A 53,555-nucleotide genomic window follows, 5' to 3' on the forward strand; every position below is an offset into this window, starting at 1 on the left:
TTAGAACTTTCCTCCTTGCCACTTGTATTTGTTGCCCTATCACTCTGAACCTCTGGTAAGTGGCTGGCTCTGCCTGGTCTGCACCCTCCTGTGAGGTAGCTGAAGAAAACAAGGAAGTCTGCATTTAGCCCTCCCTGAAGACTTAAACCCCAGTTTCTGTCTTCCTCTCTTCCTATGTCATGTGTTGAGCATTCTTAACCATCTTGGTGGCCTTCACTGGACTCATTTCAGATTATCAGTGTCCTTCCTGTGTTTGGGAGTCTGAAACCAGGCACAGTTCCAGGCCTGACACAGAGACCTGCCTGTTCTGGACACCTTTCTCAAGATAGTCTGGGCTCTATTCTATCAAATCAGCACCCAAAGACATAGGGCCCACGGTGAGGGATGGTAAAATAATGTGTAATTCATATGCTGGGACTTGAATTCATGTTTCCTGGAGCTGTGGGACTTTAAAGTCCTCCTGCTGTCAGAAATGGAAGCAGAAGAATGCCAACTTGGGACTTCCCAGCCTAGCATCTTGCCTCCCACACTTAGGTGGCAGCCAGGGCACAGCAAAGGATGTGAGATCAGGGCATGCACAAAGTGAGTATTCTTTCGTAGCTTGGAGACTTCTTGAACCAAAGGGAGTATCTTTGTCCTGAGTAAACCTCAAGAGATTTTCCTTCCACAGACTTGTTCTAGGGGGTTTCTTAACCCCTATTAACACTGAGCAGCCATAGCAGTGTGTGGAAGCAGCTTAATGCCAAGCTGAGGGAGGAAGTACCTCCCTTTTACTGATTTTACCTCCTGCTAATTTCACTCAATGCCTCTACTCTTGTTCTCCTTGTCCCTCACAGCTCAGTCATATGCACCTCAGCTGTTCCAGGCTGAAGAGTCCCAGTCTATGTAGTTATTCTTCATGCAGCAGCCAGTCTGGACCTCTGCTCACCATTGCTGCCCTTCTGTGAGTTTTGGGTTTAGTTTTATTGGTTGTTTTTTTTTTTTTCAAGTCTACTGTATTCTGCTTGAGATGGATTATACCTGAATGGCATTAGTCCACGCAGAGCCCACTGCTGCCTATTGAAAATTAGTATTGTCATTTCCTTTATGGATCATGTTACATTCATTTTATGGAATTTCATCTGCTATTTTACTGCCTGGTGAAGGTGAGACCTTCAGTCAGCTTTCTGGGACCACCTTCTTTCCCCATATTTCCTAGGACCACAACCAAATGTCTTATGAGGTCCATCTCCTTTGCATTTGCTAAGACCATCTGGAATCACAAATCCAGATATTTACATGCCTTATAATGTAATAACCTGCCATGGTAGCCTACAAAAAGCAATAAACTCCAATACCTACATCTGAGATGGCTCCTTCCAAAACACTGCTCAAACGCAAGAATCCTCTGAGATTTGAGCTGAGAAAAGCATTTCACTGAGGCTTGAGTGGAAGAACTACGAGTCTGATCAGGCCTCTGTCGACCAACTGGATAAATCCAGATTCGGAGTGCTTAGGATGACATCATAACTACTGCAAACACAAACCCCAAATTGTTGGCACAATATACACTGACTCTGACAGGTCTAACAGGATCCAAGAAAGTTTATACGAAAATAAAATCCACTTAGGGGTCCTGGCTTTGGATTCGGTGGTGTCTGCAAGCACTGCTCTACTAGATTGCATGGCTGCACACTTCTCAGTTGCTGCTGTGCAGTGTGAGCAGACAGCTGATCTGCAGCAAATCTGCACCATCCATCAATCCTGCGCTGTAGAGATGCGGTGCCACCAGCGATGTGCCTGTGGCACAAAATGCAACAGCCTGACAGGCAAGACAAAGGTGGAACAAGAAAAAATTCCCATTTTATTACACTTTATGTTTTCATTTGGCGTGAATCACTGCTGGTAACAGTTTGTGACATGTACCCGCCTTTTATAGCCATCTTTTGTGCTGTCCTTTTCATGGAGACTGAATAAATGCCATCACAGTCCTCCCAGGCAGCACGGCATAAAACCCGGACCACCAAGGCATGAGATGCTCCAGAGGCCAGCGCAGGACGTGGCTGCTTGTGACTGCACCGAGTGGTGCCACTGCCCAGGGTGGGAGCCTGCTGCCGGCAAAAAATTGGGGAATGTTTTAGCTGGTCCAGAGATGTCTTCGAGGTGCAAGAAATCCCCCAAGCTGATTTGGGGGTTATTATAAATAAAAAATAATACCGTTTCTCCTGAAGAGACAAGCTCGAGCTGGCAGTGGTGGATGGAGGAAGAGGAGGCCGGGCAGCCAGGCCGCAGCCAGGCCCGGGCGGGCGGCCCCCGACCCCTGGAGGCCGGGCCGCGGCCGCTGCGTCAGCCGCCGCCGCCCCCGAGTGACAGCGGCATGTGTGGCGCGGCTATAAATGCCGGCGGGGCAGGGGGTGGGGGGGCAGCGGCGGGGCCGGGGCAGCCGCGGTCCGGCCGCTGCCATGGGCTCGGCCCGCCGCGCCCTCGGCGGCCTCCACGGACGGGGAGCGGACGCCATAGAGGGGGCGGAGGAGGCCGAGAGCGCGGCCTGGGCCTCCCGCCCCGACCGGCGCAGCTACCTGCTGGGCATCCGGCCCCAGAACAGGTGAGGGGGCCGGGCCGGGGGGAAGGGACCGGGGCGCGGCGGGTGTCCCCCGGCCCGGCCGCCGCCGTGAGTGCGCGGTGCCGCCAAGGCCCGGGGACGGGGCCTGCAGGAGACATGTCAAAGGCAGGTGGAAGACACGGAGAGCCCGGCGTGAGGCGGGAGGAGAGCAGGATGGCAGCGGCCCAGCCTGTAACGCAATACCCGGCCCCGAGTAGGCTGAGGTGACGGCCGAGCTGGAGGCGGCACGGCTGTCCCGGCCTTTCCCGGCCCAGAGATCTCCTCCAGGGTGGAAAAACCAGGTGAGGGCTCACGCTCTCCGAAAGAGCTCGTTTGCTGCGGGCCACCCTCTCGCTTCCCAGGAGAGGCCGTGGTTCTGTGCGGGTGCAGCCGCGGCAGGGGTTGCCAGTGTCGCACAGGGCAGGTGCGCTGAGGCCATCGCCCTGCTGTGAAATCCCGATGGACGCGAGCTTCTGCGTTTCCCAAGTTAAGCTTGGGTACAAGGTTCAGCGCTGACCTTCCTGCCTTTACTGTACTGAAACCGCTTGTGTTATTGACACCAGACGCCGAAGAAGGGGCCCGCAGAGTGTGTGCCTTATCTAATTGTCAAAAAGGTATTTCTACAATGTAGATACAGGCCAAGCAGTGGTGAGAACAGCATTCCTAGGTCAGAAATGGCCGTAGACACGGGGTCTGTGGTGGGAATAAGGCTTTGTTTGCACGGGAGAAGGTATGATAAACATGTTGTCAACTGAGACTGAGGTTAGCAAATACAAAAATACAAGGCAACGAGCCAGCAAAGGCAAAGGTGTCAGTGATTGTGTTAGTCATTCAAAATAAAGCCTATAAATTACTTTGAATTCACTAGGAATGCTCTTCAATCTGTAAGCTCTTGAAACAAGTGTGCCTCTTCCCTTCTGACAGTTTATGAATGCTTGACACATTTCCAGTGTGTCAAGCATTGATGCCTCAAAGAATCGGAGATTCATAAAAATAAATACAGGACCAAAAGATATTAAAAAGTGCTATTTGGAAGTCAGATGTTAAAACTGGGGTAATGCCAAAGTTAAATTGCTTTAATTCAGTTCCCTTGTGATTGTATCACAGCATGCGATCTAATTGCAGTCTATCTGCATACCGTGGCATCTTCAGTACCAACAAATGCCCATACAGCATCCACAACCAGGCTGTGACCTTGGACCATACCAAAAGAAATCTGTATTCAAGTTTGATGGCTCCACTTTGCAGATTACAAGTAGAGAGAGTCTTTAGTAAATAAGATGTTGAGGTGTTTTGGTTGCCTATAGCTTGACTTCCCCCCGCCCCTTCCTCCCCTGAGTGTGTTCTAATTGCAGCTTTAATCAGTTTAACTATAACTGAGAGTTCATCAGTCCTTCAAGCAATACCTCTGGTGTTCCTCACTGACTTATGGAATGGTTTGGGTTGGAAGAGACCTTAAAGCTCACCTAGTTCCAAGCCCGGCCACGGGCAGGGGCACTTTCCACTAGAGCAGGTTGCTCCAAGCCCCTGTGTCCAACCTGGCCTTGAACACTGCCAGGGATGATGGGGCAGCCACAGCTTCTCTGGGCACCCTGTGCTAGCACCTCAGCACCCTCACAGGGAAGAACTTCTGCCCAAGATCTCATCTCAATCTCCCCTCTGGCAGGTTAAAGCCATTCCCCCTTGTCCTGTCCCTACGGGCCCTTGTCAAAAGTCCCTCTCCAGATTTCTTGTAGGCCACCTAATATCTAAGTATTGGAAGACTGTTATAAGGTCTCCCCTGAGCTTTCTCTTCCCTAAATCCCCAAAGGGGATTTCCTTAAGGCCACTGAGGAAGGCACAGAGGGATGTAGCGCTTCTGGCTGGGTCGATACTGTGGTTTAGGCACAGTAAATCCAGCCTGTATCTGCAAAGCTCTGAGTCCTGAACACCTTGAACTTGTCAGGCTAGTGCTGTGGGTGAGTGCTCCATGGGAGCCTGATGCCTTTGCAGGCAAAGGAACACTGTGCTACCACACTTAAATCAACAGTGCATTCCATTTCCACACATTGTCCAGTCCTTTTTTCAACCCATTTATGTACTTGTTTGTCAAAGACTATGGCAAGTTAATTTCATTTTGCCTGTTAACTTCAGTGGCTGCCACTTCTGTTGTAAGAAGCACAGAGTAAATATTCGCTAAATAACAAAACTGACATGTCCATGTGTTCACGACACCTTCCAGTCTCGTTCCCTGCACAGGCTTGAGAACACCTAAAAGACTTGAGCCAGAATGCATGGAAACTGTGTTGTTGTCTATAATGCAGGGCAATGACTTGAATGAAGTGAGGCTTTTTGTCCTGTAATTAAATAATGTATCATAACAATTCTGGAAAGCAAGTGAGTGGAATGATGTAGCAAGAAGACTTTCAGAAAGCAATTATGAGTTTAATTAAATCCAGAAGCATCTGGAGAACTTGCCTGGGAGAACTTGAAAAGCAAGATGAGTGACATGCCTAAGAGCAGATAACATTCAGCAGTTCTCTAACGCAGAGCAGTATTTGAATTTGGTGGGTTTGAAGCTAACAAAAGTATGGGACAAGCAATGCAGACACAGAATTGTGGTGGGTGGCTACTGTGGTGGTTAGAAAGCAAAAGTAGATATTCTGATCCAAACCCAGTGTGGGGTTGTTTTTCAGGCTTCTCTGTTGCTGTCTTTACATGTATTTGTAGAGTGTGCTTAACCAAAATATTTACCTGCTCTCTTCACTGATTCTTAAAGCAGTGGCAAGTGTAGTGTCATGATGAAGGTCCTTACAGACATGGAAATATCTTTATGAAAAGAACTAAGGTTAGCAATTGCTGCTTCTGAGGTGGCTCATGAATATGTTTCACCTATACGCTTGCATTCATGAACCACATACAGAGTAGACTGGATGATTTTACTTGGTCTCCCTAATCCTATAGGAGGAAAGGGATGTGTAAATTAATGGATACTAATCTGGAAACCAGAACATGGTCTTTATGTTTTTTAACCTCTAGAATTTGCCAGAGGTGGTGCTCCAGGGGCCAAAAGAATAGAGGTGTTGAAAATGGCTATAGAGAGATAATCCCTTTATTAAATGGAACATTCAGTATATTTACTTTTTGTACCCTTGGGAACTGGTCTTTAGGAAGAATCTTCTCTGTGAGCAGATAGTTCAGTGGCAAGAGATCACTGCCTTTCCTTTGCTGGTCTGTCAACATACCAGATAACATACCAGATAACAGACAATGTGAGGAGCAGCTTATGGTCATGGTGACTTGTCTTCTGCCCTGGTGGTTGATGAGGCTTTTTTATTTTGGGGTAGGTGGTGGTGTTTCTTCTTTTTAAACTCTTGTGTCTCAATGCACTTGACTGTAATTCCTTCACAAAGTGAAAGGAGAAGCTGTCAGTCCTCTCCAGGGTCTGCCTTAGCCGCATTCATGGGCCACAACTTCAAGCCATGTCTTCAGGTATATGAACTAGCTGAGTCCAAAATATGTCTTGTGCAGAGAAGGTGTAATTTTATGTAAAAACTTCATCTGAGTCCTAGGCAAACTCCTCTGTTGGAAGCGATCTGCACCTCTCTTCTAATGCAGATGTCTGCTCCTTGGTCTTGTTACAGCATTGCCTCCTTGCTTAAATATCTTTCTACTGTCATAGCTCCATTATATGCAGATATTTATAGAGTGTAGTGACATTGCCTCTGGTCTTTTCTTGGCTGCTGTCTCTGGTTGTAGAAGCAGTTGAGCTCCGGAGCGTGCAGTGCCACCTGGCTTTTCTGGCTAGAAACCATTCTCAATCTTGTACCTCTTGCTTTGCACATAGTATCAAATGAAGGTGAAAGATATGTTACTATAATAAAGTGAGATGAAAACTCAAAGAGTGCTTACTACCTGAAGAGCATGGGAGGAGTATAGCTTTCTTAGCTCAGAGGAGTTCCCTCTTCAGCAGTTGGGCATCTGTAACTTACTATGGGACCTTGCTATTCATAGAATCACAGGATGATTTGGGTTGGAAAGGACCTTAAGATCATCCAGTTCCAACCCCCTGCTGTTGCAGAGTATCTTAAGTTTTACTGAATCTTTCTATATTTTGTGTTTGTGAAACAGTTATCTATAGGAACATCTTGATTTAAGAAGTTAGCCTTTATGTTAGCATGGGTTGCTGTGTCACTTGAAATCCGACACTGTGTTGCTTGAAGTCCTTGTTCTCTGTAACATGCTAGCCTTAGTCCTTACTGTCTAGACCATAACCAGAGCATTGTATGTAGGGTCTATTGTATATAGGATGAGTTATTGGACAACCTGGCAAGGTAGAAATCTAACCAGCCAACTTGGCAACAAAACTTACTTTTAAGGTGTCCTGAAGTAAACTGCCTTCATTGTAATACTAAAAACCACACCCACAGATCGAGAAGACCCTTACCCAAGTGAAGACCTTCCCCTGCGCAAGCGTAGTAACAGAAGAGAATGTTATAATTGTATGCAAATCATGAACCAATCACTGTAACTGGGAGTATTCTACCTTGTCCTTTTTGTGTATAAATGTAACAACGAAATTGGCATGGGGTGTGCTTGATTTGTGGAAATTCCACCCAGCCCCAGCGCTGCAATAAAGAAGTGCCTGCTTCTTAATGCTACATTAGGATTAAGGAGTTTTATTCTCCCGACTTTTGGTGACACTGCCATGGGCAGGGATGCCTCACACTAGGCCATGTCACCCAAGACTCTGTCCAACCTAGCCTTGAGCACTGCCAGGGATGGGGCATTTACCACTTCTTTGGGCAGCCTGTGCCAGTGCCTCACCACCCTCACAGTAAAGAACGTCAGGACAGGTGGATTTCATCAGGTCCCATAGACTTGTGCACATTCAGGTTCCTAAGATCTCAAATGTGGTCCTCTCCTGCAATGGGCCTAAGGTCTTCATTCTCACAGTCCCTGCATTTGCATGCCAAGACTTGCATGGTGTGGTCAGAATAGTTGCCAGTGAAGAATGAGGCAAAGAAGTCGTTGAGAACCTCAGCCTTCTCCAAATCCAGGGTAGCCAGTTCTCCTGTTTTTCCTTCCGGAGAGGGCTCACATTATCCCTAGTCTATCTTTTGTTGGCAACATACCTATAGAAGCCTTTCCTGTTATCTCTGACACCCCTGGCCAGACTCAGTTCTAACTGGGCCTTAGCTTTCCTGACCTGATCCCTAGCTTCCTGGACAATGTCCCTGTATTCTTCCCAGGCCTCCTGTCCCCGCTTCCACCTGAGCACGAGGTCAAGCATGGCACCTCTCCTTGTCGACTCCTCTATTACTTGCAAGAGAAAGTTGTCTTCCACACAATCGAGGAACCTCCTGGATTTCTTGTGCCGGGCTGTACCGTCCCTCCAACAGATATTGGGGTGGTCGAAGTCCCCCATGAGGACAAGGGCCTGCGAGCGTGAGGCTGTTCCTATCTGCCTATAGAGAGCTTCATCCAGAGAGTCCTCCTGATCAAGTGGCCTGTAGCAGATCCCCTCAGTAATGTTGCCTTTGACCCTAACCCCCAAACTCTCGGTTGGCTATTTTGGCAATAAGTTTTGTAAATCCCGAATAAGAAACCTTTTGATGCTATGACATCTGAGGGAATTCAGTCCATTTATCTTGTCGGATGGAAGTGCCCCAAACTCTGAAAGGAGGGAACATCCAGTACCCACTGCAAAGGCAAAAGTCAAGGCATCAGTAGATTCATCTGTGGTCTGTATGATCTCTAGGACTGGGGCATCTTTTTCCTCTCGGTGCAATTATCTGCACAGTAATGCTTGGTTTGAGTGGGGCTCCTTGGCAGTTGTGCACAGTGAATAATAATCCCAAACTGCACTTTTTGGCCCCCATTATAAAGCCTCCTGTCCTTATCTTCTAGAAGGTCAAGCAGAACTGACTGTAGGCTGATGTGCTGATAACCTAGGCTGGAAGATCTAGATGTGGAGCTGGACAAACAAGGCCATTGTTAAAATACAGAATATATCACATGTGTAACCTTTGCTCTTCTCTGGAAACTTCGTAAATGGAGACATTTCCCAGGCCTGGGATCCCATCTGACTGCATGGATGGGAGATCATGATCTCCTCTGAACTGGGCACCTCTTGTGACACAGCAGAGGCTGTTTCCAGGAGATGGAATGAAGACCTGCTCTATCCTCACTCTGTTTCAGCAAGAGGAGAAAGATCTCAGGTAAATGAGGCTATTATCTCATACCAACTCAGTCTCACACTTTACAGCATCACCTGGTTCAAGAGGGGGAAGACAGAACTGTTATGAACAACTGTATTTTCACCTTGCTGCGTTTCTAACCCACAACTACAAAAATCTATGCACAATGAGTTACCTAGAAGATGTTAACTTTCCTGGGATCTCATTGCCCAGTATTTGCTTTGCTTTCTTTTATCCTTTTTCATTCCTTGGTGTCTTTCAAGTAGTTACCAGTTTAATTTGGACCATAAAGGCAGCAATAATTCAGAATTAAAATACACAGATCTGAGCCATCTTCAGAGTGTTACAGACACTGATACAGAAACATGTAACTTAATTTCTTGTTTTCCACCTTCTCTGTTAATGACATCTAGCTCTAAATTGTTACATGCAAGTCTGTGTTTATCTCTGCTCAAAGTAAATTACCTGGAGAAAAAATGCCACATTTCTCGAGCTCTGACATTGATTTGTTCCGTGACCTTGACAAGCAAAGACTCAATACATCCCTTTTCCAGTCTGTAAAATAACAATGTGTCTTGTACAGCTCCATAGCACTCACAGCTGCTTTATCACAGGATTGCTGATAATTACTGTCATGGTATATGAAACACAAACACACTTGTTCTGTGTGTGCATGAAGTGCTTGATAAGAAGCAGGACACATAGCAGGAAAGAAGCATAACCATATGTACATGAAAGCTTCATTGTTGGCTTTTAAATGTTGAAAATGGTTTGCTATTGACATCTGAGAAGACGTTTGGGGTGCTTTGTATTTGTATCAAGTAGTATTAACCTTGGAGGCAGGAGAAGTTCATATGAAATCTTATACTTGGAAATCTGCATGTGCAAAACATGCCCAATAATGTCACGGGTGAGAGTGCCAGCAAGAGGAAGAATCTGTAGGGGATCGCCAGGGCATCCCTCTGTGCCGCTCCCAAGATGTGAAGAGCACCCCGTTCTCATTGGGCTAATCTGAAGGCTTTTGTGCAATGCTGATTCCATCAAAACACCACTCAGATGTCTCGGCTTTGCTGTTGTGACATGTTTTGCTGTTTACTTGCTGCACTGGACAGCTTGTGTGGCTCAATTTTTGTGCTGTGGAAGAACACTTAAGTGTATTAATGACTGTTGCAGCTCAAGCTGCAGGTACAGGTCCCTGTACTTCTACATGTGAGGATGAAACAACTGTGAAGCCTATTTCAGAGTCTCCTGAAAGTCTCGTCAACTTCCATATGAGGACATGAGCTGGAAGGAGAAAGATTTCTTTATCTCGGAGAGAAGAAATGCAGAAAGAGGAGAATTTCAAGCAGCGATTGCATGAAAGGGTTAGAAAAGGCATCAGATTTAAAATCTGTGTTTTTCAAACAGTTAACTTTTCAGTGCCAGTGGGGAGATGTACCAGCCTAGGCCATCAACCTGAGCAGTACTTTTAGTGGGTGGTGTTGATGGTTTGTCTTCCTGCTCGTGCAGCAAGACTGAAATTTGGCATTGGGGAAGACTGTCTTCACTTCTGAGAAAAATTATGAGTAGTTGAAGGGCTAAAACTTTTAAGAGGATGATGAAATTCCGAAGAGTTTGAAAGTATCTGATAAAACAGAATTTAAAGAACTGAGGCTGGTAGGAGGTACATAATAGAGGGGTATAATTCTATGGTACAGTGCTACAGTGGTTAATAACCAAACCTGTACTTTCAGGGGTAGCTGTGCTTCAGGTCATAGATGCAAGGTGCCAGAAGAGGCCTTCCTCCCACTGATGCTGGACATGCCTGGAGCAGATCTGTCTGAGCTCCTCTTCTCCAATAGAGAGAAACCAGTACCTTTAGGCTTTGATTCACCCACTTTAGATGTGTTCCTCAGGATAAGCGTTTGCCTTCATCCAGTAACTAGAATGTCCCCAAGCTTGTTCGGGGGAGACACATGCACTGCTGATGCTGCATTTCATAAGCAGAGTCCTGTATTATGTGCACTAAGAAGTCCCTGCGAAGCTGAGGACAGAGACAGCCCAGTCCCAGAGTATCAGACTAGGTGTGCTGGGGTGCCTGTCGTGCCTTGCTCAGGAGTCCCACGTTTCCAAGCGTGTGGGTTTGGTCTGGAGTCTGGTGTAGTTATGCTGTTGCAGCTCTGTGCGAGGACACTGTGAATGTCATTAAAATGAAGGGAAACACCAGCTGCCTGCAGACAGGGCTGTTCTGGCATTCAGAGTTTGATCTTGCTCTCTCTGTGCTTAAATCTCTAGACTGAAAAGCAAATTCTGCTTGGTTCCTTAGCGTATTGAGGTTAAACTTTAGTTAATGCATGGATTTTTGTGTTGATGGCCTTTTTCTTTTGATAATATCAAGGATCCTCAAGAGACCCTCAGACCACGTTTCAGGATGTGCAGTGAATAAAGCCCAGGTTGTGTGCTCAACACTGGGGATTAAAAAGAAGTACCGATGATGCTCCCTTTTGAGCACATTTATGAGCACAAGGGGTTCATGGCACAGGCACCCTTCATTCTGACTCTTGCTATTTGAGTGATTTTCTTTATGTCCAAGCCGAAACAGCTTCCCATTTGTCTTATGCAAGAAAGCAAGATTAAAAAACCACTTCTGCCTACACTAGCATTCTCCAGCAGCACTTTAGGATCTTCCCTGATGGCTTCTCAGGCGATGTCCTTGTCCTTAGTATTTCTGGAGGCTAGAAGGACATTTTCTCTTGCAGTGATATGCAAAATGTTGATGGGTTCATTTCCTGCTGAAAAGCTGGTGGTTCAGACAATGGAAGCAGATGAGTTATCATTCCAGCTAGACAGAGCTGCCTGGGGCAGCCCAGAGCACATGGACCCAGCGCATGGGTGCTGATGGCCCCGGGGTCACCTGTGATGGCTCTGCCTGGGAGGGTTCTTGGGAGGAGGCAGCTCGATCCCCCTGGGAGGTCAGGGCAGGCCAAGAGCAGCTGAAGGTACAATTTGAGCTCTCTAATCTGTTACGGTGGCTGGGAGTGATGAGGACAAGGTGACGTGCTGGTCAGTAAGGTAATGCAAAGGCACTCCTTGCACTGCTGGAAAGGACATGGGGCTCAAAGGGATGCCCCAGGTGGTGGGGCTTAGCTGGAAAGACAAAGTTCCTCTTGTCTGATTTCTCCCATGGGCAGCCCAGCACATACAAGATGGATCAGGTGGCTGATTCTCAGCCTGTTATGGTTAGTGTTTGATTTTTCCAGCTGGATAACACCTGATCTGTTCATCCTCTGGCCATGTGAACAGCAGTTGGCATGGGAGAGGGATCAGGATCATGCAGCTAGGGGTGGAGAGGGTGAAGCCACTGCCAAAAGAGCAAGTGCCACCCATGTTTGTTTCGTTAAACCTACTCCGGAGCGCTGTCTAAAACTTCTTTTGTCTTTGCTCTCCTGATCTGAAGGAGAGGAGCCAGTGAGCTCTTCAGAATGCTGTTTTTTTTCCCAATTATTTGTGTAAAGTGTCAGACCTTCAAGATGAACTGCTTTTTTACTTTTTAATCCCATTCAGGTTCTGCCTCCACAGGTGGAAGTGCCATATGGTTGGCAGGAACACTTCTAAGAGACCTTCTGTGGTAATTTTTAGGGTAAGACTTGACTTCCATGCTATTGGGACTGGCACAGAACCCAGATGTGATCATTTGGGTAGGAGACCTGAAGAGGTGCACCTTTGTTGGTTCTTCATGCTGTCTTCTGTAACTTCATCATAAAGCACTGAAGTTTGGTTGTTCAGTGGTGGTCATTAGTGCACAAGGCTGAGAAGGTTTGATCCATCTGCATGTACCAATATGGGAGTCTGACTTCTTACATCCCAAAGGGGATGTCTATGCTGTAGTTGCTTCTGAGGCTATATGGTGAGGTTGTTGCATAGGCATAACTAACATATATCTCAGTGTGATTAAATCACTGAGCTTACGTGCTGCTGAATACCTGGTACCTAGTTAGTTTTAGGCTTTTGATTGTCCTGTGGGTGACCTGAGGGTCTGAGGAACTGCATCTGACTGCTGTGGGTCAATGCCAAGAGGTTATTTCCTACAGCCTGCAGAGGGCTGCTGCCACAAAATGGCAATTTGGCCTTTTGGCTAGGACATGAATCCTTGAAGACACTTCTTTGGGAGAGCTGGTCGCCACTGGTAAGTAGCTCATCTGGGTGTCCCTTGTGTAGGACTTGGGTGTTTGATTCCCCTCACCCACTCCCACGAGTTGGTTAATGTTATAACTTGTTAGTATGTTCCTGCAAAGAAAGCAAAACCTGTAGATTCTTGAGGAGTCTACTTCTTTTATTTTAATTTTTTGCCAGACCTTAGTGATTTGGTTGGCAAGCTGGGAGGCGCTGTATAATGACCAGAGAGTTTTCAGCTTCTCCAAAGAGCTGTCCTTGGAAGCACAGAGGGTGACCAACTCAGGCCACCTGCTTGCCAGCAGAGAAGTGGGCTTGCAATGGTCTGTACTCCTGCCTGCCATTTAATCCAACATCTCCTGGGGTGGAGTTGCTGCTTTGAGCACAATGCTGCGGATGGTGCATGGAAGGCTCAGGTGCTGCTTCTTGGAAACCTACTTGTATAAATGTCTTACACTTATTCTCTGCAGTTAACGACCATTTCATTTTTACAGCCTTTGATTTCAATTGATAATGTGGCTTGCTCGTCCTGGCAGTCAGCCTGAGTGAGGCAGCTGTACCTTCTTTTAATAGGAACTCTGACCTGTGCAAAATGACTCATCATTAATCATCTCTGTAACGGTTTGTTTATTTCAGCTCCTTTCCGTGCTTCTCTGTCTAATGTTTTTTATGCTGTTTTTTGCTTAGCTTATCAAGCAGCAGATTCTCTCCCTCCAGTTTAGGAAGGTAAAACTATGTTGCATTAAACTGCTCTGACCAACACTGAATCTCGTTTTGCATGATTAATCTATAATGCTTTGGCACCAACTAATTAGTAGAGAGCCCTGAAGTGATCTAACAGCCTTATTCTGCATGATTGGATCCCTAATACTTGCTTGAACTGCAGACAGCAAAGTGAACGTTCATTGTAATTCCTGTGTTACGGTGCAAGAAATATTCCTCTTTCTTAGCCAAAGGATGGGTGTTCAGCTACTTCTTGATATTAAAGTGAGACTTCCATACAGAGACATTAAAAATTAGATGAGCCTCCCTGAGACTTTGAAAGAAGCATTTTTCTTCTCCCCGTGCCATCCCATGCCTTGTTGTGAAGATCCTCATTCATTTGGACTGTGCCCTGAAATGCACTTGTACTTTGCCTTTGGCAAAACAACACTTTTGGAAATGCTATTACTGGCTTGCTGCAGAAGCAGGTAGAGGAAAGACTGTGGAGGAAAGCGCCTCTCCAAAACACCCCTGTAGCTATTTGACTGCTAACCAAAAAGTCAGGAAAAGAAAATAATGATGAAGAGGAATACACTTCTTAAATCTCCTTTTCCAGCAGACTGTTTTTGTATGGAAATCCCTCTTTAATGTAAAAAGGCTACTGAATTGCCAGTGTCCTCTACTGAATTGCTGGTGTCCTCTTCCAAGGCTCCAGGGCTTTTCTGCAACAAAGATGCAGCTTCAGGAAGGCCTGGAGGAAGAGTGGCTGCTGCTTTGTATCAGATTTCTTGAATGCTCTGAATTACTGGTTTAGAAAGCAATTTGAATTGGACAAGTCTCATTGCAGCTGGAGGGAGTCAGCTGAGAGCCCCACAGTGCTGCTGTCTCCAACCCTGCCTTCAACTAATACAAGGGTTTCTTTGAAAGATTAAATAGACCTTCCAGGGCTTCCTGCCAAATGTACATTGGGCAAATCTCCTCTAATTCATCTGCTCTGCCTGTGGAGCCCCCAGCTTCTGGTGATGCGGCTTTCCTAAAATATTCAGTAGCCTTTGCTGTATTTCACCTGATTGTGGGATTTGCACTGAATGGACCAGACTTATTCCTGGCACTGCCTGCTGATACCAGTGGCATGATACTGGGATTAAACTTGGTCATGAGTGTCACTATGTGTGTGTGCACATCGCTTTTTCTGAGATGCTGATCCGGTTGCTCTCCTGCGGGTGTATGAAATGTTCACTGATGTTTGGAAAGTTCCTTTATGTGGATCTAAAAGGCGTTTACTGGTCTAGGGCTGGGGATCTGTAGTGAAGGGGCCAGACCAGTAAATCTCACCAGTAACTGCCTTGGTACTGGATTGTCTGCCTTGCTCTTTGGAAATGGGAGGTTTTTTTCTCCTGGGGTTGGAGCGTGGAAAGGTTTCTTTGGTTTGAACAGCTGTTGGCTTCCACAGCCCTTTCCTGGCCCTGTAGCTGTGTGAAGAGTTGCTTGCCTCAGTCTCCTGGGGACCACTGATTTCCATAGAAAAGAGGCTGAGCTGTGGAATCTGGTTTTTACCCCATCCCACACGTGTTTGCATATAGACAGAGCTTATAACCCTCGTTCAGTAGATGAGTCAAGTTTGCAACAGCCCTAGCTGTCCTTGTCCTGTACCCTTGCCCAGCACAAAGTGCCTGGGAGTTGGGCGAGATTCCTGCTGCATCCCAGCTGTTTGTTACTTGAGAGATTCATCTCCCTTTGTCTCTTACAAACCTATTGTATCAGGAAGCCAGAGTAAAAATGATAGCACTGCAGCCTCCAGGTAAGTTTTTGGATGGATGAAACAGGTAGTTGCTGTGGCTGGAGCTATCCTGGCACCTTCAGTCCCTGCTGCAGAGCCTGTCAGTGCATCTGACCTTGCTGGGTTCATGCTAAATGTGGTGGAGATTTTTGTTCTTCCTGAACAAGTCTGCTTCCTCAGCAGGTAGAGCATGAGTAGCAGCAGCACCAGCATCCTGCCTGCAAGCTGGGGGCTGCTTGTGAGGCTGGGGTCTTCCTCATGGAGCTATCACCATGTGCTATGAACTCTTCTGCTCATGGCGGAGCTGTGTCAGGAATGATTTGCGGGTTTGTTCTATATCTCTTGCATGTCTCTAGAAGCTGATCACTTGTTTCAGGAATGTCTTTCACTGCTGAAAATGCTATAATTAGAGCTGCCAGCTACCGGTTCTCTTGCAATATTTGCCGTTTCTCCTAAGATTCTTGCACTTGAGACCCTGGGGTCCTCTCTCCTAGTAAACATGTAGTGTTTTAATTCCAGAGGGGAAAATGAAAGAAGCTCTTCCCTTCCAGGAGCCCCAGAGCACTGTCCAAATGAAGACCCAACTTGGAATTATCCCATTTTCCTTTAAGAAAGCCCACATCTTCTGGGGCCTCTCTTGGTGATGCTCCAACAGGGTTGGCAGTGCTGTACAGTGATTTATTGCAATCATTGAATAGTGCTTAAATGACTGGAGAATATAAGGTCCTTTTCTGAGCTTCGTAGATTGCACTGTTTGGATAGTTATGGCTATAGTGACCCAGCCTGAACTTCAAAGTCAGTGCCTGAACTCATGGAGTATGTAGTGTGAGAGCCTGCCTGCAGCTGAGTGAGGTTAAAGAGGGAATGGATGTCAGCTCCACGTACAGTTCTTGGACTCAAAAAGCTGCAAGCCAGGATCAAGGTCTCCTTCAGTGAGCTGCCCCTGCAGCAGGCAGCTTTTCTTAATTCAAAGCTTTCAAAGAGGGCTGTTGTGTTTGGGAGACATGTTCAGTTGACACTTGGCCTGAAATTACATATAAAGTCTTCACATATAAAGTAAAGTCCAGTGAACAGAGCAACGCTTGAAACACTGGTGGTGCAGTACTGGGAATGTGAAGCTGACTTCATTAAGGTCTTGCTTTGGGCCTGCTGGCTGATTCAGGAAATGTTCAGGTGTAATAGAGACAAATGGTTCTTGACATTCATTACCCTGATAGCTGTAAGAGTGAAGACAAAGGGACACTTTAAATTAACAGTCATCTTAGGAGAGAAACAAAGGTCAAATACCCTGACACTGGACTGGACTTGTGAACAACCTGGTCTAGGGATGATGGGAAGGAAGGAAGGCATTCATAACAAGAGCTTAGGCTTCTAAGATGAGTTAGAAACTGGACCCTTTGATTTTTCTAGTACTTTGATGTCTAAGAAATGCTTCTTGAATCTTCCAGGAGCACCTTCTGCGCAATCATTTCTCAGCTGACGGAGGAAACCCAGCCACTATTTGAAACCACTATCAAATCCCGTTCTGTGTCCGAGGACTCTGATGCTAAATTCACGTGCATAGTGACAGGTAACAGTGTCTCCTGTGAATAACCTGGTCCTGCCTCATTTGCTGGACTTGCACTAGTTAAACTCTAAAGCAAGTGATAACAAGGCAACACGTTAAAAAGTTCGCTGTTGCCAGACTGCAAGTAAAGATTCAGCAATTGCATGATGATTTCATCTTTAATTTAAGGGGGAGGGAGAAAAACCGTCTGAGCTTGTAAAGAGGCAAAGGCATATCCTAACATCTCAAACAAGGCAAATTAAAGACCAGAAAATGGAATATGCTGGTTACTGCTTGGGCCAGCTACATTTTATTGTCCTAATCTCTGCTGCTTCTCTAATCCTGGACTCCATAACTCAGGAATATGCAATTTTGAAGACTAAGGCTATCATACTGGAGCCAACTCTGGCTCTCTTTACTAGCTGTACGTGGTTAGAGTGCAGGTGCGTTTGCATCAGTGGTAAACTTGTGCATCTCTCAATAGCTGAAATAAAAGCTGGTTTCTGCCCAATAAGCTAAAATCTCACCTTGGGCAGGAAGGGGTTAGGCCAGCACAGGAGGAGGGGGAGACTGAAAAAGAGGGCTGGTACTAAGGCATGGTGATGTGACATGGCAGGCATTGGTGTAAAGGCAAGCAGCTCCTTTGCAGATGAGCTTTTGTTTTTTAAATATAGAGACTCTAAACCCTCTGTTTTTGGTAGTCTGTACAAATTGTGTAGGATTGTGTAGGATGACTCTGTGGTCCTTCCTGATGTTGCTCATGTTAATTGTTTCGACAGGTTACTCAGTGAGAGACATTAAACAAGTGTGTAAGTTTTGGAAGGAGGAGGGTGTCTCCAGTTAGCCTCTTAGCCACGAGGACCAAGACTTTCCCAAGATTTAGGAAATCTAGTTTGCCATTAGCAACATGCTGTAAATAAGATGTGTACCAGGAAGAGCAGACTGAGTCCCCCTGAGAGCTGCTGGCTTTGAATTCTTGGCTTTTCTGTTACAGATTCACGTGTTTTGCAGGTCTGACTTTCTGTGCTTGCAGGGGTGCAACTGTTATATTGTTAACTTCAGCAGACCACTTCCTGCTTCTAGAGCAAAAGTGGGCTGCCAGGGAGATGCCTCCAAACCATGCTCTTTGGTGATTCATTAGAAGGGCTTTCCCAATTCAAGTTTTCTAAAAGCAAAAGCTTAACATTGTGCTGTAGCATGGAACTCACCATTCTGTAATCCATGAGTGTCAGAGGTCAAAAAATGAGTGATGTTTAAATATGTTAGGAAATCCTGAATAGTAGCAGATAAAATTCTTCCATCTCCCTTTCCCTGAAAGCGTAGAAGTGCTGCAGACCCAGAGCATGACTGCTTACTGCAAGGACATGCAGTAGTATTGCTCTCCCTTTTAGAATTTCTTGGCTCTTTTAAAGTGTCTAGTCTTGACTTCTCTCACTGGCTTAAGTCTTCAACAACCACACCTTGAGGTTGACAGTTCCTTTAAATAAACTTCATCTCTTCCAAAGTCCAGATGACACCATCAGCTCCATGTAGACTCTGTCAAGGTGAAGCGCATTCGTGCAGCTGAGCATTAGTTCATGGTGAGACTAGCTGGATGGAAATGCCCTGCATGTGCAATGCCCAGCATGTACAGATTCCTGGGGAAGAGATATTACAGTCAGCCCTATGAAGGAGGCCTTGTAAATGCAATATGCATGTTCTTTCCAGCATCTTACCTGGAAAAGCTAGAGAAATTTCACTGTATATTGTGCCGGAGACATGCTGCCAAAGAATAACCTCCTCTGCTTGTACCAAAATCAAAGTATCGACATCTAGAGACAGATCTGGTCCCTGTCCAGTCTGTAGCCCTTCCTGCAGTCCATCATTGCTCTTGGTGGGTAGGATTCTGTCTTCTAGTTTTGGGTGACCTGCTGGTGCTATGTAGCACAACCTGGTATATTACATGAAGTTGAAAACTTAACCTGATACTAGTGTCATTTTCTACTCAAGTGAAGAAAAGTATTGAATAAGTGTCCTCAGCATATAGCCCCTCACAGTATTTTGTAACCTGGTAAACTAGATTGGGGGATGTCTTTATGCACTTAAATTAATAAACCTACAAACCTAGGAATCTTCATGGAAACGTCCTTAAAAGCAGCCTGAACCACCTATGCCATATGGTCATCTCTTCCATGTGGCCCTGTGGGCTATTTTAGGAGCTCAAGATCTCTTTGGGAGTGAGAGGCAGGAGGTGCAAAGCGAACTCTGACTGCAAAGTCTGATGAGTAGTTCAGCTATCTCTCCCTGCCATGATGTTTACATTCAACTGGGAAACATTATGGGGAAAAAAGAAGTGGTGGTTGCATCCCTGGCCAGTGACCAGAATGGAACCAGCTCAGTTCCACTGCTGTGGCTGGACTCCAGGGACACTTCGGTTCGTAGACGAGCAAGAGGCAAAGGGCAGACTCTCACCTGCTCCTGTTTTGACTCTCAAGCCACAAATATGGATGCATGACCCACAATAACATTTTAATTTTTTTTCCTGCATCTTGATCAATAAGGAAAGTTACAGGGTGGTCCCACATCTGTCAATACCAGGGACTGTCCTAGGAAGGCAGCAAGGTGCAAGTATTTGAGGAGCCAGCCTCCAAAATGTGCTGGCTGGTGCAGGCAAGAAGAAGAACAAGTCAGGCAGAGGCAGACCTGATGCTCTTGAGTGGTTGCACAAACCCTCCTTTCCTCCAGTTGCCTACTTCTGCCTGCTACTGCTATCCCTGGTATGTCTGATTTGATTGTTTTGGGTCAAATCCGGCACCAGTTATGACATGTTTTCTTTTTTAGACAAAATTAGTTCATCCTTTGTTCTCTGTGAGATGTGAAAAAGGGAATGAGAACATTTCCCTTTACTGTGCAGTTTCTTACAGAGCAGAGTGTACCCTGCTTCTCTGCACCAAATATTTTCCTTGATGGGTCTGTCTGGACTTCAGGATCTCAAGAGTCATCGCAGATCTTTCCCAGTAGGATATATCTATCCCAATGGATATTGGGCTCTTCTCTTCAGAGAATGGCCCTTATTGGAGGTGCTACTACAGGAGTTTTACAACTTTTTAGTAATTTCTGCATACTGTTGGCCAGGAAGGAGGGATACTTGCTGATGAAATCTGGGGACTTGGATGAAGAGGCCTGGGCCCATGACTGCTTGTTAGGGAATGAGGCCAGTTGAGAGAGATGATGACTGGATCTAGTCAAGACCATCGTATATCAGAACCGGTATTGCCCGCTGTTGTACAGCTGCCTCTCCAGCACCGTTTCATAGAATCATAGAATGGTTTGGGTTGGAAGGGACCATAAAGATCATCTAGTTCCAACCCTCTTCCTCAGGCAAGTTCAACCCTTCTGACCTGGCTACCTAAATCGTCAGCTCAGGAGCACGGTCCCGTCGCTGCCTTCATGGGTCAGTGCTGTGCTGAAGAAGTGTCCAGCCTGGAACCTCTGCCGTGCTATGCAGGTGCTCGATCAGCATGAGCATCTGCACTGGGTTGAGTAGCACATCCCTGAGGGGATGGTAACAAAGCAACGTGCCCAGAAGCAATCTGATTTTATTGTAAGGCTAGAGGGGAAAGGCCTCTGCCCATGGCTTGGGAAGAGAGCTGGGGTAACATGAGTAGAAGGCCATGGGCTTAGTGGATGAGGATTTTAATAAGCATAAGAGAGCTCAATTTGTTGCATCTATAGTGGCCCTCATAGTGAAATGTCTGAAGGACGAGAGCGAAGAGAAATGCAGGGGCTGCAAAAGGGGTGGATGGGTGGGTTTGGGGGTGGGGTCGTGAGTACAAGAGCAGAGAGAAGGCTGGTGGGAGATGAGGGTGCCTGGGTTTGGGACAGCAGAGCAAGAGAGGGATGGAAAATGAGCACCATTTGCAGGCTGGTGGCATGGGGAGCTACCACTCCTAGCACGTATCTGTCCCTCCTGTCAGCATTACTGGAAACCTCCTTATCTTCAGGTGATGGGGAGGTTCAAATCCATAAAGCCAGAAAGGATGACATCTTACCATGACTTTTCCTCCCAAAATTGCCTGAAGCACCCCCCCTCCACATAGCTTGTGTAGAGGAGAAACAGAAACCCATGGGAATTATGTGTGAGTGTTCTAAACTCTTTCCGCCTTCCCAAGTTTCAGAAAACTAACTCCTCCCCACCCCTGGCCCCCAAAACTAAAACAAAATAAACCCCAAAGTTGCTTTAAACAGTTTTTGTGGGAGATTTTGGATAGCTATTGCAAGAATTCTTTTGGATAAGATCACCAAAGCTTTGAAGACTTCTCAGACTCTAACAGCTTTGGGAAAAAGAATGTTTGATCTAAACCTGGCAATCTCGATGGGGAAAAAAAATCTCCCTGGGTCCTGCAGTGGTTGAAGTAATGCTGCTGGAAGACACACTTCTGACAAACACTTCTGCCGGGCTCAATGATGTGCAGTGAACACCAGCCCTGTCTGCAGGCATCGCTCTGTCTGCAGCTGCAGGGCACCCGCTGGTGGACACAGGGACCAGCTGCTCTCAAATCCCCCTCAGCACCAGTTACAGGGGGTCTGCAGCAGGGACAGGTTCCTGAGGGGCAAATGCCTGATTTATGAATGGCTGCTCTGTTTTGCAGCATGCTTATGCTAAGGGTGGGCATCCAGCACCCTGCAGTGTGGCAATGCCCACCAGTGGAGCCCTCAGCTCAGCCACCCTGTCCCACTTGTGCCATCTCTGTTGTGGCAGTTGGTTGTGGATGTTGTGGTTGCAGGGGATGCGCTGGGGCTGATGCCTGCCCACCCCTAACCCCCACACCAGGGGAATTTATTTGCTCAGCAGCCTGAAGATGGATGCCTGCAGTGTCAGCAGCAGCTTCCCTGTCAGTGGAGCGCAGGGCATGCAAGGGAGCCTTGTCCCTGCACAGGCATCTCTCCATCCCCTGCTTGGCTCCAGCTGCAGCCCCTGAGGAGGGATGGCTGGTGTTTGAACAGGCAGCTGTGGCCACTGTTTCTGTGTGGGAGGTGGAAGCCTTTCAGCATCCCTCTGCCTGCAGGTTTCCAGCCAGCGCTTGCCTGTAGCTCCGTTTCACCGCAGACTGGAGCATGCAGCAGCGGCTAGTCCCTCCTTGCTTGCGCTGGGCTGGTATGGTGGTAGCTCCTAGTAGAGAGCAGGTAGCCTCAAGGACACAAGTGCTACAGGTCAAATGGAGTTTAGGCTTAGCAGGAGGAAAAGCCTTTCATCAAGGCACTATGCAGCTATAGAAACTGCAGCTCTTTCCAGCAGATGCCAACTGGGAATGGGAATCAGCTGCAGAGGCCATGGGGGAACATCACAGAGCTTCTTGGAAATGATATGTTTCAGTTCCCAGAATGAAGTGCTGTGATTGCTCTTTACAGGGTATTAGAAAAATCTACCTGCCAGCTGCCTGTGTTACAAACCGGGGGCCTCCTGCAGCTCTTGCCTGCAGAACAGCCATTGGGAAGGGTAGAATTGCTCTGGGCAAAGTATGAGCTATGTATGAAAATTGTTTTGCTCCTTATCCTTGGAGCAGGCAGAAACCGCCACAGGCTCATTCACCCAGGGTCCTGCCACGAAGTACAGTCAGTAGCTAATACTTATGGAAAATATAAGCAGCAGTGTCAATCCCTGGTGATCCCATCACTGGGATACTCTCATGACCTCTACCAGTTAGCAGTTCAGAGCTCATTTGCTTCAGCCACAAGTACCATGTGGGTCTGCAGACCATGGTGGGACAGGGACTGAAGGGGAGGATGGAGAGCCTTGCAGGAAGGGCTTCAGGAGAAAGTCATGACTTGGCTTCCTGCAGAAGAGGAGGAATGAGGCACTAACCAACAGAAAGCCAAAGCTGCTGATGGCAGCAGTGGAAAGGGAATGAGGCAGCAAAGGATGCGAGAGAGGTATGGACAGTGAGGATGGAGAGGGTGGATGCCAGGAGCAGTGCAGAGTAAGAGATCTCAGTGAGGACAGGAAGATAACAGAGTAAAATCTAGCCTGCGGGTTGTCTGGGCTATGAGGATGGCTGCTGTTCATGGAGGAGAGCAGGAAAGACTGCTCTCTAAGACTGCTTCCCCAACCCTCTCTGGTTCCAGTGGGCTTAGTCCCTTGAGGGGCCAGAGGACACTGAAGAGCCCCAGCAAGTAAGAAATGGGTACAGGGAATGTATCAGAAGAGGAGATTGAGGCAGGGGAAGCCAAGCAATACATGAGGAGGAGATTGGGCATATGCTGCTTTTCTGGTTAAACGCATTCTGAATCTGCCAAAACCAGGGTGGATTCCTGCTGATGAGTCTTTGCTCCTGGTCTCGCTCCTGCTATGGGACCTTCATGGGAGCAGGTGTAAGCTGGGCTCAGGCATTGCTACAGGCTGACAGCATCTCTGACTGATGTAGGTACCTCACCCTGGAGATGAAAAGGGTTCTGGTCAGCCCTGAAACCTGTGGGTTTTCAGTTGGAAAGTATCCAGGATAGGTAGGTATTGCCCTCTCCCTGCCTTCTCTCTCCTTCAGAGCCATCAAGTCTGGATGCATTGGATATTCCTGGAGAGCCCTTGCTGGCTCCTTGCTGGGGCTGTCTATGAGAGCTGACCCCCCGCTGCATTCAGGGGTATCAGGGGCTGGTGGATACACCCTTGGGGACTAGTGGAGGTGAGCAGCATACTGGACTCCTTCTCTTGGGCAGCACGGAAAGCCAGCAGAGGCGTTTTCAGGAGATAAGTTTCAGATATCTACCTTGGGGCTTTGAACAACTGTTGAGTGCATCGACTTAAGTGGAGGCATGATATGATCATTGAAACTTTTATCCCATGCCCTTAAGGCCAGCTTGGCTGGGCTGGTAACCCCGTGTAAAGTATAGGAACCAGTGCTGGCCACTGGTTCAAGCAGTTTTCCTCTGAAAACTGCTTTTACTCTGAGCTAGAGCTGCTACCAGTGGGAGGTGAGGGCTGTGGCTAGCACTGGTCCATGAGTGGGGCACTCATGCTAATCCACCACCACTGTTGGTGGCAGGGACCATGGCTGCATGCCCAGCCTGCTAGCCAGCCAGTCACACACATCATGATGTCATTCTCCTGAAAAGGTAGGTGACATCTGCTGTCAAGTGACATTTGTAGGACACCAAGCTGGCTGTGATGCAATCAAGGTTGTTTCTGTTCAATGGAAACTTTTGGATCAGCTTACAGGCTATGACACTTAGCAAAATGCTGTGAGCTCCATGGAGAGATGAATGCCTGTTTTCTAACCTTAGCCTTAGTCTCATCAAAACAGGCCTCTACATACAAGAGTGACAGTGTGCTCACTTCTCCTCCCAGACAGGGTTACAAGAGACGATCATGTGATCCACTCCCCTCTGTTCAGGAATGAAGTGCTGGGATTTTTTTCTCAAAAATAGCCTTATTCCTAGGAGTGATAAAAGACTTGGATAAGCCCATTAGGTTTCCACTCACAATGCTTTTTCTGCTTTGTGATTTGAAGTATGCGGTGAGCCTAGAATAACATGTATCCTATTCCGATGGAACGTTTCATGTTGCTATTGATACCTTGTTCCCACAGAAGCAGGCTTGCTGGGCTACTGGGTGCAATGTTTCACACCCTGATTGATGTTCCATCCATCTCCTCCCCAGGATACCCACAGCCAGAGGTGACGTGGTATAAGGATGATGAAGAGATGGACCGCTATTGTGGCTTACCCAAGTATCAGATATTCCGTCATGGAAATCGCCACACCCTGCAGCTGTACAAGTGAGTAAGGAAGCTGGAGAGCAGTTGGGTTTGGTGATGGGAGCTCTGAGCTTGTTTTCAGTATTTGGAGGAGCAGACTGTCGGCAGTGATCTTCCCTCAGCATCCATGCTGGCCCCTCCTGCTCCCTGTTGCGATGTTCCTGGCTGTCCCTTCCCCTTCAGCTCTTCACTCTGATGACTCTCCAGTCACATCAGTATGAGATCCATTACTGCATCCAGGGATAGCTGCCATAAGAAATTCCTCTCTGTGGAGCCTTCCAGTGCTGGTAGCAGCATGTGCTATGGTTGTACCAGACAAGAGCTGAACATTAGGGCTGGTTGAAGGTGAGTGAAGGGAACGCACTGGCTACCTCCAGAATGATGGTCCAGGAGATCAGGTGGGACAAGGACAGAAGCAGTTCATAGGAGTGTCCTGAGCAATGGCAAAGAGGGGAAAGGGCTGCAGCCCTGTCCCAGGAGGGTTTTTTCTTAGCTCTCACCACGAAGTCAGAGAAGGAAAGGGCTACGTTGATACTGGACTGATGGAGCCAAGGGCCTCTTTAATTTAGCCCTGACTACCAGCTTCTTTTAACTTTAAAAAAGGATTGTGTCTCTGGAGAGCCAGGCACACCGTGTCCCCAGCAAGCAGAGACCTGTCGCCCCGCAAGTCCTGGCTTTGGGATGTCAGACATATTTTGCACTTTCACTGTCTGAAAGTGCAGAATATCAGTACTGATAGTCCTGTCATCATGCTTCTAGCCTGGGCTTTTCTGCTGCCTCAGGTGTGTTCCAGGTTTCTGTCAAAGGCTGGATCACCTCTTGCAGGAGCAGGGATCTCCATGGGCCAGGCATCCCTAGGGGGGTGACAGCAGGGATGGCATGCATGTGCTTGTGCTGGTGCTGGTGCCTGCGAAGCGGGATGGGAAGGATTTGGTAAGGCAATAGGGTGGAGGAAGAACAGAAATGTCATGTAGGCTGTAAAGAGCTGAGAGGAGAACATCTTGCAGAAGAATGTGGGCAAGAACACTTGGGAAGCCTGGTGCTAGCTGTTCTTCCTCCATCACAGCCTTCTCTTATCAGAGTTATAGCCCGGGGGGGAACTGGACACTGATTTAACATCCAACTTGCTTATCTGCTAGTGCTGAGAACAGGCAGAGCCCCAGGAGGGAGGCTAGCCCCAGGCCTCCAGACCTAGTGTAGGCACCTCAAGGGCCATGTCTTCATTTTCTGGCCCTCCTGGAGCAAGAAGTGGGAGAACGTGCATGCCTGTGTGTCCAGCCGCAGTGCCTGGGGAGGGTGGGCAGGTCTCACACAGAGCTTTTGGTTTCCAGGTGCCAAGAAGAAGATGCAGGCATTTACCAGGCCTCCGCTAGAAATAACAAAGGCATTGTGTCCTGCTCTGGTGTGCTGGAAGTGGGAACCATGACGGAGTTCAAAATCCATCAGAAGTGGTTTGCCAAAATTAAGAGAAAAGCTGAAGAAAAGCTGCGAGAGATAGAACAGGGCAAGAAGCGAGGGAAAGAGAATGTGGAGGTGGAGAGGTTGCAGGGAATGAGTCCCGATCGGCTCCAGAGAAAGCGGAGGCTGGTCAGGGATGTGAATCTCCAGTCAGGAGTCTCTCTGTGGGAGAAAGAGGATGCAGCAAAAGTTCATGTTGCCGATTCTCAGTCCAGATTACACAAGGATATTGCTGAACCGAAGGAGCAGCCAGTGAAGGTGATGACAGGCTTTCCAAACAAACTGATCGCACCGTTGAAAGCAGAGGTGACCGCCAATGGAGATGCCTCTTTGGAAAGTGTGGAGGAGAATGGGAATGGCTTTCTCACATATATCTACGAGACGGTGGAGGACCTCACGACTAAGCCAGTGGCGAAAGACTCTGCAGCTAAAAAGAAAAAGAAAGTGGAGGCTCCTCCAGCAGCAAAGCAGGAAGCTTCCAAGAAAGAAGAAAGTGCGCGAGACAGGACCAACCCCTCTCTAAATCCAAGGTTTGCCCCTCCTGTCCCCTTACGCAAGCACACACATTTGAGGGGGGCAAATGATCAAGAAGTGGAAAAGAGTCTAAAAATCAAAGAGCCTGGGAAAGCTGTGAATCAGGACACTAAAATCAATGGCAACATACACTTCTCTTTGAAAGAGATGTATTTTGACAAGCAAGTGGAGCCAGCAGCAGGGAAGGAGGAGGTGGGAGCCAAGGAAGAGGCTGCAAGTGAGGCTGCCCTGCAGCCTGTGGCAATCATCAGACAGCCAGAGGATGCTCCATCGTCCTCACAGGTGGCAGAGGCAGGACTTGTGCTGTCCGACAGACAGAGAGGCCAGCACCAAGCACGGATGGCGGAGAGAAACAAAGCTGTCGGTCCAAAGGTAACTAGGACAGAAAGCAGCCAACTCGGGTTGCAACAAGACAATATTCATGCCACATTTTTGTATTGTGGCCCTGGGAGGCTGTGTGTACCTTCCTGCCACCAAGGCTTCATAGGTCTCCACTGGCAAAAGCACCCAGGAAAAAGGGCTTCCTGGACTCCATGTGCCCAGACAGCAGAGCTTCCACCCCAACTCCGAATAAATGTCAGATGAGGTGGTGAGGTGTACACCAGGGCCCTCTGTCCAAGCAGCTGGTCTCTGGGCGGCTCAGGGCATGCTGAGCTCTCCTGTTTAATCAGCAGGCTGACCTCACAAGAAATGTTTCCAAATCAGTTAAGCAGAAAGCACTGAATGGCTATTTATAGCTGGGGGTGGATGCCTCGTGCATATGACAAGCAGCGAGACTGATGACATCTGTTCAGTTTAGCAATTGAGTCTGAGCTTCGGCTGGTGTTTAATAAGCCCCATGCAGACGAGCGCGGTGTGCCAGGCCCTCCATGTGAGCCGTGCTGGGCAGCGCGCTGGGTTCTGTTTACACTGCAACACGTATACAGTAGATCTGGGCTATTTTTTGGCTCTTCTCTGGTGGAAAAACTCTGTTGCAAGACTCATTGTGTTGTTGATGCAGTTACAGGGCGCAGCACCTGCTCCTGACCCTCACTGCGTCTTTTAGTCAACTTCTATTTTAATCCTTTAACCTGAAGCATTTTCCATGAAAATACTATACTGGAAGCTACCAGTCTTTTATATATATCTCCTTTTTCTTTAATGACCCTTTCTGTGGTAAAAGGTTCTCCCAGTCCAATTTGCAGGTGCCATCAGGGTTCAGCGTTTGAGCTATGGTAGGTGTGCACGCTTTCTGTACAGACCAAGGCTATCAGAGGAGGCACTCCGGGTGCAGCACATCTCCCTCGGTAGGTGATGCAAATACTATGGGATATGGAAATATCCACAATACAGAAAGTGGGATTGCTGGGTGCTCCAGTAAGAAAAACAACCCTTTCTTCCTCTTCTAGATTTCTTTAGCCATAGGTAGGAGCAGTGTTAAGTGGTAAGAAAACTGTTGTGTTATGCAGTGAACATCTGTGTCCTGGCCTTGCTACAGGGCAGCACCCTGAACCCATCTTTAACCTGACCCATCAGCATCGCATACTGCTACAGAAATTACTGCTGTGCATGTGAGCCCATGGCAAAGCTATTTGTTTTCTCCCTCTCTGCTAATTTTTACACCCTTTGCTCTTAAGGAGGGAGGAAAGTGTTGGTGTGTAGCAGCCAGACTTGGGCTGTCATCCCTGAGCCTTTGACATGCATCAAGGTATTTTCCTCTTCAAAAACCCACTCGCAGAGGGAAACCTGTAACTTGTCAGCTGGTGTGCTTTTGAGTAGACAAAAGGGAATGCTTTTGATTTGAATTTGAATGCTTCAGCTAGTTGGCAATGCTGGGGAAAGTGCTCAAGCTTTTGTGTGACCAAATAAGCTATTTTAAAGCCCTTTAAAGCTGATTTCAGACATGCTTGAGGATATTTTCACTCACCAGGACCCGTTTGCTTGTCTCTTTCTTTTTAACCTTTCCCTTAAAGAAGACAGGGTCCTAACATGAGTTTTTCCTGGCCTTGTGGCCTAGCTGTGCCTCATGCTCAGGACTTCTCTTTGAGCTGCAATTGTCCATAGCAGAAGGGCTTTGCAAAATGCCAGACTGCAGCCAGGCTCTGAACAGCCTTACACACAAGAGCAGAGAAGCTAGATTTGCACAGTGATCACTCTTGCCTAACTTTTAAACTGATGATTTTATTATATTTCTTTTATCTGCCCCTAGTTTGAGTGTTTTCTGATCACTTAAGCTCCCGGAAAGCTTTTCTGAATAAGCTTTAGTTCATGATAAGCAAATTTCCCTAAGTCCTCTTCAACCAAAGAGATGTCCCCATGACCAGCACTGTTGCGCTGAGCCACCTCTGTGCATCACATCTGTGAACCTGGTCCACCTCCAGCCCCAGGGCACTGTGCTGCTCAGCCCCCTGAACACAGGGACCAGTGCTGGCCCTGCAGTTAGATGGGCTGTGTCCATCCCCCTCCCTTTCTGCACCCCAGAGGACCAAATACTGTGGTAAAACCTAGCGGGGTTTCACTGCATGAAACCTGCCCATCTCTTAAAATAAAATCTTTTAAGCCTGAGCACTGGGATGCTCCGTGTTGTGACACTCAGCCCATTGAAGCAGGCAAGGGACATGCCTCTAAGAGGACAGCAGGAGGGATGTGTGGCATTTGGGAGTGCAATGCAACTCTGTGAGCCGGAACCCTGGTTCTGCACTCCTTGTGTGTGGAGACAGAAACTGGCTGGCCTTTGGTATCCTTTGGAGACTACCAAGGAACAGACATGAATAATGAGTGGAGGAATGGCCTCCCTAATGCTGCTCCTCCCACCCCAGATGATATTCACGTTGCCCTAACAGTTGCTTGGGGAAGGGTTTGCTGAGAGACCAGCATTAGCTGTTTTTAACAAGCTTTCGAACAAAGCCAAAGGAGCACTAAATAGAAGGGCTAGAGTGCCACAGCCCTCCTTTCCTATGGACCTAATCTTGGAGCCTTAAACCTCAAGTCAGAGACCTCACTGAGAAAATCCTTAGCAGCATATTATCTGGGATGGATGGGGAACATGTCATGTGCATGCCCTGATCCCATGCAATTGTCTTGATATTGTTAGCTGAGCATTAGCTGGGCGCAGCATTTATCAGTGGTATCACTGCCTCCCTACAAGAATAGATAGTGCCCCTTGGCTGGAGGATTTTGTCAGATTTCCTCGGGATAAAGCTCAGCTGTCACAGCTTGCTGAAACGTCTGCTGGCATGAGCTGCAGTTAGAAACATTTGAGCTTCCTGAATGTCAAAGAAACAGGATGGTTGAATAGTGCAGATAATGTCATGGTGTACAGTTTCGCTATAAATCATTTGGGCAGCCTCATCCAGATAGTGTGTGATCTGCTGATCGCCCTGTCTCAGCATGGAGATTGCAGATATAGTATAGGGGGAACACTGAATCTGAAAAAAGAGCAAGGAAATTATAAAAGGTCTCAGCAATGGCTGGTGGAAATGTGAAAGTTTTGCTCCTTGGGCAGGTGCTGTGTCAGAGGAGAGGGAATGGTTCTCATCTGGAGAACCGTTCACAGATTCTATGAATTAAAACCCACCGAATGTTTTAAGAGAGGCCAATTTCCTGCCTGCGTGTGCACAACCAAGGCACTGAAAGGCAGAAGAGTTGGAACTGGTTAAAAGATGTTTTGTGCAGCATGACAGGGGACTGTGTGACCCACTACCGTGGGAGGATGGTGAAACCAAGAGACCCTGGATGAGTGAGTATCAGCGGTACCAGGTTAATACTTGTAATTCAAGCAGAAGTTGGGCAGTGCCATCTGGTCCAGTTGGACCACAAGCACCACTGAGCAGACCCAGGCAGTAAAATAGTGCTAATTTTCTATTTTCTTTTCTTTGATTAGGTTGCAGCAGCAGTGGGACAGTCTGCTTGTGACCTAAAACATCCAGTGTCTACTCCAGCCATAGAGGCTGGTCAGCAAGCCAATAAGTCAGAGGAGCTCAGGAAAGAGATACCTGTCTGCCGGGACACCAGGGGATCTGGGAAAAGGACAAATCCTCGGCTGAGGCCACAGGAGCCACCAAAGCCACCAGCACCTTATCCAGACCACATGCAGTCCAGCAAGGAGCAACCTGCCTCTAGGAAACAGACAGAAGAACATTCACATGCTCATGAAGGCAGAGAGACCCAACCAGTGCTGTTAAATCAAGAGGACAAAAGCCAAGGTGAGGAAAAGCCATTACTAAAGAAACTGGGTCCTCCAAAGCCCGGAGAAAACACTCCTCTTGAGCAAATCACACATCAGACAGCAGTCAAGGATGGGAAGAGCAAAGAGGCAGGAGCGGAGCTATCCGGGAGCCATCACAATGCAAAGGCAGGAGGGAGAGGTGCAGCAGAGCCATCTCCTGGGGCTGTGCACCCAGAGGCGGAAGGGACACCTTTAGGATATCTGGAGGCTGAATGTCCATCTTCGGATTCAGTTCGTCTTGCCACAGAAGAGACACTCCCCGCTCCTGCAGCGGGAACATCGGTGGCTCAGGAGGCACTGCTTGCAGCTCATGGTGCCCCAGGGATGAAGGCCACAGCAGGAGAGGTTCAATCTGGAGCTCAGCTGCTGCCTCCTGTGAGCAGAGAAATAGAAATCAGAAAGGCAGGTGGATCTGCCCCACAAGAGAAGTTTTCAGCCAGCGTGTTAGGGGAGGATAGTGCCAAATCAGTGCCTGTGGGACCTCAGGAGAAAGAAAGAGGAGAGCAAACAGTGACAGGTCCATACCAGGAGCTGGCAGCACCTTCAGGCACTTTTGACGGAGGTGCTGAGGTTCAGCCACAAGTACCGCTGGTCCTGCCTAGCCCCGAGAGGCAGCAGGAGATGTCTTTGGAGGAGAAGATGCAGCACAAAAACCTTGTTTCCTCCTTGAAGAACTATCTGCTGCTGCTTTTAAAAATGTCAGATAGCAGTAAGGATGCCACGAAAGAAGACACTGACCCCAGTAACGGAGAGCAGCCCGATGCAAAGGAATTCATGCTCCCAGAAATAGGCATCGCAGGCCTGAGCCCCCGCACCTCAAGGAGAGTTTTGGAAAAGGTAGAAAACAATCAGCTCTTCCAAACAGCAGAGAACTTGCCTCTGACTCCCAGGACGTCCAGGCGGATCACAGGCATGATTAATGAGGAATTCATTACCAGCAAGGAGATGCTGGCTTGCAGGCCTGTGTCACCAAAGAGACGTACCCGGGTCGCTGCCGAGGGAGAGGGGCCACCCCAGCGCTCTGTGCCCTCCATTGTGGTGGGCAGCATCCCAGCCGCAGGAGCGGGGCAGCCTCTTAGTGAGATTTCAAATTTGCCTGCAGCAAGCCCTGAAAAAGAGAGTGCTGGTGGCCCTCTGGCAGTTCTACCTTGTGCCACGCCAGAGGAGCTGGCTTCCGGAGCCCGCCGCAAAATATACCTGCCAAAAACCAAGCAGGCTGGGGAGGAAGAGGAGGCAACCCCTGAGAGCCCAGGCCACATGAGAAGTCCAAACATTTCACCACGGCAATCCAGGAAGAACACGGCCCAGTTGCCGTCGCCTGCCCTGGCTCTGTGCCCTCCTGCAGAGCAGTGCTCGCCAACCCTCACGAGGAAGATGGCCACATTGGAGGTTCCTAAGCTGTATGAGGAGCCCACAGGTGACAGCAGTGGTGACCATGAGGTCTCTAAAGATGCTAAGCCAGAAGCACAGCCAGCGGAGTCCAAGAAAGCAAATAACCCCTTTAAAGGTAAGGGAAGAGGTAATCCCCATGGAGCATGTTTTCTTGTTGCCTACAAAGGGAGCCTGGCCAGCTGAGCCAGTGACAGTCAGCTGGGGCCACATGAGTTTTGTGCATTTGCAGGGTTTTCAGCATCACCCTTTGGCAATGTGAAAGCCAAATTTTGCCCCAAGACTTCTTCCCTAGTGCAGGGAGGGCAGAGGAATGCAAGAGGCAGCAGCACTGAGACTGGCTATCTCCACAGCCTGAACTTCCCTGGCCAAAGGAATCATATAATCCTCTTGTTCTTGACCTCTGTGTTCTGGTCCTTGCTATGCCTCATGCTGGTTGGGGGTCCAGTGGGCATTAGTGGGGTGCACATTCTTTTCCACCTCCATGGTGAATGCTAATTTGATTCCTTATGGCATTGAATTAGAAAAGGCATAATCCTGGTGTTGAAGTGCTTGCAAGAGCCAGTTGATACCCTCACAGGAATCAGCACTCTTGCAAAAGTAAGGGTAACCTTGATAAATCCCTACTTCAGTAGATAAATGTTTCCTCCAACATTGCATAGTGTTTTTCTGCATCGCCTCCAGCCATGCAGACCATGAGACCTTCCCTGAGAAGGCGATGTTATACCAGGCTGTGCTGACATATGTGTGATATCCAACACCAAAGTCCTAGGCAGCAGCACCGGGGTAGGCTGGCCTGTCCCTGGAGCTGCAGCCAGCAGTGTGTGTCTCACCATCGATCTCTTTGCACCCTGTCCTTAGCTCCGCAGGTGATTCGTAAGATCAGGGCAGAACAATTTTCTGATGCATCAGGAAACCTGAAACTTTGGTGCCAGTTCTTCAATATTTTGAGTGATTCTAAGCTGATGTGGTACAAGAATGAGATCCCTGTAGCAGAAGCACAAAGGAGGTAATCTGCCAGCTCCGCTTCGTGGTAGTCCTTGTGCATAGCCCTGGGTTTATGTGTTAAATCTAGCTCCTTGCATTTACTGGGATGAAGGTGCCCCTTCTGTTGAGGCTGCATGGGAAGCTCATTGCATGGCATGGTATGTTGCGAACTTTATTCTCAGTGCCCAGGGAGGGAGGGGTTGCTCAGATGGGGAATTGCTGCCAAATTTGTCCTATTGATGCTCCATCTGGAGCCTGGCTTAAGGGCTGATGCTTTGAGTAGCAGACCCCTGGGGAGGGCAGGGGCTGAACCTGGACCTTGGGGAGGGCAGGGAAGGTGCTGTGCCTGTCTCAGAATTTGAGAGCTGGGTGTGAGCTGCAAAACTGCAACCCTACGTGATACACATGAGGGTGGCAGTTGTGCTGGAGGGTCTGCACACTGCATCTGAGGCTCAGGGGCTTCCATGCAACCACCACTGGCAAGCACCAACAGGAAAAAAGCAGCTCTGGCTGTGCCCCCTCTATCCCAGGGCACTGCCCTTGCACAGGGAGAGCATGTTTGGGCAGTTGAGTGTCTTGGTGTATCCTGGGTGCTCCTTTGGGTGCATGATGGAGAGCAACTTGTTCTCAAGCCCAAGGGAGCTTGGTGGACTAGGATCAGATTTGCCTGATGCCTTTGAGCATCCCTTGAGCTCCCTTTGTAATAAGCAGGCAGGAAGAGGTACTTCTGAGGCATAAAAAACCTCCTACAGCAGATATCTGAGCTAGGGCAGATGGACCTGGAGTAGCCATTGCCTTTTAGCTGACCAGAGCAGAGCCTGCTCAGCCAGCGGGTCTCAGGTCCCACCTCTTCCCTCTGCAGCCTGTCATCCCTTTGCTGGTTCATGCTGGCCATGTGGGGCAGAAAGAGACCTTTGGTTCTTTTGGAGACCCATCCACCTAGTGTGCCACCTTGGCTAGAGGAACTGCCAGCCCAAAGCTAGGTGCTGCAGGCTGGAGAAGATCACAGAGCTCATGCTTTGCCAGTCCCTTGGAGAGGGACAGGCTTCAGGATGGGGAGCGGTGTCTGCCTTCACTCATGGAACAGCTGAAAATGAAGCTGGACACCTCTGTAGCTGTTTGGCTTCCAGCCATCCATCCAAATGTGAGTCTCTTAGCCCAAGCACAACCCTGACCCAGCCACACTCAGGGGAAAGTACCTTTATCTGTCTGTAGCCCAATCCTGACCAGATTTTGAGAGGCTTGCCTGGAAGATGAGCATCTCTGTGAGTACAAACTGCAGAGCAGGACTCCTGGTACTGTGAGGTGCCAGAGAGGAGCTGGGATGCCCTTGGGCTGGCTTCCTTTGTAGCCTTCTTCCCGCCCTCTAAGGGCAGCACAGTGCCTACCCTCAGTGCCTGTCATGTGGCTCCCACGTGCCACACAGGGCTGAGGCCATGCTCTGGTTTCTTCCAGCGCTGGCGACGAGAGCCAGGCAGCCTTGGCTGTTGTGCAGGCATCCCAGAAGGACTGCGGGGTCTACCGATGTGTGATCAGCAATGAGTATGGCACTGACTCCACCGATTTCCTGCTCAGCGGAGAAGGTGAGAAGCCCCCAGCAGCCTGGCAGCTCTCCCAGCTTCCCCAGCTGTGCTGTGGGGCAGAGTGGCGAACCATGCAGAGAGCTTGGCGCCAGGCTTGCAGGGGCGGGGGGAACCTTGCACACCCCGTAACACCACCTGTGCAAGGTGCATCTGCCTCCATGTGCTAATACCTGAGCAATTCATACCATCTCCCTTGCTGTTCCTTGGTGTGGAAGTGCATGAGGCAGGGTGGGATCCTGCTAGGACCTTGACACCTCTCTGCTTTCTGTCCCATCTAGTGCTGTCAGCATTTATCTTGCGGGAAGAGATTGAAGGTAAGAGCTGTGTGCTGAGATGCTGCAACTGCTGCCCCTTGCTGTGCAAGGGGCAGCAGCCCTGTGGCAGGGGCAGGTTGTGTCCATGTTGTCCTCCCTCACCAGCTCTTCCCTCCACCAGTTGGTGAGGAGATTGAGATGACGCCCATGGTGTTTGCGAAGGGTCTGGCTGATGCAGGCTACTGGGGAGATAAGCTCTTCGGGCGTGTGGTGAGCGAGGACGTGGAAGTGGGTGCCGGTTTCCTGCACAAAGCCTGCCGGGCCAGAGCCATCTACGGCCTGGAGCCCATTTTTGAGTCTGGCCGCACCTGTGTCATCAAAGTGCACAATTTCATTGTCTTTGGGACCAAGAATGAGAACAGTCTGATCGAGAAGAACTACGATATCACCATCCAGGTGGGCACCCTTATGGGCTACCCTCTCCCTCTCTCCCCCACACCTTCCCTGTCTGTGCCACAGTCCCCAGCTCTGTGCCCACTTTCTTTATTGCCGTCCCCATTTTGAGTGCTCTGGAGGGGTTGAGCTGCATTCCAGCAGGCTGCCAATGTCCTTATCATTCTTGGCTTCAGCTCTTCGCTCTGAACAACACAGAGCTGCTCAGAGCTTTCCCTGTCACTTGCCCTTTGACCACCAGGGCAGGGAAACAGCTGGCAGTGCTCCCAGGGTATGTCTGGCCAGGCAGGGGGTCCTTGGGATTCATTGGGGTATGACAGGATAGGTCTCTGACTCTTCTGCAGGAGTGTAAAATCCAGAACTCCAGCCGCGAGTACTGCAAGATCTTTGCCGCTGAGGCACGAGCTGTCCCTGATTTTGGAGCAGTGCCCGAGTAAGTCCTGCAGCTTCATTGGCTTCACATCCCAGCAGAGCATCCTGGGGGCTGGTGAGAGGGTTACCTGTGGGTGCTGGGGACATCCCAAAGGGCAGTGTGTTCTCCTCCCACCCTCAGACAGAAGGGGTGTTGGGGAAAGGCAAAAGCCAGGGCAGCAGACCACAGTGTGAATCTCCACTTGCTGCGGTCAGAGTGCAGCTGATGCTGAATTTGCCTTTGTGCTCACACGCAGGATAATTCCTCTGTACCTGATTTACCGACCGGCGAACAACATCCCTTATGCCACAATGGAGGAGGACCTGGGTGCGCCCTGTGAGCAGTACTGTGTCATTGAGAGAGATGGCAGCTTGGTGGCACGAGGCACTTCAGAGATTGTGCTCAAATGCTGCACCTTCCAGCATTGGGTCTATCAGTGGACAAATGGAAACATCCTTGTGACTGACATGGAAGGTAAAGGGATCTGCCATCTGATTTCCCTGACCCCTCACTAACCTCTGGCCTGTGAAAGGAGGGGGAAAAGCCCCAGCCTTGCCCTCCTGCCTTTTTCCCCATATTCCACGGAGCCCAGCTCACAAGGCAATGACCTGCTCTTGGTGCCAGTGCCTGTTCTTCTCAGGGAGACACTGGTTTTCCTCCATTTCATTGCAGGAGTGGGCTGGAAGATGACCAATGTGCGGATTGCTACCAACCTGAAAGGGTGAGTGTCCCCGGGGCTGTCCCCAGGTCCCGCTGCTCATGTGGCGAAGGGCCATGGTGGTGAGTGCAGCCGGGCTCCGTCCTGGGCTCCCTGCTCCGGTGGGACATCTCCTGGTGCAAAGCAGGGGCTGAGGATGGCTGTGTTGGCAGGTACCAGGGATTGAAGGAAAGTTGCTTCCCCTCCCTGCTGGAGCAATTCACGACCGCTCACCAGTGTAACCATTACTGCAGCATCCTCGGCCTGAAGACGCTGGAGCCAGCCAAGCCCAAGGGCTCCAAGAGCCCCTCCATGGGTAGGAAATCTGCCCAGTCCAGTCCCCAGCTCCAGAAGAAGGGGCTGGCAAGTCCTCAGGGTACGCGCAAGGCTGCTGTGAGCCCCAAGAGCTCTCGGAGAGTAGCAGAAACAGGGGAGATCCCAGCAGCCTCCAAACCTGGGTCAGGAGAGAGCAGCAGGTCTGGCCGCCCACAGTAGCCAGCACTGCGGTAGCTGGGACCTCCTGCTCTGGAGCCCCATCCAAAGAGCCTGGAGGCAGCACATGGCCAGGTTGGGAAGGGGAGACCCTGGCAGTGGCCACTGCCACCACTCTTCTCCCTTTGGCTCCTTCCCTGGCCCGCGACACTTGCATTGTGTGGTGTGTACTAGTGAGAGTTATGGGGAGAATGTGAGCCGTGGGCAGGGTGGACCCCTCACCAATACCTCTTTACAAGAGCTGCTGCTGGTGGTGGAGCTCCTCCATGCTCAGGCTCATGTTCCTCTCCAGACTCTTTCCGTTTCCCTGCCTTAAGGCAGGGACTGTCACACCTGCTCCCTTGGGCTTTGCAAGTGCCGTGCCCCCTGCCTGGCTCCCCTGAGCAAACTGTGAGTCTGGGCTGCCCTCCTGGCTCCCAGCACCTCATGTCTCTGTTTGTGTCCTCCATAAAGTGACCAGGCCAAGCCCTGCCAGCACTCTGTTTGAAGGATGTGAAGCCCAGCAGCATCCAGGCAGTCTCGTTTGCCCTGGCTCACTGTGATTTCCAAGGTTTTGCTGTGGAGGGATTTAGTGTGACCCGTAGGGCTCCTGCTGGCATTGTGGGGCTCTGGGGTCCAGGCCCGTGGCAGGGCACTGGCATCAGTACCGGCAGCTCACGGAGACGGGATTTTGAACCCCTGCACCCTGGGGTTAGCCTTCCACCCCCTTGCTGGGCGGATGCTGAGGGCAGCAGTGCTGCCCAGCACCACAGTAATGTTGCTCTACCTCACATGGGGCACCCAGGAGCAGGGCGAAGGGGGCACCTCCCATCCATGCCAGGTATATGTGGGCATCCAGCCTATAGGACTCACCCCTCCTTGCCCACCTGCCCTATGCAGACCCCGTACACCCTGCTCAGCTCCATTGCACAACCTGGTCATGCTCATTTGGCATCACTCCTACTTGGCACATGCCTTATCCCAGTGGCAGCTACCAGCAGTCGTTCCAGGTCCCACTGCCCTGCATCAAGAGGCAGTGATGGACAGGCAGCGGTGCTCATGCTGGAAAGTAAAGCACCCTGCATCACATCAAGCCTCCTTTGTGCCCATCAGCTCGCTCAGGTGTGCAGCAGCCAGCAGAGCGTGGCAGTGGGCAGCAAGGCTTGCAAAGAGCCCCAAAGCTGCCTGCTTCATCTTGCTGAAGAGCATCACCTTCCCTGGAGCTTTGAAGGAGGGTGCTGGGTGCCAGCAGTGCCACCCTGAACGGTGGTGTCCAGAAGGGTGGCTCTGCGCAGCTTGGTGGAGAAGCTTGTCCAGAAGGGACTGGGCTTGGCAGTGTGGCATGCTCTGGGGTCCTGGTGCTTTGCTGTGGGGTCACTGTAAACTAGTGATGTACATAACAAGGCTGCATTGGCGAATGGGTGCTCTTGAGTGCAATAAAGTGAGGACTGGCCTGTTCCCTGGTGCTGTGGTCCCTGTGGAAAAGATGCACCCAAGCACAGCAGGACGGGGTGGCTTTGTGCTTGGGGGAAGAAAATGTCTTCAAGTAATGGTTTTTGATCTCATCCTCACCCTGCAGGAGAGAAGAGGGTGGCTGGGCCAGGTTTGAAACCGGAGGTGCAACATGGCAGAGGCTCAGCTTCTGAGGGCTGCAGCGAAAGCTGGCTGTGGCGGTCGCAGGGTGCAGCCTGAGCAAAGCACCTCGTGCTGTGTGGGACAGCCACGGTCAGGGGCCAGAGGGGGGTTGAGGGCAAGTACATGAGGATTTCCGTGATTTATTTGGGAGCAGTTCCCTTGTGTCTGCAGGCCAGCACCTAAGGGTGCTGGTTGCAGGGTGGACGCAGCTGTCCATCATCACTGGAGCAGAGGAGACCAAACTTGCAGTTTTCTGTTGGGGCACTTCTTAGCCTTGGGGCCAGACTTTGCAGATGCTGGTGTCTCCAGGCCATGCTTGCATATTTCTAGGTTGTCCCCTCACAGGTAGTGTGGTTGTAGTGCCCACAGCACTGTGTCAGGCACTGCATGCTCTCTGCCAGGCCGGCCCAGGCTCCCGTGAAGGAGAGCGTCCCATTGTCGAGCATTGAGCTGGGAGGAGAGAAGCATGGTCAGGACGAGCTGCTGGCCGCTGCCTGGGTCCCTGGGCAGGAGCGTACAGCTCTGGGGCCCTTCACACCCACCTGGCAAAGAGCTGCTTGCAGCAGGTATACATGGTGTAGCTGGTAGAGCTGAAGTTGGCAGTGCTGAGGAAGGTCACGCAGTCACCCACTTCCGTTGGCACATGAAGGAGGCCTAGGGGACAAAGTCTCCTGTTTGGGGGCTCTTGAGCGACCATGCATGCAAATCCCACACCCCAACCCTGCTCCTCAGTCCCATACCCTGACCCTATGCTTGCTTGCAAATCCTGTACCTCGGACTGTACTTGCAGGTCCCATGCACTCTCCCACCTCACCGCAAGACTGTTGCAGCAGTGATCCCAGGGAACTCCTTGCAGTGCCCAAGAAGCTGTCTTTGAAATGTTCCCAGCCCAGATGAGGATAAAGGGCCCCAGCAGAGCTGCTGGGCAGCCCCTGGCAAATCCATGAGGGAGGAGCAGAGGGTTTGGAGGCCCTGGCAGAGCCATCGGGAGGACGTGCATGCCTGCACCTGCATTTATAGGCCTTTGCCTGTCCCCAGTTCATTCTGGCCCTCTGGCAGTGGGCAGGGACTTACCTGCCAGGCAGGCATTGAGCATGGAGACACATGCGCCAGTGAGTAGGGCTCGCAGCACGATGGACGCCAAGTCACCCTTGCGCTGGGGAGCCATGGAGGCTGCGGGGACAAAGCAGAGACTGGGGCGAGTGAAGTCCTTGCTCTGGCTCCACCCCGGGCTGGGAAAAGAGGGGGATGAGTCCTAGGTCCCCAGCTGGCTCTGTCGCATAGCGCCCTGCCCACCCTAACCGCTAGTGTCTGGGTGACATGGCAATCCCAGCCAGCACCCAGCACACTGTCTGCACTGTGCCCATGCTGCACCCATGGGTGATCAACCAGAGCGCTCAGTGCTCTCAGCACTGGCGTCTCTGCTCTTTGCCACATGGCTGGGCGGCACCTGGGCTTGTGGGACATGCACATCCTTTTGCCCATGGGTGCAGGGCAAAATGATCCCTAATCACCTCATGCAAATTCTGTTTCTTATCTGTGTGCTGGCAGAGACTGAACATGGAGGGTTGAGGACAGCAAATTCCTTCTTCCCCAGGATTGCCTTGCATCATTGCTAGACACCCAGGACATGAGTCACACTCACCCAGACCTCCCAGCATGATCCCAATGGAGCTGAAGTTGGCAAATCCGCAGAGTGCAAAGGTGGTGATGCTCTCGGCTCGCTCCTGGAGGGCACAGCAGCAGGGAACAGTCATCTCTGCCCAGGAGCAGCCCCAGAGTTGTCATAGTTCCCAACCCAGACAGACATGATGGAGATAAGTCCCTCACCCCAATCCTTTCTCCTTCAGCTAATTTTGGGAGCAAGAATGCAGATGTTAGGCAGCCTGCCCCTGGGAGAGGCTGGGCCAGGGGAACAGGAGGCCCTCTGGAACCACGGTCCGCTCCACCAAGGAGCAGGATAAATGGGAAAGAGTTTCACTGACTCGTTAGGATGACCCCATACCCAGCAGTTAGTGAACATCCACATCTAGTTGGCCATAGGTGCCCTCCCACTCCAACGCAGTCATCCTCCTGCCTGACCAGCCATGTCCCATGCCCCATTTTATCTGGATCCATCCTGCCCTGTGCCTGGCAGGGTGGCAGGTGCCTCTCACAGATATCCACTGCTTCCGGCTCCTATCCCACTCCTCCAGACCCGACAGACGGTTTTTCTTGTATGTGGCCAGCTGCTGGTATGCCACAAACTCATTCAGGAAGATCTTCATCCCCAAGAGCTCGGCTACCAGCGGTGCGTCTGCCCAGTCTGCACCCATAAGAAAGGCCACAGGCATGAGGACGTAGGAGCAGATAACCTGGGAAAAGGATCCCAGAAGGGAGCAACTCAGAGCTGACCACCTGCACAGCCCCTGGCTTGGGGCAGACACCCACTGTCAGCATTTGCCAAACACCCAACGAGGGTCTCAGCAGCCTACTGAGGCAAAGGTAGGGATGGGTGAGGGATGTAGGATCTGGTAGCCCAGACGATGGGGCTGCACCTTGGGGATACCTGGAAGGAGAGCCCTTCGATGTCTACCATCTCCCCAAACCAGCGCAGGGCAGCATTGATGAACTCCAGCGCCGCCAAGAAGGCAATGAGGTTGGCTGCAATGTTGGCTACGAGCCCTACGGAGGCTGCAGCCCCATTGCTTGCAGCTTCCAGGATGTTCTGCTCTTCTCTGTGTGGAAAAAAATCCCAATGAGTTCATGTGGCTAAGCATTCTGTGTGCAAAGTCAGCTCCTAGTCTGTGGATGTCTGCACACCACAGGCTCTCCCAGCCTCGGGCCACCCAGAATGTCCACTTGTCCCCCCCAGTTGCCCCCATGGCTTCCCCGCACTGGCAGGATGCATATAGCCCCACTCCACCATCCTCACACTCACCCCCTGGCGAGGCGGATGCTTGCTTTGCCTTTGAACTTGGACTCTTCCACTTCAGGGTAGACCAGTTTGGACATGGCAAGGGCGCAGGGCGCAGCCATCACGGAAGCTGCGATCAGTGATGCTGCATCTATCTACAACGTGCAGACTGTGGGCTTAGGCAACTCCATGCGAGGCTGTGCCCCAGGACATGCCACCCCAGGGAACCCCAGCACATTGCTGGCATGAGCCAGCAATGCTCTGAGCAGTTTGGGCTTCTCGGGGTGGGAAAATTGTCTTTTTCCCATCTAAGCTGGCCATGGCATGTAGGGCAGCTGGCCTGGATGGAGGCATTGCTGCAGCTGAAGTGGTCTTGGCCTCGGAGATGTAAATTCTCCTGCTGTTTGACCTCGTCATAATGATCCTTGTCCCTTTCTCATCCCTTTCTATCAGTATCAGAGCAATAGATTGTGCAACATTGCAAACTTCTTCCTGCTGGCAAAGGGCCACCCTCACAGTTTCACACCTTCCCTGCCTTCCGAGTGCCAACATCTCATTTCTCTGACCTTTCATCCTTGGATACCCATTTAAGGAGACTAATTAATGTTTAAATAGCAGGATCTCAGCCAGCAGATTGAGGGGAAGGTTTATTCCCCATTATAGATCACTGATGACCAAAAGAAGTGTGACCAGCAGGTCAAAGGAGGTGATCCTGCCCCTCTACTCTGCTCTCGTGAGACCAACTTAGAGCAGTGTGTGCAGTTCTGGTGTTCTCAACATAAGGAGGACATGGAGCTGCTGGAGCAAGTCCAGAGGAGGCCACGAGGATGATCAGGGGCTGGAGCACCTCTTGTATGGAAGCAGGCTGAGAATCACAGAATCATTAGTGTTGGAAGGGCCCTCTGAAGATCATTCAGTTCAACCCTCTCCCAAGGCAGGGCCACCCACAGCAGGTCACACAGGAACATGTCCAGGCGGGTTTGGGATGTCTCCAGAGAGGGAGACTCCACAACCAACCTGGGCAGCCTGTTCCAGTTCTCTACCACCCACAACAGAAATAAGTTTTTCCTCATGTTGAGGTGAAACTTGTTGTGTTTTAGTTTATGGCCATTGCTTCTCATCCTGTCACTGGGCATCCCTGGGAAGAGTCTGGCACCATCCTCCTGGTGTACCCACCTTTGAGATATTGATCTGCACTGATGAGATCCCCTCTCAGTCTGCTCTTTTCTAGAATAAACAGGCCCAGCTCCTGCAATCTCTCCTCGTAAGAGAGATGCTGCAGACCCTTGAGCATCCCTGTGCCCTCCACTGGACCCTCCCCAGTAGCTCTTTGTCTCTTGTACTGAGAAGCCCAGCACAGGACACAGTGCTCCAGATGTGGCCTCACCAAGGTTGAGTAGAGGGGGAGGAATAACCTCCCTCGACCTGCTGCCACACTTCTCCTGATGCACCTCAGGATACTCTTGTCCCTCCTGGCTCAAGGGCACACTGTAGCTCATGGTCAACTTGTCATCTACCAACACTCCCAGGTCCTTCTCAGCTGAACTGCTCTCTAGTAGGTCAGCCCCAGCCTGTGCTGGTACTTGGGGTTCTTCCTCCCCAGGTGCAGGACCCTGCACTTGCCCTTGTTGAACCTCATTAGGTTTCTCTCTGCCCAATTCTCCAGCCTATGGAGGTCCTGCTGAATGGCAGCACAGCTTCAGATGTATTAGCCACTCCCCTAGCTTTGTGTCGTCAGCAGACTTGCTGAAGGTGCACTCCAGCCCTTCATCCAGGTCATTGATAAACAAGTTGAACAAGACCAGACCCAGTATTGCTCCCAGGGAAACACCACTGACTACAGGCCTCCAACTGGATTTTACTCACCGACCACACTGATCATGACCCTCTGAACTCTGCCGTTCAGCCAGTTCTCAATCGACCTCACTGCCCATTCATCTAACCCACATTTCCTAAGCTTACCTGCGAGAATGTTATGGGATACAGTGTCAAAAGCCTTGATGAATTTAAGGTAGATAACATCCACTGCTCTCCTCTCGTCAAGCCATCTTGCCATGTCATCACAGGTTATTAGATTGCTTAGGCAAGATTTACCCTTGGTGAATCCATGCTGACTACTCCTGATGACCTTCTTCTACATGGTTGGTGATGACTCCAGAATGACCTGTTCCATCACCTCTGCAGAGATGGAGGTGAGGCTGACTGGCCCGTAGTTTCCCGGCTCCTCTTTCTTGCCCTTTTTGTAGATGGGAGTGACATTGGCCTTGCTCCAATTATCAGGCACCTCTCCCGTTCTCGATGATTTTTCGAAGATGATGGGTGCAGCTCCCTCAGCACCCATGAGTGCATCCCATCAGGGCCCATGGATTTATAGGTGTTAAGTCTGTCTAACCTATCCCTAACCCAGTTGTCTATGATCGGGGGAAGTCTTCCTTTCTCTGGCCACCTTCTGAAAGTTGGGGCTGTTCAGCCTGGAGAAGAGAAGCTGCATGGAGATCTCAGAGCAGCTTCCAGTAGGCTTCCAGAAGGAGGCCTACAAGGATGCTGGAGAGGAACTCTTCACCAGGGACTGTCGTGATAGGACAAGGGGTGACGTGTTTAAACTGAAACAGGGGGAGTTCAGGTTAGATATAAGGCAGAAGTTCTTTACTATGAGGGTGGTGAGGCCCTGGCACAGGTTGCCTAAAGAAGTGGTAAATGCTCCATCCCTGGCAGCGTTCAAGGCCAGGTTGGACAGAACCTTGGGCAACATGGTCTAGTGTGAGGTGTCCCTGCCCATGGCAGGGAGTTGGACCTAGATGATCTTAAGGTCTTTTCCAACCCAAACCATTGTATGATTCTATGAGGCCACATCTGGACACCGTGTCCATGGCTGAGACACTGATGAACTGGAGAGGGCATCCCTGGGTGGGTCAGGGCACAGGACCACCAAGGTCATGCTGCAGGAGTGGGGCTTGTTCAGCTGGGAGAAAAGAGGGCTGGGGGGTTGTAGTAGCTGTTCTAAACTATTTAAAAGGGGTGTGGTGGGAAGACACTGCTCAGAGATGCCCAGGGAAAGAGTGAGAACCAATGGCAGAGTTTCAGTGGGGAAATTCCAGTTGTATATATGGAAAAAGTATTCTCCACAAACGAGGTTCCCATGGGTCCTCACTTCAGAGAGGTGAGGGGGGATCTCCTTCCATGGGGTGTTCACCACCAACCTGGACAAGGTCCTGGACAACCCCTTGGGCTTTGTCATCACATCATTTGGACAGGAGGGTGGATCAGAGACCCCCATAGGGTCCTTCCAAGCTAAGTTATCTATCTCATGATTCAGTGAGATTTCCCCTGCTCACTGTGCAAGGACATGCAATGAGGGTCCCACAGCAGTGCCTCCTACCTGGCAGGGCTCAAGGTTCTGGCCAGACCAGCGGAGGTGAGGCTGGACATGGAGGCACCCTGCTCTCATCCTGCTTATGGAAGGGAACCATGGGGCACCTGCTGCGGGTCTTCTCCCACCCAGAATTCCAGGGCCGTTCTTGTGTGCCAGGACCCCATGGCAGGGAGCATGGGGCACACATCTGCTTATGCACTCACCCCAAAGGATATGTAGGCACCCATCACGCTGCCTGCAATTGTAGAAAAGCCGCCAGTCATCACAGTGTGGATTTCTGAATGGGTCATGTCTGCAAGATATGGGCGGATGAGCAGCGGGGCTTCGGTCTGCAAAAGAGAAAACCCTGTTGTCCTTGAGACAGGGACATGCAGGGCTGTAGGTCTCCTGGAAAGGAAAGAGAAGACTCTTCCTTCAGGGCAGGCTCAGCTGCAAGGGCTGAGGAGCTGAATCTCCTGCCCAGGACCTTACCTGTCCCACAAAAATGTTCCCTGCCACACTCAGGGTCTCAGTGGAAGTGGTGCCCATTGAGACCTGAAGGATCCAGGAGATCTGGGGAAAGACAAGGCCACTATGTTTCCAAAGACTCCTGGCACCCTCCCACCCACCCCACGAAGCAGGGCCCGGTTGGGCCCTCAGGCTGCACACAGGTGGTCTTGGGAAGTGTCCACAGTCCAGGTAGCAACATCAACTCCAGGACTGGACTTTCTCAGGAGGACATGCAAGAAAGACAGGGGTTGTGTCTATTCTTTTAGGCAGAACAAATCACCCCAAATTAGTACTATGCCAATTTTCCTGGAACATCCCTCAAGCTGGTCACAGTAGCCAGAGAACCCACCAGGTTCTTCTTTTCACTACCATCCCAGAGCCAGGTGTGAGGCCCTACCTTGACAATGAGCCACTGCATGATGCCAAGGTAGTAGAGGATGGACATCACACAGCTGAAGAAAACAACAATGGGCAGAGTCTGTAGGCAAGACACCGGGGCATAGGGTTAAAGGAGAGCTGAGCAACACATCTAAGTACACTTGGGGACCAAGCCCTTCTGACCCATGAAATGGGCATGGCATGGTATTGCATAGCCAGCCCTCACTTTTGGGGTGCCACAACTCTGGGCTGGCAGGTGGGGCAGGGGACCAGTGCAAACCCCTTATGGCACTGAGGAGGTCCGTGAATGTTTGCAAAGCTGAGGGAGACCCATGCTTGAGCTGGTTGAACTCTGCTGCAGCAAACATGGCTGCGTTCAGCTCCATGCTATTCAGGATCCAGCAAGGCAGCGAGATCAGAAGAGAACCAGGCTCAGCCTCTCTCTCCCTATAGCCCATACCCCAAGCTGACCTGAAAGGCAAAGACTTCTTCAATGAGCGTGTTCCCAAAGACAAAGCTGGAGCCAGCTGTGGTGTAGCCCAGGAAGAACTGCAGTAGAGAAGTTACATGGGAGGATGGAGATCATTAGCTCTCTCCCTGACATCTCACTTCTACCTAGCAGGGGTCTGTGCCCCCAGCCCCATAGCTCACTTCACCACCCCGCCAGAGAACGACCCTCTGAAACCTAAGCTGGGGACACTGGTGGGCTGTCTCCAAGTGCTGGGGCACAGCTCCAGCCTGCAGAGGAGGCTGCACTAGAGGATCCTGGCTGCTGCAGAGAACCAGGAAATAGCTGGCTTTTCTCCAGTCCCAAACAAAAATGCTTCAAAGTGTGCAGTCCCTGCAGCTTCCCCACCCCGTGCCATCCTCTGCTCTTCTTGCAGGTCCTTGCATCCCAGGGGGTGCTACATGGAGGGCACAAGAACGGGGTGGTGTGAGCAGATGCAGTACCTGGACCTGGTCACCCAGCCACTGGAAAGCTTGGATGCCAGGGGTTGTTCGGAGGATGAAAAGTCCAAATATGAACTCCAAGCCAAGACCCCAAAAAACAGCTCTCCAGGACACCTGGGGACCAAGAGCAGAACAGGGACTGAGATGTTAGTGAAGCCTACAGACTTCCCTTTCTTAGCTTCCTGCCCCTTTGATGGCTGCTTATGGCAAACACCTGCATGAAGGTCATGGGGATACTAACAAAGAAATTGGCACAGAAACCCACAAACATAGTTTGGTTTTAGGGGAAAAAGATGAGTTGGTGGGACCCAGGAACTGGCTGGTGGAACATAACCTGCCAGGCTTACCCAGGAGGAGAAGAGCACAGAGACCTTCTGATGGTTTGACAGGTAGTACAGACCTGCTGGATCAAAACTTCCTGTTCATTAATCCTTTGGAGGAGGCAGATTGCCCAAAACATTGAAGCAGGTTGGGTTGGAAGCCACTGGGGCTTCAATCACTTCTGCCCAAGTCACCTGAAGCTCTGGCCCACCCTCAACCCACAGACATCTGAAATTCAGGCATGAGTCTGGTGCTGGGTCTCTGGGTCTGACCCACTATGAGAGACATGATGGCAAACATGATAGAGGCACCATGGAAGAGCACAGGGATGAGCAGTGGGAAAAGAGCAGTGAGGTGGCTTTGGGGCCGGTTCCATCCCCCCAGCTCAGCTCCCCATGCTGTGTCCAGCTGTGCCCAGGAGCCCTGCTGGACTCTGCTTCCTCCAGGGAGCTCCAGCGATGCGCCATAAGGGGATTCCAGTGGGAGGGAAGCACATTTTTCCCAGTACTGGAAGGCTACATCCTGTGAGGGCATCAATGGGCAAGAAACATCTGAAACACATACTGCACTGTGGTGCTTGGAGCAGGCAAACAGGAACAGCACCAGGAAGCAGAAGCCAGCCAATGAGATGAGTTGCTCTGGATTTTTGGCGGTGTCCAAAGCCAGCCATGTGATCAGGCCTCCCAGGAGGGCCACCCACAGCAGCCTGCAAAGGAAATCCCAGACTGTCACAGAGACGATGTCCCGTTGGGGAGAGCAGCTCACAAAGGGCAGGAGCTAATTGTGTGGGAGATGCCACTGTGAGGTCCATGCATCTGAAGAAACCTGGGGCTCAGACACAAAGGCATCTGTGAACAGCCATCGTGCTGCTGAGGTAGAGTAGCAGGACGTTACTGCCATGGCTTTTAAGTGGTCCCAGGCTGGGCCATTCCTCATCATTCATGAGGTGCTTGCAAAGGACAATGGCATGTGTCCAATGTCACCAGCTGCTGGTTGTGCTGGCAGGGCAGCCATGGGAGAGGGGACCACGTACTGGGAGGGATCTGGCCCTGCCTTTTCCTGACTCACCATTTCAGCCATAGCCAGGACTTTTTGAAGCATTTCCAAATGGGGCTGAGGAGCAGCAGTACCTTTGCCCCACAGTGCTTCTTGAAGAGGTTCCAGCAGATGAAGAAGACAACCACAGCAGTCATCACAACCAAGGCAAGGGCTCGCTGGAAGTTGAGCCAACAGGCCGCAATAAAGTAGCACAGGTAGGCTGGAGAAGGCACATTGGGGGTCAGAAATATCAGGCCCATAGGACCATGGATTCATAACACTAACCACAGCCAACAATGAGGTTAATTTCCTTGAGGCTCCCATCTGTGCACAAGGAGGACTTAGGGAGCACCATCCCACCAGCAGGGCTCACTGGTGACAGCACCTCAGCTGTCTAGGGGCACATGGAGCGACCAGAACAGGCACAGCAAACCCTTTGGGTAGGTGGATAAAGGGGAGGAGGACAGTGAGGAGCAGGTAGCCCTCATGGGCAGGAGTGGTGACTGAGGAGGGGGCAGGCCATGGGGTGAGAGTGGATAAAACCTCCACATGGGTGGCCATGCCCAGTGATGGAGGTTGGGGGAATGGCCAGCCAAAGGGATGTGGAGATGGGGTCTCAGCACTGGGAAGTCCTCACCTAGTCCAAGGAGCCCCAGGATGACCCTTCTCAACACCTTGGCATAAGCCTTGCAGAAGCGCTTTGCCTTGGAAGCCGGCTGCACAGCCTTCCTGGGGAGAGTCACATGCCAGAGGCTTGAGAGGCACAGAAAATGGATCCTGAAGATGAACCCAACCCAGCTCAATGGAGCCAGGTCATGACTAGAGGGTGCTTGCAGCAGCAGCATGGTTGATAGGCGTGCCATGGCCTCCAGCAGACTTACTGCCTGCTCCCAGGAGGAGCGACCTGGCCAGTTGTGGCAGAGGAGACCCCACCACACACCCAACACCCCGGGCACAATGCATAGAGGCTTGTGCTGGGTGGCTGCACTGCTGGCTGCACCCTACAAAGCCATATGAAGCCATCAGGCACTGTCCCTGCTATGTGGCCAATACCACCCTGCTCTGCCCCCTGATCAGGGGAATCACTGGCTCAAGGATTGCAGACTTGCTATGGCCACTGGAAACACCCTACATAGATGCATCTCCAGGGGTTATCCTACCTGCAGTAGGAGGAGAATCCCCCTTTCCCTTCTCCTCTCCTCTCCTCTTTGGTCTCACCACATGGACGATCACATTCCTCACAGAGTCTCTCCTCCCCCTGGAAAACACCATTAGCTGGAGCACCCTGAGCAGCTGCTGTACCCCACGGGAGGGGAAAGGAGGACTTACCATGGAGCTGAAAGCTGAGTTATCTGAGCCCTTCCCAAGGTTGTCCAGGGTTATCTGGTTTTCTTCCATATCCAGAAGTGCAGCAGCTTCAATGCATTAGAGAAACAACACTGCAGGGGAACAATGCTGGCTGGGAAGAGAAAGATGGGATCACCTCTGGGAAGGATGCATGTCCAACCCTGATTTCCAGTTCTGGATCCCTGAGAGGAAAACACCCTTCGCAGTAGAGATTCAGAGTAGTTTCTGCACCAGTACATCAAGGGACCATCCCATAGGATCCTCAAGCTGTGGGGAGAGAGTGCTGACTCCGTTGTTCTCCTCTCTTGGAAGATTTGCTCTTCCATCTCTCCAAGGAATTACAGAAGAGGACTAGGTGCAGCAGGAAGAGCTGGTACTGCTCCTCCAAGTTGGTGGTGGTGGCCACCAGCCTCTGTGAGCAACCCTGCCGGTGGGATTCTACAAAAAATAAATCTGGCTGCATCCCCCATTGAGTGCAACCGAGTAACATGGTCTGGGTTGGAAGGGACCTGAAAGCTCATCCAGTTCCAACCCCCTGTCACAGGCAGGGACACCTTCCACTAGAGCAGGTTGCTCCAAGCCCCTGTGTCCAACCTGGCCTTGAACACTGCCAGGGATGGGGCATTTACTACTTCTCTGGGCAACTTGTGCCAGCGCCTCACCACCCTCACAGGGAAGAGCTTCTTCCTTATACCTAACCTAAATCTCCCGTTTCAGTTTGAACCCATCACCCCTTGTCCTATCACTACAGTCCCTGATGAAAAGTCCCTCTCCAGCATCCTCGTAGCCCCCTTCAGACACTGGAAGCTGCTCTGAGGTCTCCACGCAGCTTCTCCTCCAGGCTGAACAGCCCCAATGTTCTCAGCCTGTCTTCATAGAGGAGATGCTCCAGCCCCTGATCATCCTCGTGGCCTCCTCTGGACTTGCTCCAGCAGCTCCATGTCCTTCTTATGTTGAGGACACCAGAATTCCACCAGGGCGCATGTCCTCACTTCCACCTTCTATAAGCTTTTTTCCTTCTGAGTTTGCCCCCCTGCCCTCTAGGGCTTTATAACATGGAACCTTACTGAGCAGGTTCCTGAAGAGGCCAAAGTCTGCTCTCTTGAAGTTCAGGGCAGTGAGCTTGCTGTGTACCCTTCTCACTGAGAATCTCAAATGGAATAAGGAAGAAGGAGAAGGAAGGCTAGAACAAGGATAAGGAAGGATAAGGATAAAGATAAGGAATGATAAGGATAAGGAAGAAGGTCTTTTCATGTTCGTAACTAATACAGTGCAGCAGCAATGAGTAGAAGTAAGTGGTAGTTTGCATGGGGACTGGTCCTGAAGGAGAATCATACTAGGAGAACTAGTCCAGCACAGGCAGAAGAACCAGTGTCATACCAGGGCAGGAACCCTTGGAGCATGCCACTTGAGCTCCCTCCTGGAGAGGGGTGAGGGAAGAGCAAACAAGTTGCAGAGAAGGTAGCGATTGATTGTAGAAGCACTGTGTGTGAGGACAGAGGGAGTAAGGAGTTGTCCTTGCTTTGGAGAAGAGTCATAGAGGTCTGCATGGAGAAAGTGAAGAAGGCAGGGTCATTGACTACTTCCTCCAGTGTGAGAATTAGGGTTCACTGAAGGGACTGTCGCAGCCCTGAATGCAACGAGTGGAGGTGAGGAGTTTTGGAGAACATCCCCCTTGGTGTGGGACCTCACAACAGCTGAAGGTGGCAGTTGGTTCCATGGGGACCACTGAGGCATGCTGGCCCCCAGTGCGTCCCTGGGCTCACGGCTCCTCAGCAGCAGGGCAGGACCCAAGGCCATGGTAGGAACCTAGGACCCCAGACCAGGGCCTCCAGCGCCCCCAGTGTTCCTCAGGGCTCATGGACCTCTCACCAGGACCCTGGCAGTGAACAAGAGGACCCCCTCTTCCCAGGCCCACCATTTCAGGACCACCCTGAGATCCCTCTGGGATTAGTGACCCTGCCGGCACCCCCAGTGCTCAGTGACCCCTCCAGGACCCCCGAGGGCTCCTGGCTCTCCCCATCCCTCCCAGGTTCAGTGCCCTCCAGGACCCCCATGCTGATGCCACCACTGTGGCCCCCTCAGTGCCACTCCCTCCCCCCCAGCACCACTCCCTCCCCCCCAGCGGCTCATCTGGCTTCTGTTTTGGTGAAGCTTCTTACACTGCTGTCCACCTCAGGAGTGGGGCCACATGAACAGGCAGCCAATCAGTGGGGCAGCAGGTGGGTGCCCCCATGCTCCCCCTATGCCATAACGCCTCACATCCTCAGCCCCTCCACCTCGTCGTGCTGCATGGCCGCATACCCTTCTGCCCTCCCCACTGCCTCCCTGCACCCCACGCCCTCACACCTTCTGTGTCCTCCTGCCCCATGCCCTCACACACCCCATGGCCTCACACCTGCCCCAACCCCCACGGCTACTGCCGACCCAGGACTCACCGTGCTCCTGTGCTCACCTGCCAGCCCCACTGGCCACACAGCGCCTGTCCCCACACCCAGTTACCGATTAACAGCTTGGTCCAAAGAGCTGGGCTGGGCACAGTGCGGCTGGGGCTGCCCCAGCTCCTCCCAGGGCCCACACCTGGGCGTCCACAAGGGCCTGCGCGGGACCCCAGCGGAGTGGCCTTGCTGCCCAGAAAAGGCTGTCCGGGGTACTTTTACCCCCAGGAATCCAGCCTTTACTCCACGCTGAGAAATGCTTCCCAGGAAAAGAGTCAGGCACAGGCGGCCTCCAAAGCTACCGTGGTGCAAAGTGGTGTCCCCCGTCCCTGCGCAGCACGGGACGAACAAGGCTGCAGCCAGTGGAATCGTTGCCTGCTGGTGTGCGCTGGAAACAATTTTTCCACGCGGGATGGTGGGAGCCGAATCCCCACGTGCGGGCACACGGGGTTTCCCTGCACGGGGAGCGGTGAAGTGTTGCGGGGCCAGCAGGGTTCGGTTCGGAGGACGCCGGTCTGGGTTCGGTGTATAGCGAGGGCGCTCAGCGCTGCCCGCGCCCGTCACCGCACTGGTGACACGGGGCAGACGCCGGAACGCAGCTGGTGTCACCCGACCATACGCGGGCCACGTGCTCCGCGCCGTCAGCACTAAGAGCTGCCTCGCTAGGTTAGCCACTCAGAGCCCCGGTAGCGCGCCGTGATCGTATAGTGGTTAGTACTCTGCGTTGTGGCCGCAGCAACCTCGGTTCGAATCCGAGTCACGGCATCGCCCCCGCGGTACCACGGCACACGGGCTCCACTTTTGCCCCGACGGCCTGATTGTTTTTTTTCCTTTTTCCACGTCGCGCCAATGTTTCACTGTTTGGGGTTTTTTTCCGGTTCTTGGCGAGGAGCTGTGCTGTGCTGCCCAGCCCGCCCGGCTCGGGCGGCGGGGGAAGAGGTAACGGCGCACGGGAAACTAAAATAATATAAAAACAGACATAGATGAAGCCACGGGGCAAAAGCAACCGCCCGTGTGCCGTGGTACCGCCGGGGCGATGCCGTGACTCGGATTCGAACCGAGGTTGCTGCGGCCACAACGCAGAGTACTAACCACTATACGATCACGGCGCGCTACCGGGGCTCTAGGTAAGGGTTTTCCCGAGGTGGCTCTTAGCGCGGATGACGCAGAGCACGTGACAGGAGGCGGGCCGGGTGGCTGGCACTCCGGCCCCGTTCCGCGATGTCTCCATAGCGATGCGCGGTGAGTAGCGGGTGCCTCCCCCCTCGGCGCGGGCTAGGCTGTGCGCGCTACGCGGGGCTCGCCCCTGCCTCGGCCCCGCCCGTTCAGCCCTTACCGAACCCGGCCTTGCTCCCCACCTGCCCCCTAGCCCGGCCTATGACCCTGGCCCTCTCCATGCCCCTCACCCTGCACCCTGGCCTGACCCCACCTCTAACCCCATCTCACCTCCTTTCCTGGTCACAGCCCCAAACCCTGCCCTGTGCCTCATCCTGATCCTCACCTTACCGTGGTTTTAACCCTCTCTGACCCCACTCCTAACCCTATCCCCCCTCCTCTGGCCTTGCTCAACTGCA

General features: G+C 51.0%; 2 protein-coding genes and 2 non-coding genes across 6 annotated transcripts; 2 read left to right on the forward strand and 2 right to left on the reverse strand.

Moving 5' to 3' along the window:
- Positions 1-2,403: 2,403 nt before the first annotated feature.
- On the forward strand, positions 2,404-38,574 carry ALPK3 (alpha kinase 3). 2 transcript variants are annotated; one of them, XM_030498071.1, is made up of 13 exons: positions 2,404-2,584; positions 16,843-16,964; positions 24,574-24,691; positions 26,002-27,034; positions 30,525-32,376; positions 33,120-33,267; positions 34,701-34,828; positions 35,107-35,142; positions 35,264-35,538; positions 35,880-35,968; positions 36,204-36,421; positions 36,620-36,668; positions 36,818-38,574. In XM_030498071.1, exons 1-13 carry the CDS (start codon positions 2,442-2,444, stop codon positions 37,137-37,139), a joined length of 4,533 nt encoding a protein of 1,510 aa, XP_030353931.1. In that variant the 5' UTR covers positions 2,404-2,441; the 3' UTR covers positions 37,140-38,574. The 2 variants fall into 2 exon arrangements, with proteins under 2 accessions (XP_030353931.1, XP_030353932.1); XM_030498072.1 differs by lacking the exon at positions 16,843-16,964 and having other exon boundaries at positions 36,818-37,139.
- Positions 38,575-38,656: 82 nt separating this feature from the next.
- LOC115613050 (sodium/nucleoside cotransporter 1-like) lies at positions 38,657-52,035 on the reverse strand. Of its 2 annotated transcripts, XM_030498073.1 has the most exons (18): positions 51,999-52,035; positions 49,526-49,655; positions 49,357-49,454; positions 48,834-48,925; positions 48,227-48,416; positions 47,723-47,864; positions 46,838-46,951; positions 46,358-46,435; positions 45,906-45,986; positions 45,491-45,571; positions 45,223-45,348; positions 41,671-41,801; positions 41,299-41,467; positions 40,907-41,104; positions 40,396-40,477; positions 39,825-39,923; positions 39,293-39,404; positions 38,657-39,200 (listed from the first exon to the last, which is right to left on the reverse strand). In XM_030498073.1, the coding sequence occupies exons 2-18, from the start codon at positions 49,592-49,594 to the stop codon at positions 39,077-39,079; spliced, it is 1,986 nt and encodes a 661-aa protein (XP_030353933.1). In that variant the 5' UTR covers positions 49,595-49,655; positions 51,999-52,035; the 3' UTR covers positions 38,657-39,076. The 2 variants fall into 2 exon arrangements, with proteins under 2 accessions (XP_030353933.1, XP_030353934.1); XM_030498074.1 differs by lacking the exon at positions 51,999-52,035 and having other exon boundaries at positions 49,526-49,665.
- Positions 52,036-52,674: 639 nt separating this feature from the next.
- Positions 52,675-52,746, forward strand: TRNAH-GUG. Its single transcript has one exon. It is a non-coding gene; the product is annotated as a tRNA-His (tRNA).
- Positions 52,747-53,018: 272 nt separating this feature from the next.
- Positions 53,019-53,090, reverse strand: TRNAH-GUG. Its single transcript has one exon. It is a non-coding gene; the product is annotated as a tRNA-His (tRNA).
- Positions 53,091-53,555: the final 465 nt, after the last annotated feature.

This window comes from Strigops habroptila, chromosome 9, assembly GCF_004027225.2.
Source record: "Strigops habroptila isolate Jane chromosome 9, bStrHab1.2.pri, whole genome shotgun sequence".
Classification (NCBI taxonomy): Eukaryota; Metazoa; Chordata; class Aves; order Psittaciformes; family Psittacidae; genus Strigops; species Strigops habroptila.

Excerpts from the sequence above, each read along its gene's own strand:
- LOC115613050 (XM_030498073.1), bottom strand. The coding sequence starts at position 49,594 with ATGGAAGAAAACCAGATAACCCTGGACAACCTTGGGAAGGGCTCAGAT. Across the intron at positions 49,455-49,525 it reads ACTCAGCTTTCAGCTCCATG|GGGGAGGAGAGACTCTGTGA; the intron begins GTAAGTCCTCCT and ends GGTGTTTTCCAG. Across the intron at positions 39,924-40,395 it reads GATCATGCTGGGAGGTCTGG|CCTCCATGGCTCCCCAGCGC; the intron begins GTGAGTGTGACT and ends TTGTCCCCGCAG.
- ALPK3 (XM_030498071.1), top strand. The coding sequence starts at position 2,442 with ATGGGCTCGGCCCGCCGCGCCCTCGGCGGCCTCCACGGACGGGGAGCG. Across the intron at positions 2,585-16,842 it reads GGCATCCGGCCCCAGAACAG|GAGCACCTTCTGCGCAATCA; the intron begins GTGAGGGGGCCG and ends TGAATCTTCCAG. Across the intron at positions 16,965-24,573 it reads ATTCACGTGCATAGTGACAG|GATACCCACAGCCAGAGGTG; the intron begins GTAACAGTGTCT and ends TCTCCTCCCCAG.